The 69,387-nt window shown below is 56.0% G+C and overlaps 1 protein-coding gene and 2 long non-coding RNA genes across 3 annotated transcripts in view; 2 read left to right on the top strand and 1 right to left on the bottom strand.

The window, feature by feature from the left end:
• SDC1 (syndecan 1) overlaps positions 1-7,608 on the top strand; it is a 21,718-nt gene extending 14,110 nt beyond the window's left edge. The window contains exons 3-6 of the mRNA XM_053667100.1: positions 3,180-3,261; positions 4,205-4,680; positions 5,300-5,426; positions 5,588-7,608. Of these exons, the coding sequence (XP_053523075.1) occupies positions 3,180-3,261; positions 4,205-4,680; positions 5,300-5,426; positions 5,588-5,757 (855 nt within the window). The 3' untranslated portion in view covers positions 5,758-7,608. The remainder of the gene's footprint in view (positions 1-3,179; positions 3,262-4,204; positions 4,681-5,299; positions 5,427-5,587) is intronic.
• Positions 7,609-34,343: 26,735 nt separating this feature from the next.
• LOC119053999 (uncharacterized) lies at positions 34,344-36,729 on the top strand. The gene is made up of 3 exons (XR_005083419.2): positions 34,344-35,000; positions 35,657-35,762; positions 36,092-36,729. It is a non-coding gene; the product is annotated as an uncharacterized LOC119053999 (long non-coding RNA).
• Positions 36,730-58,998: 22,269 nt separating this feature from the next.
• LOC128627683 (uncharacterized) lies at positions 58,999-62,405 on the bottom strand. Its single transcript, XR_008391961.1, has 3 exons — positions 62,340-62,405; positions 61,616-61,678; positions 58,999-59,240 (listed from the first exon to the last, which is right to left on the bottom strand). It is a non-coding gene; the product is annotated as an uncharacterized LOC128627683 (long non-coding RNA).
• Positions 62,406-69,387: the final 6,982 nt, after the last annotated feature.

Genomic DNA, 69,387 nt, shown 5'->3' with positions numbered 1-69,387 from the left:
CCCTCTGGCTGGGGCACAGATCAGGAATTCTTAACTTAGTGATGCTCTCTGGAGCCTCTTGTGTTGAGAAGCTCTAGGTGAATTTTAAAACAGAAGGTGCAGCCAGGGAAGGTGGTCCCTTGGGGCTGGGGAGAGGGAGAAAGGTGGCAGGCGAGGAGAGCAGATGCTCTCTGGGAGGCTGCAGACACTCATTGCCACTGCCCAGTGGCTTCGGGTGAGCCCCCCACCCTGTCTGTCCCCTAGTTCCTTATCTATGGGAGGTGTTAACCTCGGCCTTGCCTGTCTCAGCTGTAGGAACAAAAGGGGAGCAGGTGGGAGGTGTCCAGTGTCAGAGAAGGCCTCCCTCCTTTCATGTTCTTTCCTGCTCCCAGAAGCCTTCGGTGTGGCCCAGGAACCAGTGTGGCTGAGACAGAGGTGGGCTGGCTCTCGCACTCCCCACCCCCCAGCCTCCATGTGTCTGCCTCTGACCCCAGCCAGAGCCCCACTGGAGCCAAACCTGGTCTTGTTTTTTCAGGCGGGTGGGCTTCCCCTGTGCTGAGGATGGGGAGGGAGCGGACTGGTCCTTGCTTAGAGCAAACTGAACACGTGGAGAGTTTAGCCCTTAATTTACCACAAGGGTTTGGATTTGGTGTATGGAAAGCTGATTTTCCTGGGATTTGGAGAGGTTAAAGGGTTCCATTAAAGACCGGGCTGGCTTGCCTTGCCCTGCCCGTCCCTGGCAGGTTCCAAGCTGGGCCAGCCTGTGTCCAAGCAGCCCCAAGGCACGGCCAGTGGTCTCTTGGAAGGACCAGGGTCAGAGGCAGGGCTGAGCAGAGCCCCACGTGAGGCCTCGCACCAGCTGGCCACAGCTTTTGGGCCCAGCAGGATGGCTGAGCAAACCCCAAAGTGTCGCCCCAAACTCCAACCGGTTGGCCCTGGCGAACTGAGTTCAAACTCAGCAGTTTCTGCTAATGGCCTCCTCAGGAAGCAGGCTGAGGTCATCATGGGAGGCTCAGGTGCAGCAGATGCGGCCCATCCCCTCCTCAGTGGGGACCCAGCCCTGGAGGGAGAGGCTGCCCTGAGGCCTGGGAGCTGGTTTCAGGGGAGAAAGTGTTTACTTAAGAGCTTGCTGTGTAAACAAGATCCACGGAGGGATAAGCTGAGCCCAGCTGAGGAGACAAATTGTTTTCAGGGACAGGGCAGATCCAAAAAATCTTATCTAGTCACGAGAGAGGCCCCGCTCTTGGGAAATTGCTAACCTGTTGGGGCTTCTCTATGTAGGTGAGAAGCTGGGCCTCCCTGGCACCGACCGGGGCCGCGGCGGTGCCTGCACGGCCGCTGTGGAATAGGGCCTGGCCCGTTGGCTTCGGCTTCCGGGGAGGATTCGGTGCTCTCTACAGCGCCATGCAGGCTGCCCTGGTTGGGGCCCTGCCCCCATCCCAGGTCCAGCTCTCTCTCCGAGGGGACAGTCAGTGTGTGGGGATCAGGGCTCACCCCCAGGGCCTGCCTGGGGGACAGGGCGGGTGAGCAGTGGTGCTGGGCAAGCAGGAGGCACGGTTGGGTGCGGCCCACCCTGGCCCCAGACGGGTCAGTATGCTGGGCCGGGGGCGCCCTCTTTGCATCTGCCTTGTGGGCCGTGGTCTTTGTTCCTGAAGGGGGCAGACTGGGGCGGGGCTGGAGCTCTGGGGAGGCAGGGTAGGAATCCGAAGCATCACTGGGGACTGTGAGTAGAGGTAGGCTGTGGCCCAGGGTGCAGGTGGAGGTCAAGGACCATAGGCCTTGTAGATGGGCCACGGCAGCTCGGACAACAGATCCTTCTGGGGCCAAAGCCCTTTTCCTGGGAGGGGCTGAGAGGGTGCAGTTCGGGTTTTTCACTTTCAAAGAAAGTTCTGTGCTATTTCTGGCCTTGCCATTTCTACACATGTCCGAAGCTTCCCTTGATGGGAAGCCCCGGCCTGGTCCAGCTCATGGGGCCGCAGGGCTTGTCTGTCCTGCCCTGCACTGCCCCACTCAGGAGTGAGGCCCTGTGGCCTGTGGCCAGGACCTGGGCTGAGGAGGCTCATTCCCTGGAGCCCACCCAGCCTCAGGTGGGACCTGCCTTCTGACAAGTCTGCACAGAGCCCCCAGGGAACCGGCTTCCTCCTGCCCCCTCTTCTCCAGAAACTTCACCCACCGCCACCTCACCTCTTTCCAGACAGGCCCAGAGGCCCCCTCCCCATGCTGAGTGGCTCTCGCTCCCCCAGGTCAGCAGCCACCACTGTTACTGGGGTGCTTCTGCGGGCTAGGTTCTGTGAGGTCCTTCAGAGCAGAACCTGACTGGAATGTAGGTAGGATCATCACCCCACTTTACAGATCGGGAGACTGAGGCCATAAAAGGGTTAGTAATGTCCCCAGGGACACTTAGTTGGTAAGTGGCAGAGGTCTGGGGTTCTTTAAAGTTGATCTGGCCGCTGATATTGGGGCCCTCTCAAAATGGGCTGAATTGCGGGGTTGTTTGGGTCAAAGTCTTGTCGATGAACAGGACACTCATGGCTACCTGTCCTGCCACCTGCTGTCCCAGAGTAAGCGTTTCTGCATGTGCCCACCCCTCCATGTGTGGTGCACCCCATCCCACTGCCTCCTGGGGCAGCTGTTTGCACACAGGGCCTGTCCCAGGTCCACAGCCCATCTGTCAGCACCTCTTTGGTGCAGGGCCCCTTCTAGGTCAGCTTCGACCTCTTCCTTCCTGTGGATGCAACAGCAGGCCAGCAGCGGTGGGGAGTGTAGTGGCGAGACCTGCCACCATGCCCATTCCCGCCCCTCCCCACACAAGGCCCTTGGTGTGCACACCCCGGAGGCCAGAACACCTGGAGGCTGCCTTTCTGAAGCCAGGGCGCTGAAGCTTTTGAGAGCCCTGACCTTAGACCTTGATGCTCCCGGGCCACTGGGCCCATGGGTCCCATGGGAGCCATGACCTGTAGGCCCGGGACTCTCAGCAAACAGAGCTGCTCGGGGCGAGGCGTTTCTGCACCCCCAGCACCTGACACAGGGCTGTGTTGTCGTAGCGTGAGGGGGGGTGTGGGGGACCAAAGGGCTGCCCAGAACCGAGGGTCCTGAGCAACCCACGAAGGCGTCTTTCCTGTGCTGGGGGCAGACAGGGGCCCCGGAGTGGCAGCGCCCTGGCAAGCCTCCACTCAGACCCTTCTCTGACCCTTTTCCAGCAAATCCTGGCAACGAATGTGCCACCCGAAGATCAGGATGGCTCCGGGGACGACTCTGACAACTTCTCTGGCTCGGGTGCAGGTGAGCTGGTCTGAGGGCCTCACCCCCAGGTGGCAGCAGGCCAAGGGCTGGGACTGTGGTTAGGCGGCCCCCTGGATGGGCCCGAAGGGCGGTGCCAGGGAAAAGCTAGAACAGGCATGGGTGTGGAGTGGCTGCCTCGGGTCCCAGGAGGCCCGGAGGCCACCTGCTGTGGACACGTTTGGGCTCCCTCCCTCCTCTTCACTGACTGGGAAACCTCTGGAAGCCTGTTCGACTTCTCCAAGCCTCTGTTTCCTCATCTGTAAAATGGGAATGATATCTTGACTTCATGAGTTTGTTGGGAACTAGCTGTGAGGCAGCATAGAGCCTGGGGGCTGCCTGTCTTTACAAATGGCCTCTTATCATCCCCATTTCCCCGGTCCCTGGGGAAATGAAGTCCCTGAGCTAGAGGTGGTCAGGGAGGCCTCCCAGAGGAGGTGCTTTTGAACTGGACCTCAGAGGAAGGCTGCGGCTATCTGTGGGGAAAGTGGCCGAGGCAGGGGCCCAGGAACTGGGTGCTGGGACCTGGGTCTCAGTTCTGAAGGAGCCTGGGCTCTTCTGGGGAGAGAGCAGGCATGACAGGGAGGGGCCCAGGTAGGTATGTGCACTGGCGATAAGGTGTTTGGGCCCCAGAGGGGCCCCAGAAGATGCCCCTACCAGGGAGCGGGTTTCAGTCATTACAGGAAAGATTTCCTCCTGCACAGTCTTCATGTCCTTGGCTCCAGAGCAGAAGGCAGCTCTCCTTGTTCGTTTTCCACAGTCAAGTTTAGCTCTAGCTAGCTTTACCCCGGGGGGCAGAGCCTGTCACGGGAGGAGGAGTTTGCTCTGCTAGCCTGGGAACGGGGGTCACGGGTCCTCCCTGAGCCGTCCTCACAGCCTGAGCATGGCTGGTCTAGAAGTTCTGAGGTCTCCCCCATCCCAACAAACGCTGCTCCTGGCCCTACAGGTGCTCTGCAAGACATCATCTTGTCCCAGCGGACCCCCTCCACCTGGAAGGACCTGGCACTGCTGACGGCCACGCCCACAGCTCCAGAGCCCACGGACATCGGTCCCGTCACTGCCTCCACCTCCACCCTGCCAGCCGTTGAGGAGGACAAGGAGAGAGACACGGTGTTTCTGGCCAAGGTGGAGCCTGGCTTTACCCCCGAGGAGAAGACTGCCCTCCCACCCAGTGAGACCACGCCACACCCAACCACCCACCGGGTATCAACAACAAGAGCCACCACTGCCCAGGCACCTGTCACCTCCCATCTCCACCAAGACATGCAGCCTGACCACCCTAAGACTTCAGCTCCCAAAGGAGCTGGCCAGCTCGACCCTCACATGCCCAGCGTGGAGGACGGGGGTCCTTCTGCCACCGAAAGAGCAGCTGAGGAGGAAACTGCCACCCACTTCTCAGCGGGGGAGGGCTCTGGGGAACAGGTGCGTGTCTGCCCGCTGTAGTCCTCTGCGTGTCCTGGGACGGTGGGCGACCAGTCGGCTTGGTGGCCCTGTTGACTGGTTGGGCGCAGTGCCTCAGGGTGGGGGACAGGGGAAGTGGACCGTCACTCCCGGCACCCTGTGCCCTGTGAGTACGTCCTGTTCCCCACCATGGACACAGGGTCGTGAGGACCCGCCTTCCCTTGGCCAGGGCTGAGCCCTAGGTGGGACAGACGAAAGCAGTGAGACCAGAGCAAGAGGGTGCTTCAAGGTCACCAAGAATGGGCTCGCCACACTTCAGCAGGGCTCCCGCTGCAAGTGTGAAGTTTCACCGTTTTACGTTTACCTTCTAGGGGCATGTCAGTTTCACCCTGGACACTAGAGTGAGCCTATTGATTTTCATGTGAACACGTGTGCTTTAGATCACATCTCTGCCACAGTCCAGCCAGGGCCCCGTGTGATGTGCCAAGGGGGGCCCAGTGTTGGGGTCCGGAGGTCCGGCTTCGGGAGGGACTGAGCTGGTGTCAGCTCTGACCCTGGTGGCCTGATCGCTTCTGGGTTTGGAAATGGACCCGGGTGCTCTGGCCCACCCCCCACTGATCCTGTCCCTGCCCTCCTGTAGGACTTCACCTTCGATGTGTCCGGGGAGATCACAGCTGAGCCTGTTCTGGAAGTCGGCCCTCGGAATGGGCCCCAGCCGGATCCCGGGGCCTCCCAAGGCCTCCTGGACAGGAAGGAAGTGCTGGGAGGTGAGTTTCTACTCAGGTGGGTGGGGAGGGGGGCACACTGCTGCTCTTGGGGTGGAGGGCTGTCGTTAGCCCTGGAGTGGGGCTGACCACAGGCAAGGCCCCCTCGGGGGCTGGCTGCCCAGGAGCCGCCAAACTGAGCCAGCCTTCGTCCGCCCACCCAGGGGTCATCGCCGGAGGCCTGGTGGGGCTCATCGTTGCCGTGTGCCTGGTGGGCTTCATGCTGTACCGAATGAAGAAGAAGGACGAGGGCAGCTACTCCTTGGAGGAGCCGAAACAAGCCAACGGTGGGGCCTACCAGAAACCCAGCAAGCAGGAGGAGTTCTACGCCTGACGGGAGCGGTCCTCCCCCGCCCCCCGCCACTCGCCAGGCCCCCACTTGCCTCTTCCGTGAAGAACTGCAGGCCCCGTGTCCCCTGGGGCCGTGCCACCTCCCCAACACTCCCAGTCCCTCCAGACCACTCCCTGCAGAGTTCTGGGGCAGGCTGGGGGCTCGCCTCTGCTTCTTTGACTTCTTCCCGGAGACTGGGGCGCGAGGGCTTTCCGCATCTGACCTTCCCACCGCAGCCAGCACCTGGCATTGTGCCATTCTGACTCAGTTTCTCCACCCTGGAACAACTGCTTTGGACCTGGCCAGCTCGCAGTGTCCGGGAGACGCTGGGGCCGAGAGCTGACACGTTGGTGGCACTTGGTGGTGGAGATGGACAGGCTCTACGGCGTGGATGGCTGAGTGGCGGGGAGAGGCGTTCGGGGCTCCACCCGAGTCCACAGTTTTGTGGGGAGGTCTAACTTAGATGCCAACTTGTTTTTGCACATGTTTTCTCTAGTTTCTTTGTTCATAGCCCAGTAGACTTTGTTACTTTTGAGGTAAGTTAAATTGATTTGGTTAATCTCCCATCTTGCTTCCCTAATCTACGGTCAGGATGCAGCATCAGGGTTAAGAAGACTTTTTTTAAAACTAGGAGAACCAAATCTGGAAGCCAACATAGTGTGTGTGTTGTCTCCTGAGTTTGTCACTCACGTGTGCAACAGGGTATGGAATGTCTGGGTGGCCCCGGCGGCGGTCCAGCCGGCCTCGGCTGCCATGGGCAGTCACTTCTTTTGAGCTGGCGTGCCTGTGTCCATGAACCCAGGGCCGGGGCCTGGGCCTGGGCTGCTGCGACATTGAGGAGCCCACGTGAGATTTGAGTTCTGGGACCTCAGGCTGGGGACAGAGATGACTGGGCTGAGAGGTGGCAGTGGGCCCAGAGAATCTCCCACAGAGCGAGTTCTTCCTTTGACACCATCTCTGGAGACACTTTCTCCTGGCAGGTGGCGAGAGGGGTCCCGGCACACCTGGCACTGAGCTGCTCCCCAAAGGACCAGGCTCACCTTTGATTAGCTCCTGTGGCCCCGTCTGGGTCTGGAATCAGGAATTTTCCAAAGAGTGATAGTCTTTTGCTTTTGGCAAAACTCTACTTAATCCAATGGGTTTTTCCCTGTACAGTAGCTTCTTCAAATGTAATAAACTTTAATATAAAGTAGTCACGTGAACTCTGCTGCCTTTGCCTCTCTGCCAGCCCGGTGGATGTGACCAGCCTTCTCTCTGAACACAGCGATACCGTGACGCGGAGCACTGGCCTTCCTCATCCCTGCGGGGAGGGACTCTGGGGCCAGAGTCTCTCTGGTAGGTTGGTTTTTTGCCTCTGCTAATGGTCTTCAGCAGGTCAGCAGGTTCAGCCAAGGTCGTGCAAGCCCTGACGCCAGTGTCTCTGTCCCCAAGCTCAAAGCACCGTCTCCCAAACGGTTAGTGAAGCTGTGAGGCCCCAGCACAGCCTGGCCTGAGGCCTCAGGCCCACAAAGGGCAGAGCCGAGGCCCACCCCTCAGACACCTTTGTAGGAGCAGAGGCCCCCAGCCTAGGGCCTTCTGGGAACTCCTGTCTCTATTTAATTTGACAACGTTCCAGCTTTTCCGTTGGCCACTCCGAGGAGGGGGACATCTGTGACTCAGACACACTGCCAATGAAGGGAACCTGTGCCCCGTGTTCAATGCTGGGACTTTCTGCCCAGAACATATGACTGGACATGACTCGGGGATGGGAAAGGGGTCTGCGACCGTGCTCATCCCCGCTGGTCCCTGGGACAGTGCCAAGCCTGTGGCCGGGCCCATTCATGTCACTTGAATAAATGGTACTTGTTACTCTGGGCTGCAGTGGTGGTTGTGTGTCTTTGTGGCCTGGTGATGTCCTTCCCTGTCATATGGGGGGCCAGGCTCTGGGCCGTGTGGAGCACCTGTCTCTGCTCTAAGGGAAGCCGCAGCCACCTCTGCTCTCCCGCCCCGCCCTGTGTCATCCCTCACCACCTTCCCTCCTCCCGGGCCCTCTGCCTTATTCTGTCCTGGGTCATTCCCTTCCTCAAACACTGGGCCCCCTCCTGACTCGAATGTGCTGGTCCTTCCGTTTGCTCATTGTCCTGGGACTCCTGAAAACTCACTAGCCAGCTGTCCGAAGTGCCAAAGGTCAAGACAAATTGCCTGCACATTAGGGAAAAGCTGCAGTGGGAATTGGGTCATGGGCGGGGGTGGGGGGTGAGGCAAAAATGCTCAGCACACTGCAGGGGCCCCAGTGTTCCTGGGACTCCTGGCTCTCCCTTGACTCGGTCTCTTGAAGGCTGTGGCCCCCACCCAGCCCCTCAGCTGTCCCTTCAGGGCAGGTCTCCCCACCTGGGGCCTTTGGCACCTGACCTGAAGTCTGTCTCTGCATGCAGGCCAGCCCCCAGGTGTGTCCAGGTGCACTGTGGGTGGGGGGGGGGAAGGCAGGGCCTGCAGGGTCCAGGCAGCTGGAGGCTGGGGCAAAATCCTCAGGTTATTCCGCAAACACTGGACACACCAAGTGCTTGTTTTCCGTCGGTCCCCGGGCCAGAATGGTGAGGGCAGGACTGTGGAAGAGGCTACCTGGATTTACCGAATGCTCTTACTGAGCTTAAGCGCAGGCCAGGCACTGCCAGACAGGGCACCTGGGCCATTTTGTTCCTCACCAAAAAGATAGTGGGGATGGTTAACGATCCCCACTTTACAGATAGGATGAGGTGCAGAGAGGAAGGGTCTTGCCCAAGTTCATGTGCTGGGGAGCCGAGACCTGGGGTTTGGACAAGGGCAGCCTGGCCCCTGTGGCCACAATGGGCCACGCACACCCTGAGGGTGGCACTAGACTGGGCAGGACGTCCACCAGCAAGTCTTTTCGGACCCCAGCCTTCTGGGCCACCTGCTTGTCACACCCTAGTAGGTTAAGCTGCACCCCAGCCCACCCCATTCTCTGCTGGATCCTCCCTCCCCACTTCCTGCTCCTCCTGGGTCATGTCCAGGTCCTTCCCCAGGTGCCACCAGACGAGTGGGGCTGTAACCCAGGTTTCCTGAGTATCTGAGACTAACAGTAAAGAAGCTAAAATGTGAAGCAGTTTAAACACTGTCTTCAAGTCCTGATCTCAAGGAATTTCTCTGCCCATCTCTCAGGCCTCATCTGCTGCCCCACTTCCCATGACCTTGACCCCTCCTTCTCTTCCCTTCTTTTCTGCTTTCCCAAGATTTTCTCTGCCCCACACCCGGAATGGAGCAACTGAGCGCGGTTTCAATTTTTCCCTCTGGATTGCGTCCATGCGGCTTGGGTGTGTGTGTTCCACATTGTGTAGGGATGAGGGACTCGCTGAATTTTCCACTAAGTTCTCATTTAACTTATTTTCTAAACGCCTTCTTAATTTGAGGCCAGCTTCTGCCTGAAATTGCATTCTGTCCTGCTTGCTCAGGATAGCACTGGGTTTCACATCCAAAACAGAGGTGCACAGCCCACCCCTCGGGGGGCGGGGCCTGTGGTCCCGGGCCGACAGGCAGGTGAGGGCAGTTTCAGTGACGGTGCTCAGTGTGGGCTGGTGGGGTGCAGGGGCACCTCACCCGGCTTGGTCACAGTGGTGCTTCTACGGGCGGGGTCTTGAAGGACATCCAAACTGGTCTCTCCGACAAGGGCGAGAAGGCATGCCAGGCGGGAGGCACAGCTTTGGCCAAAACCAACACCAGAGGCTTCGTGCGGGATGTGAAAGGAAAGCAGGTGTGGGAATTGACGGGCTGGGACGCAGGGAGCAAGCTGCAGTCGTTCTGCCTGAAACCTCTCTGAGGGCTCAGTAGAGCCGGCAGCCACTGGGCGCCACAGGAAAGAGGAGGAATCACTGAGGGGGGGGGGCAGCATTGTGGGGGGAGAGTGTGGCCGGGGTAAGGAGGAGCGCCAGGTTTGAGAGCTAGTCAAGAGGTAAAGGAGGCTTGCCCCACCTCACCGGGTGGCACCCTGCCCTCCCACAGGTACCCCGAGAGGAGCCTGAGGGGAAAGGTGCCTGGGATGTGGCTGTCCTCTGAGCTGGCAGTCAGGGGTGCGGCTGGAGGGACAGTCATCCCAGAGCTGGGCGTGGTGGTGTCTCATGGCCCATCCCAGGATGACAAGTAGACCTCAAAGCAGCATCAGGGGGAGAAGTCTTTTAAAAGGGTCTGGGGACCGCTCCTCCAATAGGAGTTCTGGGGCCGTGTTCTCACCAGCGAGGTGCCCCATCCACCTTTGTCTGCTCAACCCACCTGAGGCCGCAGGTGAGCTCCATGGTTCTGGAGTGCACACGTGGGGAGGGCCCTGGGCTGGGAGCCTGCTAACTGTGCCTGGCCGAGGACACAGCCCTGGCCTGGCTCTCTCCCTCCCCTGCCCCCAGCACCCGGTGCCTATCCTTGGGCCACACCAGCTCACACCTGCTCAGGGTGCAGGGACCGGTGTGGGGGTGACAGACCCCCACGTCAGGGCCGCGGCAGTGCTATATCCCTCGCCTGCTCAGCTTCCAGGATGGACTCAGAGCTTCTCGAGGGAGAGGCCCTGAGTTCTCTGTGCCATTGTAACTCCGGGGTCACCCATTGGCAGCTCTCGTCACGTCACCGCGGGTGTCTGTTCCCACACTGGCCTCCTGCTACCTATCCTGGATGCTTTTTGAGGGCAGATGCTTTATTACGAACCAGCAAGCAGCAGGGGCTCACTGCAGATATGGCAGCCTCTGCCTTTCGGGTGCTCCCTGTGGCTGCCTGGCACTCTGGAAGTCAGGCCATCTTTAGAGGCTTATTAATGGTGCAAGGCACCCCTCCCCCTGAAAGGTTGATACTGGAGAAAGAGTCGTTGGAGGGTGTGTGGCACAACTGGCACTGTCCCGTGCGGTTGAACAGCGTGCCCATCGACACAAGCACTTTGGAAACTAACGCTCAACGTCTGCCTGCCCAACGATCCAGGCAGAAGGACAGCGTGGGTCAGCTGGAAGGTATGTGTGAGCATGTGCCCAGCAGCTTCCTTTGGCAGAGCCTGAACGTGGGAACAACCCAAACATCCATCAGGAGGAGGATGGATAAATAAATTGTGGTGCATTCACATGAGGGAATACTACTCAGCAAGTAAAAAGGACAAACCATTGCTGCACGGACAACACAGGGAGAATCACAGGCAGTATATTAAGTGCAAGAAGCCAGATACAAAAGAGCTCCTAGGGCAGACTTCCAGGTACATAAAGTTCAGGAGCAGGCAAAACAACGGATGGTCATAGAAGCCAGGGGTACTGAGGCTGGAGGTGTGACATTGTCTAGGCAGTGACTCAAGGGAACCTTCTCTGAAAGGTTCTCTGGAATGTTCTCTGGCTTGATGCAGGCGGTGATTACAAGAGCATATGTATATGTAAATAAATCGTTAAGTTACACAGTGGAGATGAGTGCACTCTGTGCATGTTATTTTGTAATGAGAAAGTTAAAGGGGTGGGGGAAGCTTATAAAAGGACTTCTGAGATTCTAATTAGTTCCTTTAAACTCCACTGTGGCTTTTTGAGCAGAGAGGAGGGTGGCCCACAAGGCCTGTGCTTCTGCAGCATCCCAGAGGATTCTGATTTATGGGCAGAGAGGCCCAGGGCAAGAACCCTTCGCACTGAGCAGAGCCAGCCACTGCTCCCCAGGCCTGCAGGGCCCCAGGAGCAGGCCCCTCCTCCGCCGGCCAGGAGGGTGGGCACCGCCCAGCGGGCAGCCCTGCCCAGCCCTCCTCCGGCTGCCGCCAGACCCCGCTCTTCCTCTGGCTCCTGGAGCCTGCCCGACCCGGCGGTGTTTCCAGCACTTCAGGCGGGGAGCTGAGCCGCTCCTCTACTCCAGGAAAATATTTGTTCAGGGACTTGGCACCCGCAGAAGAGGAAATAAAAGCCACCTTGGAGCCGATCGGGCGGCGCGGTCTTGTAGCTTTGTCTGCCCCTCCAGATCGCCTCCGAGGCCCGAGGCCTGCCGCCTGGGGCAGGCCCGGCAATCCCACCCCGCACACAACACGGGCCGGCGCTGGGGTGAGCCTGGGGTGCCAGCTGTTCGTTCCTCCAATTCGGGAGGCGTCTGTTGGTTCAGTGGGCAGACACATGTGGAGACTGCTGTGTGCCAGGCCCTGGGTGACCTGGGTGACCTTGGTGACCTAGGTGCTGTCTGTACCTCAAGGCTGTTGTGAGGTAGTGAGGGGGCTGACCAGTGGAAAGGCCATTAATGGCGTCTAGGAGAATTGGCCTGGGTGTGGGGAGCCTGGCTTCTGGCCTAAGGATGAATGAGGGAAAGTTAAGGGGCAATTGGGGCAGAGTATTCCAGGTGTATGGAACCACGTGGCACACCAGCAAAGGCCCAGAGGCACCGGAGAGCAGGGGGCTTTGGGGCAGGGAAGGTGGGTGGGGTCAGCTGGGGGGGACCCAGTGGTCAGGAGGGGAACCAGCAGCTGGCTGACCGCACAAGCCCCCTCAGCAGGAGCTCAGGAAAGCAGACTTCACCACCAGGGGTGGAGAAAGTTTCCGTTTTGCAACATTTAAAACACATTGGCTTTGATACTTTTGATACAGAAAAGTGTAAAGAAGAAAACAAAATCGGCTTCAAATCCCACCACCCGGATAGTCCCTGATGCCATTTTAAAAATTAAAACACTGTGCACATGATGAGAAATCCAAAACAGACAGAAAAGCATACGTGAAAAGTGAAAGCCTCTCCCCACCGGTCTCTCTCGCCAAAGGTGATTCCAGTTGGAGGCGGCCGTTGTGCGGTTCCAGGCCTTTTCCCAGGCCTGTGCTCGTGAACGGAGGTCCTGCTGTGCCCGAAGGTCTGAGCTGGACCAACGGGAGGTGCCGCGCGCAGCTCCCGTTCTGGCTCCGCGTCAGCGCGAGTACTCGGGCCTGCCCCATCCTCCCTAGGGTCTGTGGAGCGTCTAGTGGTGCTTGTGGGCGGTGAGGCCGCCTCGGCCCTCCCCGCTGGGCGGCCCGCTGGGTGCCCATCTTGTTTCCAGGCTTCGCTCTTGTGCACGTGGGGCAGTGACCCAGCCCTCGCACCGCATCGTCTGGTTCAGACGCAAGGAGCTCCTTGGAGTCTGCACGTTTGCAGCAGTGAGTTCTCATCGAAGCGGGCGTTCTCGGCCAACGCCCTCTGGACATGTCACCAGTTGGCCACCCCTGTCACTGCCCTCAGGCTGTGCGTGGATGTCCCAGGGACCACCCGGACCCTGTCACCACATGTATCACCACACAGTTCCATGTGCTTTTTTCCACCGTGGTGGCGGAGGGAGATGACGTCACATGGTTACTTGGATATTTATTTCATAGGGGAGCTGTTTTGCACAGTTTGGGATCCATTTTTCCAATGGACCTTTTGTCCGTTCCTCATGGATTGGGCGTGGCTGCCCAGCATGGTAATGGCTTTGAGGGTGTGGTTTTGGCCTCTGAAGTGTCACGCTGACTGTGGAGTGAAGGGGCCAGCAGGGGCCCCGGGGGGGAGGAGCACGGCTTGGGGCGAGCAGCAGCCTTGGGGAGGGGTGCCAGGGAGCCTTTCAGGAAGGAAGACCGACTGGACCTGCTGGCGGATTGATTTTTTGCTCATCAGTCCAGGGCTCACTGGGGTCAGTGAAACCCCCCCTGCTGACTGCCCTCCCCCAAAGTTGTGACACAGGGTTTGTGTACATAAGTCACGTAGTTGGGCCTGAGCCCTGCTGGGCCACCTGCCTGGCAGTTTGTGCCCCACCCCCTTCCCTGACTGTGGGGGGCACGAGAGGGATGGGGTGACAAGGAGGAGGGAGGTGTCAAGGACGGTTCCCAGGTTCCCACTTCAAATATTATGGTCCCATAAACGCTGGAAACGTCTCAGAAATTCCAGTATTTCAGCACATAGCTGCCGACCGACCCACATCAGTCCGCGTTCGGCTGATGCGATCCAGAGGCCGCCTGAAAGAGAAAGAGGGCCACGCAGGGCCTGAGCACGCAGACTGGGAGGCGGGCGAGGCCTGGGCTGAGGCCTGGGCTGAGGCGCTGCCACGAAGGGCTAGGGGCCTGCGGGAGCCGCTTCCTTCGCTGTGCGGAGCAGAGGGCCCAGGACAGGGCTAGCGCTCCAGAACTATCCACGGGGTTCCGAACTTTGTGAACATGCACATTCATGCTAAAGCCAAAATGAGTGGAAAGGGGGGCAGACTTTGAGTGAGATTTTTAAAAGTTCTTTCTCCTAGTACTTGTCTGACAGTAAGATAATTACTGGTAATAGCTACCACGGACTCCTTACGTAGAACGTGCCAGGCCCTGCTGGCAGCTGCCCTCCGATTTTAGGGACGCAGACCAGCACAGAGGCAGGAGCTCTGGCGTTAGGCTTGCCGTGTGACTACAGATTCCTCGGAACCTCAGTGTTCTCATCTGTGAAATGGGGCTGACAGCTCTAATGTCACAGGGTCGAGGGAGGGACGACCAAAGATAAGACGAGGAAACTGTACCACAAAACCTGCAGGTCGCGGTGGGCGCTTTGCATGCACTCTGTAAACAGTGCTGTTACTCTCCTGTTCACAAACCCCCTGAGAGGCAGGTATTACTACCCCCTTTTACAGAGAAATAGGGGTCCTAAGTTGCTACTTTGTACAACCACCGAGTGGCCACACAGACATGCGAACCCAGGTTTTTGTCACTTGGAAGCCCATGGCACTGTCCTGGACTACAGATGTTTCCTGCCTCACCTGTTCAGGTCACAAAGGACCACCTGGACAGAATGTGGGGGAGGCTGTCTGAGGCCCAGGCTGCCCCAGCAGGCCCCGAGGCTATTCCCAGGCATGGGAACCAGTGGCCTCCCTGAAATGCCTGGGTGCCCGTGCCAAAGTCAATAATGATAACCTGCCCTGCAGGAAACCATGGTCACAAGGACACAAACAACTGAGAGAGGGCGGAGCTTGCTTCCCCCTCAGTCCAAGCAGCTCTGTGCCCCTCTGTGCTAGAGGGCAGTCTGGGGGTGACACCAGTGCGGTGCAGATCCAGGATCTGGGGGTGTCCCTCCCCCACTAGGGAGGTGAGCATGGGCCTCACCCTGGTTCCTGTCCCACAGCTCTCCTAGAAGTGGGCCGAGAAGGTAGCACTGGCTTCTGCCAGGAAATGCCCCAGGGGGGCCCGAGGTGGCTCTGCTCCTGCAGCCCTGGGCCCCGAGTTCACCACTCCACACAGCTCACCCTCAGCACCCTCACTGCAGCCTCTTCTGGGTTGGGGGCTGGGACCCAGAGGCCCCAGGACACAGGCCCAACCTCTGCAGAGCCCAGAGTTTTATGGCAAGGACAGACACAGATTATTAAATAACAAAGACAACCGGGGCAGTACTAGGGACACAGATGAGGGGCACTAATCTAGGCAGAGGACTTAGAGGGAAGGCCTGCAGGGAGAAACATCTGAGTAGAATATTTTCAAAGGGGCTGGCTGGTTGGGACAGGAGAGGGGTGTTTGGGTAGGTGCCTGTGCACTCAGGGACCCACCGGTGCCACCCAGTGTTCAGTGCTTGTGTTGAGGACAGGAAAGCAGTGAGAGATGAGGCTGGAGGGACACCTGGGGCCGGGAAAGCAGGGCTTTGTAGGTCAAGGTCCAGGGTGAAGGAAATAGGTGGTGCTGAGCTGGAGTCACTCTCCTGGCTGTGAGAGCCAATTGTGCACTGAGTCTGGGGACTTCACGCTGGCAGTTTGGAACCGGCCATGGTGGGAATATTTACACCATGGGAACTGGCACGCACTACATATTAGAACCAGTGTTTTGTTGTTTATTTGTACTGTTTTTTAAGGGCAGCCTTTGGTGGATTTTTTTTATTGTTATTCAGTTACAGCTGTCCTGTCTTTTGCCCCATTGCACTCCCCTGCCCATCCCCCCGCTCTCACAGCCAATCCCCCGCCCCAACCTTTGGTGGATTTTGAGGAAGGGCATGGAATAACTGGCTTCGTTTCTCAGAAGGAGGCTCTGGCTGTTGCCGTGTGAATGATGTGCGGGAGGGAATGGGGTTGGGGCCTGGAGCTGGGTCTCGAGTGACCTGAGAGGCTGCTTCAGAAGGACTGGTAGTGGGAGAGGACAGGCCCTGGGGTCACCTGACCGCTGTGCTGGCTCAACCTGGGGGTGGGGTGGAGGATTAGGTAGCTCCTGCCGCCTTCCTCAGCCGGAGCCTGAGAATCCGCAATAAAACTCTTAATGAAAAACACCTGGGCTCTGCCCCAGCTCGGCAGCCAGCGAGCTGGGGAAGGGGGGCCATCAGAGGGCTGGAAGTGAAGGAGGAGGAGAAAGGACCTTGCACTCCTTCGGTTCATTCGCTGGTTCATCCACTCCTCTAAGTGTTTCCCTCCGCACCCTGGGCCTGGGTGAGGAGAGTAAGCCCTGAAGGAAAAGGGGCGAAAGAGGACACAGTGATGGAACCACCGGCCACGGGCCCTTTGTGATCGCTGAGCCAAGACGCTGATTGTGTGGGGTCTTACTCTGTTGAAGCTCTGATCACACACAGGTTACAGAGAGTCAGAGCCACAACCAGGTTAGGTCCTGGGCCCCCATGTCCCAAAGTCCTGTGTGTGTGTATGGGGTGGGGGTGGATTTGTGAGCATGTTGGAAGGATGAAAAGGCCGAGTCCCCTCCTGCAACCCCCATCCCAGGGTGCATGGGGGAGGGAGTGTCCGAGACCCAGAAGCGGAGGCTTGGCTGGTCCCAGAGTCTACCAGGGCTTGGCCTGGCCCCGCCTGGCCTTCCGATTGGAACTGACCCATAGGCTTTAGTGCCTGGAGACTTGGAGTGGCCGTGGTGGTGGCTGGGCTCCAGGCCTCCACCCATCCTTCTCCTGAGGGACACACTGAGAGGGCGAGACTCGCGTAGGTGGGAGGGCACTCCCAACCAGGCAGCATTTCTCTTTGGCTTCCCGAGAAGGTTCAGCGCTGGCGCCGAGGCAGCCACAGGACTCCAGGCCCTGTACTGACAGGTCAAGGCCTCGAGCTCCCGGTTGCACGGGCCAGTGGTCACCGCCCGGGTGGGTAAGACATTGGGGAAAAAGGCTCTCCCGGCTCTGAGGAAGTGCCACTTTGTGAGCTGAGTCCCCCTGTGGTGCACCTCACAAGCACTCCTTCCCACCCAAACTCTGCTCAGGGACAGGTGACCCCAGGTGCAGCCTTTGGGGTCAGGGACACAGAGAAACAACACGCCCCTTCTGGGCAGATCCAGCATTGTGGGTGCAGGGCATGGTAAGTAGGCATGGCCTTGACTGCGGTTAGATGGGGGACTCCTTCCTTCAAACAGGTGCTACAGCTCTTGTGCGGTGACAAGTGCATGCGGAGGTCCCACTGGCCCGGCACGCCCTCCAGCAGCCCGAGGAGAGGGCTCCGTGTGCATACAAACCTCTCTCTGCCCTCCCCCATCCACCAGCCCTCTTAACAAACAGCCCTGAAAAGGGTGGCCGGGCTTGGAGGGAGGGGCGGAGTGAGCCCTGTGAAGGCGGAAATCCTCACACACTTCAAGGGCCGTGGGGGGCACAGCTACTCCCTCTACCCCCCACCTCCTGCTGACAGTCCTGCGGGGGGGCTGGCCACTTCCAGGAGGGGAAGCCCCGAGTTCCTTCTGGGCACCATGTGGGGAGGCCCAGGCATCTGGAGATAAAAGGCTCGGGACTGAGGCCCCAGCCACAGCCAGGGAGGCCCTCTGGGAATTCCTGCCAGTGCCAAGTGGTCCCATCCGGCCCCCATCCCACCCCACCTCCAGGCACAGGGGGTCACCAGCGTAACCACAGGTGCCCCAGAGTAGAAGGATGGGCCTCGCCAGCTGGGCTAGCAGGGGTGGCCACCTTCATCTCAGCCCTTGAAAGCTGACACACTGCCCAGCACCTGGGCCCTCCTCTGACCACCGCCCCTTGGGGGTGAGTCCTCTGGGGAAGGAGGGGAAGGAGGGGACGGAGGGGATGAGCACTGAGCTAGAGCTAGCGGGCCCGGGGACTCGACCTAGAGCTTGGGCGCATTCCTTCCCTCCTGGGCCTCAGGCCACCTCATCAGTCACACAGGGTCAGAAAGTTACATAACGTGCAAGTGAGAGGCAGAGCTGCGGCCGGAACTCGAGCTGTCTGGCTTCAAGGCTCCCCGCTCCCAGCACCAGTGGGCCCCTGTGCCGCCGCTGGGCAGCCGGGACTAAGGCAGCACGCCGCTCAAGGGACCCTGTGGGACGTGGCTGGGGCCTTGGCACTTCTCCACATACGTGGATTTCTGGAAGTCACAAAACTGTGAGGATTCTTGGGGTTCTTGATGCCACACCCTCGAAACTGAGGATCAGAGAGGGAGGGTGATTAGCCTGTCAGAGGGGAACCTAGACTGCCGAGTCTCCCGGCTCCCTGCCAGCACTCGTCCTGCTGTTCTGGCTGGCTGTCTGGAAGGCCTCTGGTTAGGCTGCAGGCAGCGACCTGGGCCACGGGGACCTCCTTTCCATGGAAGCAGAATGCTCCCTCGGAGAAAAAGAGACCCCTCCCTCTGTGACTGTAGCCATCACATGAGGCCACCTCTCCTTTGTCCCATTACTGACTCACAGAGCAGCAGTTAGTTCCTCGAAGGGAAAGCTGCAGTGGCCGGTGACCTCCAGGTTGCCGAGAGCTCCCTGGAGGTCAGCTGCTAAGACCAGGCCCCGGGTTTGTGCAGCCTGGAAGGAGCTGGGCTGTCGCTGCTCAGCCCAGGGCAGGGCTGAGACCACAGTGGGAATTCCAGTGGCTCTTTGGGGGCCAGCAGAGTGGAGCGTGGAGAGAGGGTGGCCAGCAGAGGGGCTGGAGCTGAGGAACCGGTCTTCCACTGAGTCGCCCCTGAGCACCCACAGGATTGCCCAACCTGGGCTCCCCTCTGGACTAGGTGCTCTGCACTGAGGGGTCCCCCATCCCCAGCCCTGCTGGGAAGACCCATCAGATTTCCTGCACTTGGCACTGAGCTGGACTTGAAGCCTTGCAGGAGTGAGGGGAGGAGGGAGATGCCTGCTGAGGGCTGTGGGCATCAGGGAGGGGCTCTCAGGTTAACCTAGAAGGATTTCCCCACAGGAAAATCTCTCCCTCTATATATATATACACGCATGTATGTATGTATGTATATGTGTGTATACACACACATGCATTTATAAAGGAAACTAGGAAGCCGAGGTCCTGCAGGGGGGTGAGTTGGTGGCAGGGTGGGCTAGCCCCTGGCCTCTCTGGGTGGTGCCAGCCTGTGTGCAGCCCCTCTAGGAGCGACTTCCCTGTAGCAGCTGATGCAGTGGCCACAGCAGGCCACCCCAAAGACATGATGGGCTCAGGGGACTGTGATGACGTGGGCTCCAGCGAGTCCAGACTCCCAGCATACCCCGCCTGCTTAAGCGTGACTTCCTGTGACGATTGGTTGGTTCTGCCCCCAGGCAGGGAGCTCAGACTGCACAGTTAACGTGTCCCCTGCCCACCCGGCGCCTCCTCCTCGGGGGTGGGGGCAGCTTCCCTGAGCCTTCTGGACGCTCCCTTTGCCCTGTTTGGGAGGGCCTCCCCTCTCACTGCTGCCTCTCCCCACAGCTCCCCATGTTCCATGGGCGGCCACCTGGAAGAGGGATCCTCAGGATTTGGGGGCCACATAACAAGGCACCAGCCTCGTGGGGAGCAAGAGCCCCAGGAAGGATCTTGCGGCTTCTTCTCCTTCTCCCTCCTCATCTCATATGCTCTTCTGGCCTCTGCTTTTCCTAATTCCTTTCTCGGCAGTGGATTCTAAAACTGTCAGCAGATGCAGGGTGGGCTTCCAGGAGGAGGCGGTCACTGAACTGGATCCTGGAATGCAAGAGGATCTGTCTGTGAGTCTAGGAACTTCCAGGAGTGTCTAGGAGCCTTCCAGGGGAGGGCTAAGGCTGGGAGTAGAAGCAGCTTGGCCCTTCGCTCCATGCCGTCACGCTGACCCCCAGGTTTTCTTGGGGCGTGTGGGAATAGGATCATGGTTTGAGCAGCAGGAAGAAGGCAGGACAAGACTGAGGAGCCCTCTTGTCTGTGGGACAAAGGATCCCATCTGCCTGGTGGGATCTCAGGTCTGGCCACTGCCCGGGAACCCACAGGGAGAGGAGACAGGGCTGGGCACAGAGGGAAGGGGGCGGGGCCATTGCTCCTCCCTGCCTCCGCTACCCTGCACGCAGGAGCCCTCCTGGCTCTCACAGCAGAGCCTTGGGCTCTCTGTTGCCGGGCACCCCCTGTCTTTTCCCTGGAGCCCCCGGTGAGTTTCGGGTCAGAGGTGTCTACCCTCAAAGGGGCCTTCTTCCCATGCTGTGCTGCGGCGGGAACCCAGGCACAGGCGCCCCGTGCCGCTACCTGCTACTTTCGCCAGGCGCACAGACTGGAGGGACAGCTGGATGCCACAGACTTGTGACAGTTCCAACACCATGCTCCTCCCCCACCCTCCCAGTGAGCCTGATGACTTCCTGAAAAGGGGTCAAATGGGGGGCTTGTGACATGGAATATGTGATGTGACCTGAGGACTTCCTGTTCAAATCACTCCTGGGGCTCCTGACCTTGGCAAGTGCCCCAGGCACAGCCGGAGGGAGCCCTGGGGGGCCCACTCTCTAAGCAGAGATGCTTTCGGGCTGCGTCCGCCCTGGAGCACCAGAACCCAGGCTCCCCTATTCCTGTGGCCTCGTGTGCATTGCTCACACCGAGGCTGTTTGGTGGCCTTGGAGGCTCAGGACGTCCACAGGGGAATCCCATCCAAAAGGGGATCTGCCCAGGAGAAGGGGGTTTCAGTACCACATCCTCGGGGCATGCAGGAAAATGGATCCTGAACAGAACCCAGGGAGCCCAGGCCCTAAAGGTCCCCGCCTCTGAAACTGCCCAGGAACCCGACTCAGGGCTTGTTGGGGACTTCAGAGGGTCCCCTGAGAATGTTTGGGCAAGCCCACGTTCTATGGGGGTGGCTGTGTCCCCTTCTTAATATAAACCGAAGTCCGCCCAGCAGCTCTTCCTACGCTGGGTGGCTGTCTGGTCTGACCAGCCAGTTGGTCAGACCTGGGTTGCCTAAAGCACTAGCTGTCTGCCTGCTGGGCTGCCTGGGAAGCACTTGGCTGAATCAGGCCTTGACTAGACATTAATGAATGCCAGACCTGTGTACCGGGGCTAGAGGAGGGGGTGGCGGGCTTGCGGGCAGGCCAGCTTCTCGGGAGAAGATGTGGTAATTCACTGTGGGCAAACAGAGAGGGGCATGTGCCAACACCCACCCCCTCCAAGGCAGTGACTATAAGATAAGCCTTTAACTGCTCAGTGGCCCATGGGTGGGAGGAGCCGAGAAGCCTGCATGGCCGTCCCAGGGCTGGGTACAGCAGGTCTGTGGTTAGAACTGTGAAGAGTCAGAACCGGAGTGCTTGATTTCCTGGAAGAAGGCAAATGGAATGGTGACTCCATTAACTATTCAGTCAAGTGCTTGCTTTTGGAAGGACAATGTAATCATCGCAAGGCAGTCCAGTGAGGAGATGAAGGCCCGGAGACATCTGAAGGGGTCCTTCCTCCCCTGCCACCCATGTGGCTTTGCCACAACACCAGGACCATTCTGGACAAAGGCCTGGATCTGACCTTCTGCCTCCTGCAAGACACAAGAGACGGTGGTTGAAAGGAAGGTTTAAAGCCAGTGTCCCTCAGATGGCGGTACCTCGTCATGTTCAGCCTCCCTGGCTGATGGGCCAGAGCATCCACTATCGCTGTGATTGGCTGGCCGCTCTGGCTTTAGGAAATGCATGGTCCCTCTGGGGATGGGGTCCTTCTGGACCTTTCCTAGGGGCCCCAGCATGCCCCCAAGCTTCCTCTTTGCCAAGTTCATGAAACTGAGGGCCCTCTCTGTGCATCTGCAAGGGAAGAAAAAGGCCAGCTGCTATTTACGTGCTGACCATTCTCTAGGGCACCCCACGCCATTTCTGACATTATGGCTCATCTGGGGGAAGTGGGTGGTTAGAAAATCAAGGCCTCGTGTACATCAGTGCATTTTGCCACCCGGATATCCTTCCTACAGGCACCACCTAAATGCAGTATTTCCATCCCAAACATCTGCGTTGGCCGGTGGGCATCGTCTCTCAGCATCGCTACCCTCCCGGTGACCCAAGCCAGGGAGGCACCGCATCCCAAGATTCCTCCCTTGCGCTCCTTATTCCGCCTGTTTTTCTTCTAAATGTTCCTCGGTTCCAGCTCTTCCCTCCCTGTCACTGCCAACATCCCGGTTCACTGCTTCATCTTTCTTCATGAAGATTGCAGCAACGGTCTCCTAACTGGTATCTCTCTCCAGTCTCACGCTCTTTGAATCAATCAGCCAGGCCGCACTCACGTTAAGATAAGTTGTGAGGAGTTTGTGAAGATGTGGGCCGGGGGTAGGAAGACCCCTAGAACTGGACAGGTAAGTCTGCCCCTGCCCTGTGCTGGGGCTTTCCCCAAGGGATGTGGCCAGCTTGTGGGCACCTGCAGGGAGGGAGCAGGAGATAAAGCCTTGACCCTCACTGTTCTCTCTCCCCTGCACCTCCTGCTGGGTCTCCCAGTGGCTGAGTCCCTCTGGCCGTGGGAGGGTGGGGGAGCCTGCTGCTGTCCGCACAGGTCGGTTTTCTCAGCACAAGGAAGAGGGGAGAAGAGTAGAGGGTGCATCTTGTGGCCAGCTGGTGTCACTCAGATGCCAGCCTGTTCCCCACATGGTCCCCAGGGAGATGCTTCAGAAGCCCATGTCCAGACAAGTTTCCACCTAAAGATCTCAAGGAATGTCAAAAGAATTATAGGAATTAACAAGGGGCTTGCCCACCCTGCGCCTGGCCCCTCTTGCAGGACTTGGTAAGGTCACTGAAGCTCAGAGAGGTGGACCCCTGGGTCTCATTGCCAGGGCCTGGTGACACTGGACTCCCTGAGCCTGGGGCTGGCCCTGCCGTGACAGCACAGACCCAGTCTCCTCTGTCCAGGTCGTCCCTTACAGCTCTTCCCACAGCCTTCCGAGCACACCTCAGGCCAGGGGGTCCGGCACACTGCCCCTGACTGCCCTTCTCGACTCTGCAGCTTCAAAGGCAGCCCAGCGCAGCGGCCGAAGAGCACGGGTGCCCGGTCCTGCCGCTTCGCACATCCTCCGGCAGGTTCCTCCCATCTCTGCACTCGGTCGTTCCCTCCTCAGCTCCAGCGGCGGTCATGACATCACCTACTTCCTGCCTCGCTGTGACGCTCATGTGACAGATGAGTAAGCACACGTGGCCTGCCGAGAGCAGGGTATGGGATGCAGAAGGGGCTGTTTGGGAATCAGAGCTCACCCTCCCGGCCACCGGGACAGGCCCAAATCCTGGGAGGTCTCCCCTGTTCTCTGCCACTTGGTCATATGCCTGTCTCCCCCGTGAAGCCATGCTCCCGAGGGTGGTGAGCACGGTCTGTTCTCCTCACGCCCCGGGAGGGGTCAGGGCAGGGGTCCCATGTGGTCCTGAGAGGATGAGACCCTGGTCTTCTCAGTCCAGGCTGGTGGGGTGGTCTTCTAAGAAATAAACGGGATGTGGTGCCCCAAGTGCTGGCCTAGAACTTGGGGCATTTAAACTTGGGCAGGGGACTATGGGACAAAACAAGGCCTAACTTGTTGGCCACGAGAAGCCCACCCTTTGTTTGCTGCTGGACAGTCTTTGGGGTCACAATGTCCTGAGGTTGGGAGGAGGGGCTGGGCAACCTTGTTAGGCTCGCTGAGCCCAGGCCTTGCTTAGGGCCCGACTGTAGCGAGGTTGGGGGCAGCTCTCCGAGGGGCACCCAGTGAGGCTGACAGACCCCCTCAGAGGAGCTAAGACGCCTCAGCAGACCAGCAGCAACAGGCCTTTCAGGAATATTGAGAAATGGGAGTGAGGGTCGGTAGAGAGCCAAACCCCTCCCTCCTTCAGGGAAAGTTATCGTCCACCCTCCGCACCGCCTCCAGTCCGCCCGTCTCCAGACTTCTGGGGCAGTGGAGCCGGAACTGAATTGGGTGCAGAGTGTATTTAGGGCAAAGGACTTTAGTGCTCCGTTCCACAAACAAGTAGAGGCCTTGGACGGGGGCGTGGGGACACAGCCCAGTCTGAATGTGCGTTCAGCTGCACCGCCCCTCCGGGGACTGGGCTGCTCCTGAGGGCGGGCTGGGGCGTGGGGGTGGCGCCTCCGCCTGGAGCACGCAAAGGCCGGCAGAGGGAGCGCAGGGGAGCAGGCTCTCTGGGTCTTGGGTAGGGGCCCCACGGGCGAGATCCTGCTCTTCCAGTCCAGTCTGGGGTGCGCTGCTGTGTGGCTGAAACAGATGGGGCCGGCTCCGGAGGCACTGTGGGAGAAAAGTCTCCAGTAAGGCTGGCCCCACTGAGCGCGGAGGCTGACGTCCACGCTCGGGGTGCACAGGAGCCCTGGGATGAAGCTCCACGTGCCGGGAGGCCCCGGTTGGGGGTGCGCAGAATGTGGTGGTGATCACATTCTCATCCAGCTCGGCTGTTCCCTGTCCTTCCTGGGACCATTTCCCCAGCTTCCGGGAGTCTGCCTGGCCCTCCCCTGCTGAGTCGCCCCCGAGCTGGCAGGCAGGTGTGGCAGCCATTGTGCAAGGGGTGAGCTCATGCCCGCCCCAGCCTGCACCGGCCTGTCCGCTGCAGTTAATCATTGTTCGAATGTCCTGCCAGGCGAGCGGGCTGGGGAGGAGGACGTGACAGGCAGGGCCCCAAGGCTGGGTCTCAGCACAGCGCCCCAGCCGGCCTAGGGCCTTAGCTGTTCCCCAGGCCCCGACAGTGGGGCTGAGCCCACTTCTCCTAATTCTCTAGTGGGAGCTCAGCAAACATTCCCGGTTGCACCAAAGGACGTTTCGTTGTCAATTTCCTCTATTAGCTGAACGCAAAGCAGTTCAGCCGCACCGCCAGCTCCAATGCCCTGATGCATTGGTTCAAAGAGCAGCTCTGCCAGCTACCCGCTGTGCGATCCGGGCCCAGCCTCCTAATCTCTCTGTGCCTCAGTTTCCTGGGCTATAAAACGGTGTTGTTGTTGACAAGGATGACGATATTTCCCTCCAAGGACCATGATGAGGATTAGGATATATGCAAAGTGCTTACTATGCGAGCGGCACAGAAACCAGGGCGCCGGGAACCGAAACTAAACCGCTCACTGCTGGGCGCAGCTAGTCCCCTAGAGGAAGACCTGCTGCCACCAGGCCACCACTGATTGTGCACGTTACCTAATCACCCCCTCACATGGTCCCTTGGGAGCTAGAGGTTCCCAACCACCCCCATGTCCCAGAAGACACCAGGCTCAGGGGAGTGAAGCAACTGTCCAAGCTCATGCGGTATAGGGGGCAAAGCCGGGAGGCAAGCCTGGGTCCGTCCGCACCAGAATCCTGGGTTTTCTCCACTGCCCAGCTCAGCCAGGCTCTCAGATCAAAGATGCGAATCTGGACTTGTCAGGCAATTAAAATCTGCCCACACTCACTTACGTCCTCTGAGAGTGGGGGAGGGGAGGGGTGGGGCCAGGGGCTTCTGGGCTGAGCTCTGCTGTGAGACAGAGGCCAGCTGGTGCTTGTGCCCGGAGAACCCGACGGAGGAGCAGACAGGAAAAGCCCTGCTCGTGCCTCTGTGGGCTGCGACCTGGGGGACTCAGGACCCCTAGGCAGGCTGGGCGGGGGGCGGCTGGTAGGGAAGGTCCTTGAAGGCATGTGCTGGAGTTTTTGTACGTTTATCTGTCACAGTTTGGGGAAGGGGAGCTGTAGAGCTTGCCAGAGGCCCAGGACCGCTTTTCCCTCCCACCCCAAACCTCCCGTGGTGCGGTGACCAGCTGAGATGGAGGCAAGGACGGCCACAGCAGGGCTGTGCCCCAGATGCCACTGAATAACCTGGAGGAAGAGCTCACGCCTCCAGGGTGGGTCTCCGTGCTCTGCAGAGCCTTCCGTCTCCTTTGGGGGGGGGGCACCTTGTGGGAGAGTTCTGGGAGGCTCGTAGCTTGCCCCTGGGCTGGTGGGAGCATTTGGGGGGCCCCATGGGAGTCAGCACACCTTGGGATGAGCAGCTGGGAAGAACCCACGTCATCCCTGTCAGACATGTAGCCTGAGACTGTGTGAGAGAAAGGGCCAGGAGGCCAGCTAAGGCAGCCCAGGGACCTCTGTGTGCGCATGCGTGTGAGTGCACGCGTGTGCTCGAGCTTGTGGAGGGCTCCCATGTGGAGGACTAACCAGGGCAGCGGTACTCCTTCCTGCTCAGAGAGGTGAAGTTAGTGGAGTCATCACACAGAAAGCTCTGTCTGGGTCCCCCCTCGGGGTGCTGGCATTCTTCCCCCGAGATGCACACCTCCCCCCACCCAAAGCACAGTGCTCCCCCCTTCACCTCTTCCCAGCCAAACAGGCCCTCAGGATATGTATGCTCTGGAAAGTTCTCTTCCCCTGAGTGGTTGATGGCTGAAAACCAGGGTCTTTCTCACCCCTCCTGGACATTCTTGCTGCCCACTGGGCGTCCCCCTGCCCCTAAGTGTATGGCCGCGGCCTCTGGTAGGGAGCCCAGCTCGGGCAGGACGTGTGGCACTGAGCAGCCTGGGCCCCTGGCCGTCTCGGACACAGAGGCAGCCTGTTCTGGCCTGGCTGTAGCTGGAGGCTGAGCGGAGAAAGCCAGAGACTAGTCTTGGCCCTATGACCAGTGCCGGCCCCAGAGCCAGCCGGCACCATGTGGCCCTCCCGCAGGTTCACGGATGCTGGTGTCAGGAGACATGGGTGAGACCCAGGCAGGTGGGATGAGGCGTGACACATGGTGCTGGGGCTAAGGAAGGACGAGGGTGACATTGGGGCCACCCTGGAGGAAACAAGAAAGGTCTAAGCTCTCTAATGTCCCCTCCCCACATACCAGCAGCATCCTCCTCCGGGTCTGCTGGTATGTGGGGTGATCCTCCAGATCATCCCCAACCTGGCTATTTAAATGATGGTCAGGTTGTTAGGTAAACATGGTGTCCCCCAGGATGAAGCGGCAGCCATGAGTCTTCAGGTGACGCCCTTGCTACAGGGAGGTCAGTGACAATGAAAGCAAATTTTAGATCAGATGCCGTTACAATGGGTCACTAACAAGTCGGCACAAGGATCATCCCTTGGTTCTCTCCTCTAAGCTTTGGGGGCATCCCCTTCTTTGTCCCTGGGTGTGCCAATGAGCACTGACGTGGAAGTTTATTGCCCCCAAGATAAGCCTCTGTTCTGCCAGCAGGGCCAGCCCACACTCTGGCTGGGCCAGGAGACAGAGCCTTCTCTCAGAGCTGGGGGGTAGCTGGGGCCCAGGAGGGGACCCAGAACCCAACGGGAGCACACCCAGAGCACTCGTCCCTGGGTGTCCAGCAGCCAGATTTGCTGGATAATTCTACCTGGCTCCCAGAATGTGTCTGTGTGTGCGTTCATTGTAATTCGTGCTCTAGGGGTGACTGATTAACACACAAAAAATTCACACTCTAGGAGTGGCTTCCGAGGGCTTCCAACATAGTTATCTAAATCTACTCCCCAAAGTTTGTTAGTTAGCATAAGAGGCATTCTAGAGAATTGGTCGCTGGTGAAGTAAGCAGTATTTTAAAGATGTGTTTAGCTGGAAAGATGGTACGGGCAGGCACCTAGGCCTTTGCTTGAGCAAGACCGAAGAACCGCATGTGGAGAACTGGTTTGTAAATACTTGCCAGCACCCCACTGCTTTGAGTCCCGCCTTTGCCAGGTGCTGGCAGGAGACTCTGTTTCAAATGCTCCTCTGCCCGAAGCCCCAGTGTCGTTGTGTGTAAAATGCAGACTTCCGTGTCAGGTGTGCTGACAGTTTGACAGACTGTGAACATCCATGTCCACCTCCTAATGTGCTTCCCACTTATTTGAGGGGAGAAAGGTACGACCTCATTAACAGGCTTCCTTGCAGCTAGAGTTCTGCAGGTGAATTCCCTTTAGCCAAGTAAATGCATTCTAGAAAGCAGAAGCGAGGCAGAGCCCTGGTGCTGCCGCTCCTGGCAAGGTGGCGAGGTATGTAGTTGTCTGGCAGCAGTGCCCTGGCGCCCTGGCAGCAATTCCTGGCATCCTAGGAAGGCACGGTCAGCTTTCCTCTGGCTCTGCGTGCAAGCAGTGTTAGGCTGAGACACCAGGCTCCCACTGAACCCCGAGGGAGAACCCCAGGGACATGAACATACTGAATGCAGGTACACAGGCGGGCTCCCAACTGTTGAACTTGCTCCCAGGACCGCCCAGGCCACACTTGGCCTGCCAGAGAGCCCACCATTGCCCTCCCAGGGCTGTGACACCATCCCAGGCCCCTGGTCTGTCTTCCATGGGCCGATGTCCCCCCACTGGGCACTTTGACAGCCCTTCGGTCCAAGCCAAGGCTGGCTTCTCTTCTGCCCCGCTGACCTCCCTGGACCATTGTTGGGTCTGAGGACAAACTCTTCCCATCTCTCACACTGGGAACAAAGTCACACTTCACAGGCTGTCTATGCCAGCCTGTGAGGACATTTTCTGCCCTCAGAAGAAGGCCACCCAGCATACCCCAGCACCTCGCCCCGGCAGTAATGCCACCATAAGCACCCCCAGAGAAGCCCTGCAAGGCGTCCTTGTCGAGTCCTGTAATGTTCCTGCAGAACCCTTATGACGACCATACTCAGACCGGAGCATTTCCACGTCCCCAAAGCAGGTGGTCCCTTCCCTGGGAATGGCCTGACTTCCATCTGTGTGTCTCAGCATTTCTGGTCCTTCAGTGTAACTTCCCCAGCGGAGTGGGGGATCTTAGCACCCCGCTCTTCCCAGCTTCACTTGTGCTTTGCCTCCCTCTCTGTTACAGCTGCAGCCAGTGTCCCAGGTGAGGCAGACGTCCTCCGCCTCCACCACACTCTGGGTGCACAGAAGGCCACATGAGCATGGCCGCTCGCCACCCCATGCCACCCCATGCCACCCCGAGCCACGCCACTGTAGGACTTCAGTGCAGTACAGGCTCACCCGCCCTGTGTTGCAAGTGTGTTCAAGAATGAGCCACACCTGCTGGCACCATTGTCAACTGCTCCTTCTACCGCTTGCCTTCCAAAGCGACAAACCACCTGAGGCACCAGCACAGGGCCCCACGGGACTGAGCCCGCACCAAGGTCCTTTCTCCCTCCAGTCTCTGTCTGTTTTGTCAGCTGGGCCTTAAGGCAAATAAGCTGCTAATGTCTGGGCTTTCATAAAGCTCTTTATTTCAAAATAATGAAGTGAAACAAATCTATTTTCAGTTTTGTCTATAACCTCTCTCTACACAGCTTCAAAACCTAGCCGGGCAGGGGATGGGCCGGGGACCGGATGTATCACATCCTCCAGGGTCTGCAGGGTCTGACGTGCGTGTTTCTTTCTTAGGTGTGAGCGGAAGGAAAGGAGGTCAGGGACCCACTGTGATACCCCTCCCGTGTCAAATGCAGAACCTGAACCTCCCCTGAGAGGCCTGTTTGTCTGCTGCGTGGCTGCCCTGGGCCCCTGGGTGGGAGAAGGCTGAAGGCAGTGGGGAAGGGAGTCGGGCCCTGGGTCTCTCCTTCCGGGCCTGCCCGTGCCAGGAGCAGGAGGGGGAGTTCATATTCTCCATGTGGTGTGTGTGGGGAGGAGTCCTGGCTGACAGAGACATGTCCACACTCAAGGCCTTCCCCAGACCCTGAGTCTGGCCCGGAGAGAGGCCTCCAGGCTGCCAGGCAGGTGTAGGGGTGGGAACTGGCTCCTGGCTGCGATCTGGCTGCCCTGGGTGTGGTGGCTGTGCTGGGTGTGGCTGGAGGTCGGCCGAGGCTTGGTCAGCTCGGCCTTCTGTGTTTGGTGACACTGTTCTGCGACTTAACAAACGCACTGGGCTATCCGCAGGCTCCGAGACTCTTCCCTCCGCCCCTTCCAGGCTGCTAGTTGGCTGTCAAAGGGATCCCTCAGTTCTGCCCGTGCTTCTAACCACTGGCGTTTCTTTTGGTTCATTAGCAGAATTTGTCTCTCTCTGCTCACATCATCCATCCATCGGTGCCTGCTGTCTACTTGGTCTGCCAGAGCCCTCGGCATCTCCATCCCAGTTGCTTTAAATTTTCGGGCCGATAACTACGGCATCCCAACTATATCAGAGCTTGGTTCTAACACTTGCTCTTTTTCTTCAAACTGTGTTTTTGCCTTTCAGCAGGCCTTGCAGGTGTTCTTTTTTGGTCGTCAGACCTGGTGCACAGATGAAAGGAACTGCGGTAACTAGGCTTTTGCTAATGAGACGATCAGCTGTGGGAAAGGGAAGTGTCCTAGCTCTGTGATGAGGTCTTAGTCTTTCACTGAGTCCATGTCTGTGGACCTTGAACTTCACACATGCTTCTCAGTGTTTTCCCCCTTTCGGTTGGGACAGGATGGCCAGCGTGGGGGGAGTTGGCTATTGCCAGCCTCCCAGGTCGGTTAGGCTCCGGTTAACTAGTTTCTCCTGAAGACAGACCTAGTTAAGAAGGACAGAGGGCTCTAGGCATTTAAAAATGGTTCCTCCCGTCCCCTCCCCCATCCCCCACACACCAGAAGCACAAAGGGGCTTTACTCTGCTATTTACACAGGGGAACCTGGTGAGCTCTTAGAGGGAAAACCACAGGATGTGGACCCTGGGGATGGGGTCCCCCCTTAGTTTTTCTCTCTCAGCCTTGCTCTCATGGAGCCTCCAGCAGCCCGTCAATGACAGTTCAGGTTTCCCGGCCCAGCCCTGGTTCCCACGGAGGTTTGTGCCGGTGGGTTTCTGCTCTGGCAAGCTGAGATTCTCTGCATTCACTCATTGCTCTCTCTAGTGGGGGCGGGGAACAGTGGTTTGCTCGTGACCCCCTCTCTCAGAGCAATCTCAGAAGACTTATTGTTTACCCGTTTGTCCGGCTTTTCCTTGCTCAGATGAAGTAGTGACCTGTAGCATCTTACATACCGGGCCAGAAACAGGAAGTGCCCCCAGAAGTTTACAGGCATGGATTTTTATGTATGCATTTTTTTTTCTGGGAAAATTGTCTATAGATTTTATCGGATGCTCCAAGGGACTCTGAGCTCTTTGTCACTGAGCCCAGGTGGTGGGTCGAAGGAGGGCCTGGGCTCAGAGCCAGGAGATGTGGGTTAGTGTTCTTACCTGGTTCTGAATTTCTGCCTGAGCCGGACGAGCCGCTTTATTCCAGGGCTCTCTCCGACGGGACAAGAACCCCTGTCTTCTATGGTGAGTTTATAACACGTTCACAGTCATGTTCACACCTTCTTTGGACACATTTTCTAGCAAAAGGCAGAATCTAACTGTCCTCCTTCATTTGGGCCAGCTTTTAATGAGATGCTTTTCACTAAGAGAGGCAGGAATGATGGTGATGTGTGACCCCGGAGTCTAGATTAGAAAAGGGGATACAGCGTCCACCTGGCTTTCACTCACCCGGGAGCCCTCTAGCCAGGTGTCAGTCTGGCCACCCAGACACTGGGGTGCTGGAGAGAGAGACAGCAGGTGTGACTGCAGGGAGGCAGGACAGGTGCGTGCGGGGCCCAGCTGTTCCAGCCCCCAGCCGTTAGGCCCTCCCAGCCAGGAGTTGGGCGTGGGAGTGAGCGTCTTCAGGTGACTTTTGCTCTGAGCCTTTGAGCTACCCCAGCAGAGGCCGGCCCCCTTTGACCATTCACAAGCAAAATAAATGTGGCTGCTGTTTTAAGCCACCAAGTTATGGGGCGGTTAGTGGTGCAGCACCGGGTAATAGCCTGGCAGACACTCTGCCTGCCTTCCAGGGAGGAGTAAGCCTCACCTAGCAGGACTCCTCCCACATGGTAGGCACTCAATAAAACGGAACATGTGTGACCTGAAAAGTGGGCCCAGGTGAGCGACGGTTGGTCATGTGACGGGGTGACCCAGCTACTCCCCAACAGGTGTCCCATTGAGCTAAGTCGCTCTGGGTTACCTGGAGGTGCAAAGCTTCGTCACCCCACCCAGCCGACTGGCTGGTCCTTTGGAGTGGGGGGGGCCTGTCCTCACACAGAAACCAGCTCCGTGGGGAAAGCACTGAGAGCAAGGGTGTTCTGTTTCCTGTTGGCTGGCGGCCACTGCAGGCTTCCCAGGAATGGGTGGGGTGGGCAAGCAGGGTGCAGGAGCAGTGGCTGTGGCTGGGCTGGGCCGCGGTGGTCCCTGCCAGATGCCCAGTCTGCCCTCCTGTATCTTCGCCCTGTGCCCTCACCCCAACATTGGGGGAGCCCCTCTATGCCTCCAAGGATGCACCCCATTATCCTTACACAATTATCTTGTCTATTTTTGGCTCCTACTCCCTTTCAACCAAGGATCCCTCCAGGGAAGGAACAGCGTTCCATTTATTTTGTACTGCCAGACCTTCACGCACACACCGGCGCGAGTTAGCTGTCCGATAGACGTGTGTGTGGAAGGCTCCTGAGCATCTCACCAAGGAGCCCAGGGCCACGACAGAAGGTGGCCATGAGGCAAAGTGGCCCGCCAGAGCTCGCCAGGCTGGCAGCTGAAGGACCATCGCAGGAGCCTCTCCCACCCTCCCCGTGGGGGCAGGAGATGTAGAGAGGCGGCATTCTCGCTTCAGGCCCTGCTTGGAGGTGTCTGTCCTGCTTTGTGCCCTGTAGTCCATGACCAATACTCAGGCAGTCACCTGCCCAGCACTGCCAGTCCGTTCTGTGGTATGGGGGTCTCATGGCTGGGCTCCCCAATAACTCCCTGTCCACTCCTGGGACCACTGCTGCCTGCCAGGCCAGCCTCCTCCACCCTCTGCCCTGTTGCAGCTGGTGGTGACATCCTCCATCTTCCTGGCTGGTGGGCTGTGGAAGCCACAGTCTGATGATATCAGCTCTGACTGCTGTTTTCCCAGAAGGGGGTTTGCTCAGCCTCAGAACTCTGAATCCACGTGAAGATGCTACCGAATAAAAGGTTGAGTTGCCAGAGGCTCTTAGACCATGAAGGAAGGGACCCAGGCTGCCCTCCCCCTGCCGCCTGCATTTCCTATTAGACACAGAGCTTTACAGCAGGAAGGCCTGCGCGCCAGAGCCTCGGGCCGGCGCTCCATCGCCCACCCCCTCCCTTCCCACCGCCTGCCCTGGGTCTGGATGTCTGCCTGAGCAGATGCAATTTAACTGCTACAGGAGAATTATCTACAAAACATAAACTATCAGCATAAAAGCCACCTGTCAGACCCAGGGCTGGGCTGTTGGAGAAGCCCCCAGCAGCTGGGTCAGGCCCCACAGTGGAGGTCTTATCTCTAACACCCACACATCTCCTTCTTCCGCCCGCAATCCCGCAGTGAGAAGATGTCTTGGCCTCTGATATCATGGAGCTACACTGATGGAAAGGCAGGGAAGCCTTGTGCTGTGTGTCATGGCCGTGCCTCAGCGTCCACAGCCACGTGTCCATGCCCACGCTGGAAGGACCCTGAAGTCATGTGCTCCTGAGACAGGGGCCACGTCTTTGTGGAAACGGGGTGGGGTCTGAAGCTGACGCAGCCGAGTACAGGTTGGTTGACTGATCCTGGTGTTCACTCCTCGGCCTCTTGGCGGGAATGGAAATGAGAGAATAAGGAGGACACCGTTCCTGGCTGCCTGTGACTTACGGCTGTCCCAGGGCCCTTCTTCATAGGCCTGTGCCCTGAAGTGGTGGGTGCCGGGCTCCAAGGGCATGACATGATGGTGGGAGTTGGGGGCGTCTCAGGGGAGTAGCTTTGAGGGGCTCTCTGGCCAGCTTGCACCTGGAATGTCTGCAGCGCTTCCGGGAGGAGAGGGTTTGGGTGTGGAGGGAGAATTAGAGGCTGGGAAGGATTTTTCTTGGTCAGATAATGCTGGTCACAGCCTCAGGGCTCCTGTGCCCTCCTTCCTCTGGAGGGCTGGGGACAAGTCTTCCAGGGCAGACCCCTTCTGTTGGAACACATGACTCGTGCCAAGACCCAGAAGGCCAGGCAAGATGAGCTGGGGGGGCTGCTGGTGCCCTGCGTGCCCAGGTGTCCCCGTGTTGAGCCGTTGGTTATTTTCTTTTTCTCTGCGTTGCCCACATACCCCTTCCTGGGGCCTGCCGAACACCCATTTCCCTGGCACAGACCGACGCCAAGGCAGTACATGCAGCACTGAGCTCAGGTGAAGGGGGACAGAGATGCTGAGCGGAGCCACACAGCACATCTGCACCGCCAGGTGGCCCATCCCACTGACGTGAGTGGACTACTTGTCTCTGTGACCCATATCTGTGGGGCCTGAAGTCTGACTCCCTCCCTCTGGGTGCATTTAGGGACCAGGTAAAGCAGAACAGCTGACAACACAAGCCAGTGGTCGAGGGCCCAACTGTCAGTATCCTGCCAGAGGGACAGGAGCGAAGGGTCTGAGGAGTCGGAAGAGAAAGGGGACAGAAGAGAGAAGCCTGAGTGACCAGCTAGGGAGGGTCCCAGGAGGGCCCCCTACAACCAGGGGTGGATGGAGAAACGGAGAGGAGGCACCATGGCAGAGCCGCCCCACCCGGCCTCGGCACGAACACTACGCCGAGAGAGAGGGGCTGTGCAGGTCGGCCTCAGGCTTGCAAGGTGTGCAGCGATGGGCGGATAGCAAGGTGTGCAGTGACGGCGTGACCCGTCAGGGCAGAGGTGGGGGCTCGATGTGGGGTGTGGGTGTGTCTGTGCGTGGGTGCACCCTCCCCCTCCCACGTATGTGTGCACCCCGTTGGAATGGGATGCGCTGGAGAAGCTCTGGACAGGGCAGGCAGCTACCATTATGCACTTACTGAATCCCCTGGAGCCCCAAAGGAAGAGGGTGTGTCTCCACAGAGGGGCTTCCACCGATCTGGGCCAGACACCGACAGGATAAGAGGTGTCTGAGTAAGCACTAGACGTTGGCTGTGTCACTCCAGTCGGTGATGTGAGTCATGAGGCTGAACAATGCCATGGGACAAACAGAAGACACACCGGGCTCACAAATCTCTTTCTTCTCGGCGTGGCATGACTCATAGCCGCCATTTTCCAGACAGGAGCACCCACGGAGTTTCGAGGCCTTTCTCCCCGGAGACTGTGGTATTCTCCTGCAACCCGGAGGGGAGCCCTTTGAACCCAACTGCCCTGCAGTGCAGCTGGAGCTCCGAGAAGTTGAATGGGGTCTGCACGTGCAGAGGTGCTGCGGGAGAGGGGCGGGGATCAGGCGTCCAGCCCTGTGTACTTACCCACTTACCGCAGTGTCTCCAGCCTGGAGCTGCTGGGCGTGTTTCTGCAAGCGACCAATGAGCTGCTCTGCCGTCCCAGAGATGGGGGTGATTGCTTGGGACTCTTGGTTTGAAGCTCCATCTGTCTCCCCTCAAAGAGCCGGGTCAGCAAGTGGAAGTGATGAGGTATGCTTTGCTGGAGTGGACAGTGTGTGTGTGTGTGTGTGTGTGTGTGTGTGTGTGTGTGTGTGAGAGAGAGAGAGAGAGAGAGAAAGAGAGAGAGAGTCCTGCTGAGAATGGCCGGAGAGGGTGGTGAAAGGGAAAAGAAACACTTCCAGAGTCCTCTGTGCTTCAGGAGCACATGGGCCAGTCTTAAATCCTTCTATGGACAGCCCAGTTTCTCTGGCCTGGCTTTGTGTAGACAGGGAGACGGATGGGGGTGAGAGAGGGGTGGGTTCAGCCCCAACACTCATAAAACCTCTTCATCTGAGTGTTTATGGGCTCAGGTCCCTGCGGCAAGCCTTTCAAGTCACATAGCAGACTCCCGTGTGTCCATAAGAGCCTTGCTGTCTGTAGTGTGCTGCCCAGCAGCATCCCGCCCAGGCCCCTCGGGGCCCCTCCCACATCAGAGCCCCTGGGAGGTGGGGAAGCAGGGGACTGCAGAGTCCATCCCTGGGGTGGGGCAGAGGCTTGGCTCCTCTCGGGCAGGGGTTCTCCAGCCTCCCCAGGAGTTTCCACCTTCCCTGATTAGCTTCAGTCCAACTTTCTTGTGGAGGGTAGGCAGCCCCGGTGACAGACATCCCAGGGCCCCCAAGTTGTGTCCCAGCTTGTCCTCATTCCAGGGAAAGCGGGAGAGTGCGTGCACCATGATGAATCCTGAGCAAGAAAAACAGGGAAGCAGAGAAGCCAAGGCGCATGCACAGGATGAAGCTCCCCCAGCCACTTCTGGTACCCATCCCTGCTTCCTAGGCTTCCAGGCCATCCCACCCCACAACCCCGCCTCACATGGTGGCTACTTCCCAAGCTGCTGGCCAGGCCCTCAGTTCCTGCTGCAGGCCTGCCTCCCATTACAGGGTGTTGTCCTGCACCCTTGTATGTGAGGTTCTGGTCTCCTGCACTCTCAGACCCCTTTGCTGCCCAAGCCAGGCATTGGGTTCTGACCCTGCCCATCAGGCTCCTCCACGCTCATGGCTCACCTCATGCTCAGGGATTAGTCAGTGACCTCCCTCCCATTACCAATCCCATGGTGTAATGACTCTTTAACATTCATTTCTCAGGCTGGACCCTTAGACCCATGGCAGGACGTGGTCACAGAGTCAGGTAGGAGTGGACCAGCTTCTGAGACATGAGCTGCAGAGCAATAGGGAACATGGGGTAGGGTGTGGAGAGGTTGCATGCTTCAGGTAAGTCTTCTGGGAGCCTCACTGAGAGAAAGGTCAAGGTGAACAAAGCCAAGAGCTGTCTGCCTTCTCCCTGGCAGCGGCTGAGAAGGAGATCCCTGCAGCCCTGCTGCACACCCCCACCCCATTCCAAAGCTTTCTGGGAAGCGTCTGGCACTTCGAGGAGGGGGGACCGAGGACTTGCATTCGGGCCCGGCTTCCTTCTCTGAGCTCCAGGTCCTTCTTACATGAAAAGGCCCCTGTGAGTACCCCGTGGGAACACCCATGTGAAAAGGCTTTGCTCCTGTGTGATAGTGACCAATTTGAAATATTTGTGAAAATACATCCTCTTCACACCCTGAATGGTATATGTAGCTCAGGGGGTTGAGTGTTTTCCTGCAAACCTGAAGTTCACCGGTTCCATTCCTGGTCAAAGCACACGCCAGGGCTGCAGGCCGGGTCCCCAGTCGGGGACGTGGAAGAGGCGACCAGTGGATGTTTCTCTCCCATGTCGGTGTTTCCCTCCCTCTTCCTCCCTCTCTTCCCCTATCTCTAAAAACAAATAAAATCTTAAAAAAAAATCCTCTTCACAACACGATTAAAACTCACAAAATATTTAGGACCAGCCCTAAAAAGAATGTGAGAGACTTACGTGAAGGGAACCCTACAACATAAAAACAAACACACAAAAAAAGGCCCAAATAAAGGTGGCTATATCCTGGGAAGTCTCAATGTTAAGAAGATATCCGCTGTGGAAATTATTTATAAATTCAGTACAATCCCGATGACCATCTTGCTGGGATTTCTGATTAAAAATGACAAGGTAATTATTAACATTCACATAAAAATGCACAAGAAAAGGCTATTTTTAAAAAGAAGAACAGTGAAGGGGAACTTATATCCTGCCCGATATCAGAACATATTTTAAAGCTATAGGAAAAAAGTGCTGCTGGCGTAAATAAACATTGGTACAAATAAAAGTAAATAAATAAGAAAAAATTAAATTCCCCAACAACGCAGGAATAAACCAACAGACCAATGGAACAGGACAGTGGATGTAGGAGCAGATCCTTGAATACATGGAACTTCAGTGTACGATGAAGTTAGTATTTCAGATAAGAGGAAAAGCATGCAATTAAAAATGGGAGAAATGATGGCAAAACCGAAAATCAAGTTTGAGCCCTACTTTGTACCATTCATAATACTGTAGATTATGTAGAAACTGTAGATTGGTTAAAGAGCAAAACATTTTAAAAAATACCAAAGAATTAGAAAACACAAGAGATTATTTTTATGGTTCTGTGATAGAGAAAGCTTGGGAAATAAATATTTTTTCTTAGATATAGACAGATTATTCTCAAATGTATGTGGAAATGTAAAGACAGTAGCTAAAATAATTCGATAAAAGGAAAACAAAGTGGAAATTAGCCCACCCAGTTTCCCAGACATCATGTAGTGACAGTAAGACTGTGTGATGTTGACAGAGCGAGAGATGCACGGACGGACAGACTGACGGACGGGACAGCACAGAGGCCCCGGCAGGGGCCCCACACAAGTGTGCCCAGCGGAGGTGCAAGAACAGGTCAGGGGAGGAGGGAGAGTCTTCAAGATAGATGGTGACGGAACGTCTGGACCTTCATAGGCAAAAAAACAATGACCTTTGACCTGGACCTCACGCCTTGTGCAAAAGTTAACTAAACACAGAATATGAACTTCAATGTGGGACCTAAAACTGTACAAAGAAAATTGGGCAAAGGTTATGAGAGGATAGTTCGTAAGAGGAATCCAAATGGGCCAGAAACCTCTGGAGAGATTAGCATCTCTCATTCTGTTGGAGAGAGTTTAAACAGGTAGAGTCACTTTGGAGAGCAACTGGAGCATCTACTGAACTTTAAGACGCATTTACCTTCTGACCCAAAAGTCTGCTTCTTGGCGAGTCCGCGGGGAGTCTCCTGTGCCCAAGGCAGCAGGCAGAGTCCTGACAGCAGCTGCTCTTATCATGGCGAAAAACTGGACATGACCCGGCAGCCTTTCACCAGAGGAACGGTCACCTGGCTTCCGGTGCCTCGGCTCCGAGGAACACTGTGTGTGCAGCGAGTGGGAAGCGGAGGGAGCAAGTTGCTAAGTAGCACACAGAGAAGGGTAGACCCCAACCATGTAAACACACACGCCATTTCTGTAGGTAGTTTTCCTCTTCAGTTCCTGACCACAGACCTCAAGTGATTGTGCAACACAACCTAGTCATCCCGAAAAGTTTCCCTAGTAACACATATTCTCTTTCTAAAATGATTATTTTGTGTCTTCTCTCTCCTTACATCTCCCACATCCCCTCTCCTTTTCAGATTCTGCTGATAACTTTGCTTAACCTTCAATCAAAAAAAATTTTTTTAAATAGAATCACTGTATGATCCAGGAATCCTGCTTCTGGGTATACGTCCAAAAGAATTGAAAATAAGATCTCAAAGGCATATATGAACGAGATGTTCAAAGCTGCATTATTCGCAATAGCCATAAGGTTGAAACAACCCCATTATCCACCAAAGGACAAAGGGAGTAAACAAAATGTAGTGTCTCCATATAATGAGATATTATTCAGCCTTAAGAAGGAATGAAGTTTTGACACATGATACAATCTGGATAAACTTTAAAAACACTGCTAAATGAAAGGAGCCAGGTGCAAAAGGACAAATATTGTGTGATTCCACTCATGCGAAGTGCTTCAAATAGGTGATTTCACAGAGACAGACAGCGGAACGGAGGCCGCCAGGGGCCGGCCAGGAGAAGCCGACTGGGGAGTTACTGTTAAATGGGTACAGGGTTTCTGACTGGGGTGGTTAGAAGGATGCCAAAATGGTGAAGGCTGAACTATACCGTAAACATGCTTAACATCGCCAGATCGTAAATGTGAAAAAGGCCTAACATGGTAAATGCCATGTTTTGTGTATTTTGCCCCATCACACACACACAAAAGAGTGAGGGGATTTTATCGCTGTCTTTCTTGCTGAAAGTAGGACCCACCCTGTCTACTAGGGCAGGTTAAAAATAAATGAGCAAACCCTGCCTGTGTGCAAACACACCCTCTTCCCAGTCAGCACCAAAAGAGAGGTGACAAATAAGACATCTGGCCCTAGGAGCCCATCGCTGGGCCGGATGCTGGGGGGCCCTGGGCCCACAGTGCGCATCTGCTGCTCTGGGCTGCAGTGGGGTGGCCCATTTCCAGGCGCTGCGCAGCACTCTGAGCTGCAGAAGACCCAGGCCCCTGGGCCCGTCAGCACACCCAGGACCCAGGGAGTCCCCATGTGGGCCCAGATGACACAGTCTTTGCCAGGAAAGAGGAAGGGGCAGGGTGGTCTGTGTGGGAATTTGTTAACTGATGGCTTGTTCCAGCCCAGCTGCTGGCCACCACATGTCCTGGTTGTAAGCCTGCCCCACGCGGCTGAGGCTCCCATCAGGGTCTGCCTGGACTCCCTGCAAACTAACTCAGGAACATGATAGGGCTTTGGCCGAGGAGGAGATTTTACACATCCCTCCAGACTTTCACAGCTCAGGTCTTCTGCCCGCCACCGGGCGCTTTAGGGAATTGATTCAGCAGGAAACTGAATCTCACGGGGGGGGGGGGGCCCTAACTTGATGGGGCTCATATACTCCTTCAAAAGATGGCTACATGGTGATGGACTTTTAAATGAACCACATTTTCCCACTGATTTTCACTCTAAAATCAGGAATGTGTTCTTCTGGAGAAAAGTAATTGGCTATTTAGACATGATCCCCCCCAGTTTTATTGGGGTATAATTAACTAATGCAATTGTATATATTTAAAGTGTACAACGTGATGATTTGGTATAAATACACATTGTGAGATAATTACCACAATCAAGTTAATTAACACATCTGTCACCTCAGAGTCACTTTTTTTCTTTTGGTGGTGAGAACGCTGAAAACTTACTTTCTTAGCAAATTTCCAAGTATACAATACAGTATTGTAAACTATGTTAGGTCCCAGAATTTATTCATTTTATAACTGAAAGTTTATTCTCGACCATGTATCTCTTCATTTCTCCCACCGATCTGTTCTCTCATTCAATGAGTTTGACCTTTTTTTTTTTTAAGATTCCACGTGTGTTCCACCCCACAGAACGTGTTCTTCTCTGTCTGGCTTGTTGCACTCAGCTAAAGTCCTTCGGGTTCACCTATGGTGTTGCCGATGTCCTCGTTTTAATGTCAGACTAATATTCCATTATAATATGTGTTAGGTACTGTAAATGTCCATATTTTATTATTCTTATAGACCACATTTTCTCTATCTATTCACTTGTCAACAGGCACTTTGGTTGATTCCATATCCTGGCTGTGGTGACCAGTGTTGCCGTGGACATAGGGGGGCAGATAATCTCTTCCAGATCCTGGTCTCATTTCCTTGGGATGCACACCCAGAAGCAGGGTGACCGCATCACATGGTAGTTCTATTTTTAGTTTTTTGGGGGGAATCTCATACAATTTTCCCTAATGGCTATACCAGTTTATATTCTCATCAACAGCATACAGGGTTTCTTTTCTCCACGTCCTTGCCGACTTTCATCATTTCTTGTTTTTTAAAAAATAATAATAGCCATCCTGATGATCACTGTTGATCACCCCTACTAATTAGTGAGCTCATTTTCATGTCCCTATTGGCCATTTAGATGTCTTCTTTGGAAAAATGTCTATTCATCTCCTTTGCCCATTTAAAAACCGCATTCCTGCTCTTTTCCTCTAGTGATTCCTGAGCACTTTTTGTCTCAGTTCCTGTGAGTACGTTAGTATACAAACAGCTCAGAAAGACTTGATCTCCTTAAGATTCGCGTGGCCATTTATTCATCCACCACACATTTACCAAACACCTGCAAAGCAGCTGTCGCTGACGGCATCATGGTGAGCAGAACTGGTGTAGTCCTCATCATCACAGAGGTCTTGTGGGAGAGTCAAACGTCTGGCGAATAATCCCACCAATGTACGTACACAATAAACAGGTAGGCCAGAAATCGGAGCATTTAACAAGGGGCATGTAATGCAGAGGAGACTGAACTGAGGGAACAAAGTGTGAGCTGAGGTCCCACACATTATTCGTTGTTCATTCTTCCACTCTACAGGTACCGTATTTCACCGTGTGTAGTGCGCACCCATGTTTTTGTGTGCATTATGCATGCGATTATCATACCCATTATTATACCCAACATATGTAATCATCACACCCATGTATAATCCACATCCTTATTTTCCCTAAAAAATCTGGAAAGAAAACGCACATTATACACGGCATCATACGGTAGTTATTGCGTGTTGACTGTGCTCTGGGCTGGAGATGCTGTGCTGAAGGAGCACGCTAAAGTCCCTGGCCTTAGGGAGCTTCCCTCTAGTCTCAAATAATGAGTGAAGGCGGGGCCAGGAGAAGGGGAGTCAGAGGCCCTTCCCCTCCAGGGGCCTGAGGCAGAAAGGAAGATGGTGCCCTCCAGGGACAGCCACATACCATTTGGCTGGTACCCAGAGAGAAAGGGAAAGGAAGCCAGGAGTGAATCTGGACCAGTGGACAGAGGCCCAGACCAGAGCCTTGTGACTTAGGATGGCAGTAATGCCATCCCCCGCACACTTCTGTGCGAATGGTTCCATTCCCAAACGCAGCCCATTGGTGAAGGTGGAGTGTCGGGCTTGGCGAAGTGCTGGATGCTTCCCGCTTCTTCTGATGGATTGAGTTTTCCTTCCCATGCCTGCATAATTTACCGCAGCCTGAGCAAGCCAGCCGCCACAAGATGGGCTCATAGAACACCTGCACTCCCCAGAAAATTTTTTATCCTTGCCCGAGGACATTTTTTCATTGTTTTTAGAGAGAAAGGACAGGAGAGAGAAAAACATTGATGAGGGAGAGAAGCATCAGGAATTGAACCCATAACCTTTTGGTTACAGGACGACTTTTCAACCAACTGAGCCACACCAGCCAGGGCTCCCCAGAATTTTTTTTCTGTGTTGCTCCTTTGAGAGAAGGTCGTTTACTTGATTTAACAGTGCCACTTACTAACCTGTGACCATGGGAAATTCATATAAACCATTCTGATCCTCCGCTTCTTCGCTTGCCTGTGGGGGACCACGATACCTCCGTGGTGGGGTTATTGTGATGACTCGTTGAATGAAATGTGAACATGGACGTGAAATTGCCCAGCAGAGTAGCCTGAATTCAGTAGATGTGCAACACATATGTTATTTCTGCTCACTTATCCTTTATTCAATTTGGAGTTTTGTTAAGTGAATTTATGTTAAGCAAGGGATGTCTGTTCTCAAATTACATTAACTGCTAGTTTCCGGGGCAAGAGGTTATTAGCAAGACTTCCTCTTGCAATGGTTCAGGACCAGCCAGGAGAGATGGTGGAGAGGGTCCTTTGTGAGCTACTGGAGTGAGACTTCATTCTGGAACAAAGGAGCAGCAATGATAAAACCCCAAGCCTTTGTCTTCCCTCTTTCGTGGGGACCAAAGTCACGGCATGTATGTGGGCAAGAGCACACCACGTGACCACGTAGGAGCTTGAAAGCCGGTGCCTCTGAGCGCCAGCCTCACAACAAAATAATTGCATGCAGACATTCCTTTTGATCACACTCTCGTACCGATTTACAACTCTGCTTCCCTGCAACCCCAAAGAAAGCCCTAATCATGGAGCACATACCGAAAATTAGAATCCTGGCTGTGGAGGAGTGGCTCTCTCTCAGCGTGCATTTGTGCAGGGGCGGAGAGCCGCGCTTTCTAGCGCTGCTCCCTCCTTTCCCAAATCAAGCTCTCCATGTGGCTCGTGGGGTATTTGCCTCTGAACGGCTGGGCTGAGCACTGGAGGCAGAAGACAATTTTTTTTGCGGTTTGCTCGAGGCCAGGCAGTTTTTCCATTCTGTTCTTTTATTATGATCATGATTACTTCATTACCTAGCCCTGATGGGCTTTCTTCGGGTCCCGGTCTGTTTCTAATAAGAAGCAGACGAAAAACAAAGTTTCGGTTGTGTTTGAAATCTTCAGCTTTTTTTCTTTCTTTCTTTCTTTTTTTTTTTTTGTTGAAATAATAGGTTCAAGAATTTTATTTGTCTTCTGAGGTTCTGAAGTGCTCCGACCCAAGTCCTTTGGGGCACAGGGAAGTGGTACTTGGACTCTCACCACCACATGCCGATTCCTGGGCCCTGCCCCCACCTGCTAAGTCTGCAGCTCCAAGGGGAGGCCCGGGAAGCTGTGCTTTGACCAAACATTCCGGGTGATTCTGGTGAATATTAAAGTTTGAGAACAGGGTCAAGGAGGAAAAAAACCACCGGCAATATTTCTTTTTAATTGCCATATAATTCAAACACCATAAAATCCATCATTTTAAAGCGTGCAATTCCGTGGTTTTTACAAAGGGCAGTCACGAGCTTGTGTAACCATCCCCAGGACACAGTTTCAGAGCTTCTCTGACCTCCTGAAAGGAGACCCCGTACCTGCTCCCAGTCCCACCCTCCCCTCTCCCAGCCTCTGGCAGCCCCTGAACGGTCTTTTGTTCCTATGTCTATTCTGGATATTTGATACAAATGATATTATATAATCTATGGCCTTTTGTGTCTGTCTTGTTTCTCGTAGCATAATGTTTTCAAGGTTTATCCTCATTGTAGTATATATTAGTGCTTTATTTTTGTTGCTGAATAATATTCCCTTATAAGAATATGTCTCGTTTTGTTTGTCCATTAATCAGTTGGTATCAATCAATCTATACCATGTACCATTTATGTGCCGCACAATTGGATGGCCTGCCCAGGCTTTGGCAGTGAGTTCTCCAAGCATTCAGGGAATCAGGCAAAGGGGATAGTGCGGAAGGCATCAGGCACAAAGCAGAATAAATGAGTGAGTGAATGAATGGGAGGCCACATGTGCAGGAAAAGAAAGTTAACGTGAGGAGGCAGCAGGGTGCCTGGCTGGATGGTGGGTGGTGCTGTCCAAGTTCAGGGTCAGTAGTGACGGTTGCTCAGCCAGGTGCGGGGACTTTTACTACAAGTTGGGTCTGGGCCCTGGAGTCCCAGAGGTGAATCAGACATGATCCACCCCATGGAGCCCGTAGACTACAGAGAAGGCAACATGTGGCCCTAGAGTATGGCTTACACGGTGTAGCTGTGGGGGAGAGGAGAGCGAGAGGGGGGAGGGGAGGCCCCTCCCAGCTCAGGGGCTGGGAGGGATGACAGAAGAGGCAGGGCTGGGACTGGGCTTGGTGGCTCGGGTAGGATTCAAAAATGGCGAGCGGGGTCTGGAAAAAGTCAGGAAGAGTCAGGTCTGAGCCAGGCTCAGGAACAGCGTTCCAGGACATCTGCTCAACCTAGGTCGGTCGTTTTCAACCCTGGCTGCTTGTCGGAGTCACCTAGGGCTTTTAAAGCAACCCAAAGCCTGGGCTCCATCCCTGGAGATTGTTTTAATCAAATTGCTTTAGGGCGAGCCCAGGCAGGAGTAGTTATTAAAAACCCCTGGTGATTCTAATGAGCAGCCAGAGTTAAGAACCATGGCCTTGGAGGACTCAAGCAGAGACCGTGTGATACTAGCTTGGCGTGTCAGGCTGGGGGTGGATGGTAGACAGGTTGACCATATCATATATTGTTCAAACTGGGACACATCTTTGCATGAGAGGAGTTCTATTACTAATTATGCCAGAGCAGCAGGTATATACTAGACTGTCCCAGACAAATAGACCTTAAAATGCAGGCTATGGGATTTGAACTTCACCTCATCAAGAGTGGGAGCCAGCGCAGGTTTGGGAGCAGAACCCTGACACCTAATAAAAGTGCTGCTTTGAGGAGATGAAGGAAGCAGCAGGCTTGGATAGATCGGCAGGGAGAGGCTGGAGGCTGGAAGGCACAGGACTCTGGGGAGGGCTGAGCTGGGAAAATGAGGGGGCAGCTAGAGTGTGAGAATTCTGCACAGGTCCCTCTGCTCCTTCGCTGACTAGGAGAACCCCAGGAAGCCTCCTGGGAGAGACTCGAGGGGACAACCTCTGTAGGGGTCCCGGGGCCCCACCCCAGCTGCCCTGGGAGTTTCTCCCACTCAGGGAGGCCCCCCGTCCTCCACCCTCCTCCAGTGTCCAGACCCCCGGGTGGTGCTGCTCTGCCTGTCTTTTCTCTCCCTTTGCCTCCTGCCTCAAAGAGCTTGTCAGGTGGGATATATACTGGCCCGCCCAACCTAGGCCAAAATTACATATGTTTGGCTTTGAACGTGAGAATCTGGGCCAGCCTCTGTGCTCCAGCACTCTTCTTCCCAGAAGCTAGGTGAGCAGGCGGCACCAGGTCTTTGCCTTCCATGTCCCCTGATCCCCAAAGCAGAAAGTGCTGGCCCAAGAAATGAAGTGGGGAAGGGAAGATGCGGATCTCCCCCTCCTCCAGCACAGGCTGTGCTTCCCGGTAGCACACAGAGGGGCTCCCTAATGCCAAACACGTGGTCCCCAGCTGGGGCGGGACAGTGGGGAGAGGAGAGGAAGCTGGAGAGTAGAAGAACCAGCTCCCAGCACCCCTGCCCCCCTTCCAATCTGGGAAAAATATATATTTTAAATCATCTCCAATAATCTCAGAACATCAGTACATAAATGCATGCCAACTGCCCATCCTTTGCATTCACAATGGCCAAGGAGGGCACTGACTATGGGGACTGTCCCAGCCCGGCTCCTGCCGTGCCCCCGAGTTGATGAGCTGTCTCCCTGGCCCAGGCAGTGTGGGACAGAGTGCAGTCGTTGCTGGCCTGGAAAGAAAATCACCCTCCTCCCTGGAGCTGAGGGCTGATCACGGCTGCACCTGGAGCCCAGAAAGTAGTGGTGGAAGGTCAGCTGTGGTTACGTGGCCCGGGGGGTGGGGGCAGAGGGCGGTTCATTCCTCCCCGAGAGAGGGACTCCTGAGGACAGCTTGGGGTAAGATCTTCAGTGCTGGAGTCCGGGGCTGTCTCAAGAAGTAAATGCATGCCATCGATGTCCTCATCCGGAGAATGGGTGTACAGCAGCCTGGTAGGTCAAAACATCTTTTTTTCTTTTTAATGCAAGATGCTGTCAGTGATGGTTTTTATCTAGGCAACTGATAAGAACCGAGTTCCTTATTTAGGGAAGCGTCCCTGGAGTGGCCCCTCTAGGTCACGCACAGGTTACACTATTGCACCTTGGTTTCCCGGAGAAAGGACACAGCAGATGCGGGGGCCTGACTGAGGCAGGCTCCCCTGGGGGCCTGTGTGGAGTTGCTCATCAGGGAAGAAGGGATGAGGACAAGGCCCTTCATGTTCAAGGTGGGATTCCTGTGATGAAGTTTGGGATGAAGTGCCCCAGCCAGAGAGCCCACAGCCCCCAAGGGGGTGGCACCAGGAAGAAGGAGGGTAGGAGCTGGTGACCTGGCTTAACCTCAGGGCCCCGATATGCCCGCCCCACAGTGGGACTGAGGACAGAAGCCTCCCTGGAGTCAGCTACCTCTGCCACGGTCACACTCAGCTTGGGAATGTGGCTGAACTTGGAAATGAGAGACGTAAGAGTGGTAACCTTGGAGCCTGACTCAGGGCAAGGGGCAGGCTGTGAGGCATGATCCCAGCAGGCTTTGCAAAACCATCTCCATAGAGATAGCACAGTGCTGGGCCGGAGCAGGGGGATTCGGGGCCTCAGGGAGTTCCAGCTTCTCTCCAGCTGCCTTTGCAACTGGAATCACTGCCTGGGGCCCAGGTGCTCCCCGTGTTCTGTGGGGGGGGGGGGTATGTAAAGGTGGGTGTGGGGTGAGGCCTCCTGTTCATTTGAACATGTGGAGTGTAGCAATTACTCAATAAATAGGGGACACCGAATTTGTGTCCCAAACTGGGAAAGTATGTTTACTTAGGAAAAATTCCAGAAAGTTACTTCTACAACAAAAAATCACCAGTCATTTCTTCTGGTGGGTAAGGTATCAGGTGATACCATTCTCTTTTCTTTCCATTTATCTGTATTTCCCATTTTTTCCTACAGTGATTATAGGAATTATTAAAAACACTTGTATAGTATCTTGAAAATAATTATTATTTAGTGGTCCCAAGAAAAGCTTTATGATGTCTGCTTTTTATCTGTTACGGGGGTGGGGAAGAACACATCATGTTTGGGAAGGTTTTTCTTAATGCCAAAAGTTAGGTGTCCACTGGTGTGTGTTCAGCTGTCTGGGAAAAAACCAACAAGCAGAATCAGCACAGCGGGCTTCCGTGTGCAGTGATGGGGGAGACTGAGCCGCCAGTGGACTAACAGGAGGGGCAGGGAGGGGCAGGGAAGGGCAGCCCCAGGCAGGGCCTGGCCTGGGGCAGAGGGGGCCCAGGGCCCCAGTGTGCAGGAATTCCAAGGGACAACGGGCCAGGCAGGCCATGTAAGGAAGGCCTTTCCAGCACATCCATGAATGGGATGTCTTAGGAGATGCTGTAATGAAATGACCTCAAACGTCAATTGACAAGGATGTTTGGTCTGCTGGTTATGATGTCATCTTGTCCGTGACAGGAGAGTCTCTGAGGGTGAGTAGTGAGGAGAGAAAGGTGGGACAGCCCTTCCTGACTCCAAAGACAGAAGACAGTTAGGGTACATGTGAGGCCACCAGGCCTGGCCAGTTTGGGAGGGCGGGGCTCCAGTGGGTGCAGAATGAGGCATCAGCGGGGGTCCGGCTGGTGTACACACGGGGCGGGGCGGATGGGGCCCAGCTCAGAAGCAGAGGGGCCTCGAGGAAGGAGGAGGGGGACACTCAAACACTAGACCGTGTTACACATCTGTGCAAATCACAAAAAGGTGCCCCAACCAGGTTGATGCCACCTTGCACGAGGGCACATGGGTAAGTGAACTGCGAGCTGGGTTTTCTGCCTGCACTGGCTCCTTCAGCCAGCTGCGCTTGTTCCCTAAGCAGCTTGCGCGCTTGTACACGGAGGCCCTGGGCGGCCGCGGTACGGTTATGGGTGGTGGTTTGTCCACGGATGACCAGTTCGCACTGGGAGGGGCAACAGCTGGAGACCAGGAAACAGTGCAGCATGTGGTACAGGGCCCATTGGAATGGGCCAAGGTCCCCGGAAGAGTTCTAAGGTCAATGGTGAGCTAGAGTGTGAGGCAGGGAAACTGAGGCAGAATCCTCTTTGTAATTGGGACAGGGCACATCTCTGGCCATGAGACTCATTCCAGACCCCTCTGGAATGTTCTGCCTGCAGAAGTCCTGACTGGTTTGGTGGGAGGGGATCACAGCAAAGGCAAGCAGAGGGGGCTCGTGGGAGTCCCAGTGAGCTCCACTGTGGGGCAGGTGGTGCAGGGCCTGACCAGGTAGCAGACCTACTAGTCACTTTGGCTATTCTTTATTATTGAGCATGACCTTGAATCCTCTGGAGGGCCTGCTGGGCTCCACCTTTGGGTGTCTGATTCAGCAGGTCTGGGGTGGGGATAGCAGATTAGCATTTTGAATCTCTACCAAGTACCAAGGTGGTGCTGATGCTGGTGGACCAGCAGCCACACTTTGAAAACCACTGTTTCATGAGCTGTGCCTACCTCCTGAGGTGCAGGCATTCTCCTGGGCCTGGCCAGTGCTTGGCGGCTCCTCTTTGTCAGCCCTGGGTCCTCGGAAGGCCCCCTTACCCAGTCGCCCCTCCAGGCCTCTGTGATTCCGTGGTACAATCTCCTCTTCCTGGCAGGATTTACACCCTTCCCTCTATTCTCCACTGTCTGCAAAACCAGTGACCTCTCTGGGGAAGACCTGGCCACTTCCCCTTCGGGCAGTGGGAAGGGGCTGGGCAATCTTTGGGCCTCCAGCTGCTCCTGGAGCCTCAGTGGCCAAGGGCAGCCACGGACCTGTGGAGTCGGGGTCCTGGTTTCCAGGTCCCTCGGGGCAGGTGTAAGGAGCTCAGTTACTGGCAGAACAGCGATGGTTCCCTGATGTCCTGATGGAGCCTGAAATCAGCCCCTTTCGGTGAAAGGGCCAAGTTCTAAATATGCCACAGCCTGTGAACCGGAGCCACCTCCTGGCCCTCTCAGGGTCTCGTTTCCCCCACTGTGAAGTGAGGTCACCCCAAATGCTCCCCAGGATCCTTCCAGGTCTAGAGTTCTTGACTCTAAGGCGTAAGATGGATCAAAGGAAAGAGGAGACTCCGGGTTTGCTGGAAAGGGGCAGGGAGGGGCTGATGTCAGCTGTGGTGAGCGGGGCCCGGGAAGGCAGCTGAGTCACTGGGCATGATGAGGGCGGATGGGAGCCAGGGGAGGCTGCGATGGGGAGACGTGTGGTCAAACCATGGTGAGAAGGCTGGGCCTGGCAGTGGGGCCGGGCTTTGGGGCCAGCGAGGCTGCCCTACAGTGCCAGTTAGCCTCTGGCTGAGGGGGCTGGGCCAGCGGGCTGCCCTTGACTCTGGCTGAATGGTCAAGGCCCTCTGCTCTGGAGGACTGCAGCAGTTTGTTGGGGGTCGCCTCGCTGCAGGGATGACTGCTGGGGTCCTGATCTGGTGCCGGCACCATGTGGCCGGCCTACGGGAGGCCTCTGTGTGACCTGGGGAAAGGCCCCGCTGGCAAGGAGCCTGCCTGACCCCTTCAGCTCTGGGCTCCAGCCCTGGAGCCGTGTCACCCTGGTGTGTTCTGACCTCTCTGCTGACCGTCACTGCCTTGTAGACAGGGACCAGGGCACCCTGCCCCCCACCATGGTGGCCCCCTTGCACAGCTTAGCTCAGCTCGGTTAGGGGACACAGTGGGGACCCACACGAGGCAACTCTCCAGCCTAGCCCCCAGACTACCTGAAGGAGGGGCAGAGGCCAAGGGTCTGACTGGCTCTACTCACCCCAACCCTGTCCTTCTCTGCCCTCTGTGGCTTGTGCTGAGACCCCTGGTGCTTTGGGTGCTGGTTGCCATTCTGAGACAGGTGGGCCACCCCCAGGTGAAAGGACTGTAGCCTCTCGGGCCCACCCAGGCTCCAGCAGCTTCAAGACAGAGTGGCCCTGTGCCCAAGGCCTGTGTCTCCCGTCCAGAGGGCACCCAGCTCATGGCTGACCAAGCTTGTCTGACCAAGCTTGTCTGTCGTTCTGGCCCTTCCGCACATTAGCTCTGTGCTATTGATGGCCCCTCCCCTCTCTTTTCTAGTGCTGGTTCTTCATGGGTAAGTTAGGAGCACTTATTCTTGAGTGGCCAGGTTACCTGTGCAGGGTAGGTGCTCCGTCAACGGTTCCGTCGTTGTCCCAGGGACCCTATCATCAGGGGAGCAAGGGCGCCTGCTTCCTTGGATTCCTGGGGGCTGGGCTGAGCTGGTCTCAGAGCCCTGGGGAGAGGTTTGGTGGGCTTCAGGCATCTCTGACCCTTGGGAAGAAGAGGGGTATATTGGGAGGAGACCAGAGGTGGGGGCATTCTAGCCCGGTTTGGGCCGTAGTTGGGGGAGGCAGTGCCTCCTTAGTGGGGGTTTCTGGTCAGGTGAGAGTTGGCTTGGGAGGTTATCTGAGGGCACAGGAAATATCTGGAATCTCTGGGAATGGGAACTCAGGTCAGAGGTCACCTCAAATTAAAATTTAAAAAGCCCTCTGTGTGAAGGAAATCAAAGGAGGCGAGGACATTTGCTCTTCCGGAGTCTCCTGAGCCCAGATGTTAGCGGTTAAAATTCTTGTGGGGCCAGACAATGGGCACCCGGAGCAGCTCTGGGGGCCGGTGGGGCGGGAGCACGCATGGATGCAGCAGGACTCCTGGGGCCCCTGGGACACGGACCCTAGGGTTTACAGAGCAAAGCCGGGGGCTGTGGAGGTCGGGGTGCTCTGGGGTGCCAGGCCTCGCTGGCCCTTTGCTCCGCGCAGGCTGCTCCTCGGAATGAAACAGGATCCAGGACCCTGCTGGCCCGAGGCAGAGCAGCTCGTTAGCTGCAGGCCGGGGTCCTGAAGATTTATGGTCATCTGGGGGAAGGTCTTTGATCTGAGCCCAGGGTGAGGGGCAGGGGGTTCTTGGGCCTTAATTGGCATCCGCCAGGCTGATGCTGACCAGGACCCCAACCTGACCAACCACAGCTCCAGCCTCTGAGACTAATGCAGACTGGGGAGCAGGGGCCTGAGGGGAGCACAGGGGGCATGTGTGGCTAATTCATGCTCTTGAATGTGGAGAATTAACAGCCCCAAGGGGTCCTCCTCCCTGCAGCCATTCCCTGGCCTTGACCTATCCCTGACCTTGACCTCTTCCCCTTCCCACTCTGACCTCACTGGTTTAAGGGTCACATCCTTCCTCTAGGGGTCGCCAGGGTCCTGGCCCTGGGTCAGGCACTGTGAGGATGTAAATCTAGCAGAAAAACAGGATTTGAAAACAACTGCTAATAACAGATGAAGTACCAATCTGGGCTGTGAAGTCTTAGACTTGCTCAGCCCAGGGGCATCCAACCGCATGAGGGCTTTTTCATGTTTTGTTCTTTTGTTTTGTTTCCCGGATGAAGAGGAGAGAGGAGGGGTGTGTGTGTGTGTGCACGCATGTGTATGTGTATGATACTTAGAGACAGCAGAGGGAGGCAGAAAAACAGCAGAGGGACAAAGGGAAGGGGAGAGAGGGATGGAATGAGACGCATTGAGCAGGGGCGGGGCAGGGAGAGAGAAAAAGAGGAAAGGTGGAGAAAGCGAGCGTGAAAGAGGACAGGGGAGCTCTAGAGGGGCTCCAGTGGCCAGACTTGTACCCAGCTGTGTCTAAATGCAAGTGAAAAGGCCCGGACCTTCTGGTTCTGTGGCCCAACACATTCTCTTTGGGCTGCAGCTGGATGGAGCCGGGCCTCTCCGCAAGTGTGAGCGAACAGCAGATTGCCCAGAGGCAGCAATGAAGCCGCAGCGCAGTGTGCCACGCCCACCCCACCCTGGGCTTTTGTGGGAGGGGACAGCAGGAAGGGGAAAAATGTAGTAACTAGGACAGAGCTCCTGCTCTCGAGCGTTGGTCCCAGGTCCAGGAGCCAACATGCCAAGGTGGAAGTTGCCACAAGACGCCATCAGGGACAAGGAAGGCAGAGGAGGAGGCGGGGCGTAGAGTTGCCAGCCACAGAAGGCAGGAGGGTGGCCAGACCCAGAGCGCAGCAGGGCCCCCTTGTCCTTGGTGGCCCGGAGAAGGCTCGGCAGCAGGCTGAGGAGAGGGATCCCGCGGCACCCTGGGCGGGCGACTCCTGCCTGCCGGCGCCTTCCCCATGCGGGGTCCGGAGAGACAATGTTATTTCCTTAAAGGATTACTTTTTCCTATTCAGGAAAGATGGGTGAGATTTTTTCGGGTAGAGCAGGGGGGATGGTGAGGCTACCAGGTGAGGGATGAAGGTGGTACTTCTGGTGAAAAAGCGGTTCAAAGGCACCGAGACTTGAGCCCCTTCATCTGCAGGGTCTACTTAAGGCCAGTTGTCCCTGATGCCCCAGTGCGGTTTCTTCCAATCCACCCTTGTCTTCCCCTGTCACTCATTGTCTTACATCTGTGAAGTACCAACCCTTCCTTTTTTTAAAGATTTTATTTATTTATTTTCAGAGAGGGGAAGGGAGAGAGAAAAAGGAGAGAAACATCAGTGTATGGTTACCTCTCATGTGCCCCCTACTGGGGACCTGGCCTGCAACCCAGGCATGTGCCCTGACTGGGAATCAAACCAGTGACCCCTTGGTTCGCAGGCCGGCACTCAGTCCACTGAGCCGCACCAGCCAGGGCAGTACTGGGCACTTCTTAAGTGTTCTCTAATTAGAGTATGACCCAGTAAGATGTGGGGTGCATCTCAGATCCTATTTTACAAACTGGATCTTTTCCTACCCAGCTCTGTTGAGGTATCATTTACATACAGTAAAATGCACCCATTTTAAGCATATAGTTGGATAAGTTCCACCAAATGAAAATAGCCATAGATTTACTAGCAGATAAGATACTGACTGTTTTTGTTGCCCTGTAAAATGCCCTCATGGCCCGTGGCAGCCGACCCACACTCCCGCTTCCCGCCTTCGGCATTCACTCAACTGCCTTTGCGGCTAGTGTGGCCTTTTCTAGAGTTCATGCACACGAATGCACATCGTGGGTGGCCTTTGTGTTTGTCCTCTCTCATTGTGCTTCTAAATTTTAGCCTAATGCTCTTGAGATGCCCCCACATCACTGGGTGGACAATTAGGGTGTTCCTTTCCATTGCTGAGCACTGCCCCTGGCACGGGTGCACCCTAGTGCGTCCCGTTGCCCAGCGGATGAATGTTTGTCTTTCCCAGTTTTGGGAGATGATGAATGAAGCAGCAGGAAGCTGGGGCGTGTGTCTCCCACTGAGGGGCCCTCTTCATCCTCACCCTGCCCGAGATGGGTGGCAAGAGAGAGGACAGAGCCTGGCCCCAGAGCTTGCAGGAGACAGCAACTGCTCCATGTGACCTCAGAAAAGGGCAGGGCCTGGGGACCCGAGGGCTGGCACGTCCCAGGGACTTCCCGGGCGTCTTTAGTAATGACAGCCAATGTGTGTTAATAGCCTACTATGTGTGCTCACCTCCAGTCCTCGCTGAAACTATGCAGGGAGGGGTACAGCCCCACCTGACAGCTTGAGGAAGCTCATTCGTAAAGGCCAGGTGACTTGAGATCACAAAGCTAGAGGTGGCCAGTTAGGGTTCAGACTGCCACAGCCTCTGCCGCCCCACGCTTCTTCCTGGGGGCAGCGGGTTTACCTTGGGAGTTTGGGAAGTCAAAGGCACCGAGGCCAGGTATGCTGGGGAGGCGGGCAGTGGCCCTCTGAGGTTGGCAAGGACCCTTCAGGAGTCCAGAGTAATGGGGTGGTGGGAAGGCTGTCTGTGTCCACAGCTCACGGGGGGAGGTGGGAAGCTCTCCTATTTGCTGACTGCCCTGGGGTGTCTGAGGTGAGCTCTGAATTGCGGGGGGTGGTGCATTTGGCTGGAGTGCAAAGCACTGGGAAGCTGACCCCATGGGTCTCTCCACTCCACTGCCCGGAGGGTTAGGAGCAGGCTACTCCCTGTGGGTCCCAAAGCCTCTGCTCCGGGCAGCACGCGGGGAGAACGGCCTCTGCTCCCCGGCAGCCGCCTGGGAGACCCTGGGAGCTCTTGGCTCATTTCTTCCCAGGCTGTTCCGAGGAGGCGCAGGGGCGAGAAGGAGGCTGCAGGTTCAGAAGCCTGAGTGACACCTTGGCTCTGCCACTGCCCGACTATGTGACGGCTCCCTTCCTCTTCCTGGGACTCAGGTTCCCCATCCATAAGACAGAGCAGTTTCAGGGACCAGAGGGCATCTGATTCTAGATGGAGTAATTGGTGACTCAAAGGGGCAGAGAGAAGAAGCCAAAGGGGGTGCAGGGTGCTGCCTCCTCTAGGGACACCCAGGGCCTCTCCTGGGGGAGCCTCGCTGGGGAAGGGGATTTTGGTGGCGCCCCTCTCAGCAAACCCCTTTGCTTTCTTGCCCCAGGTCCCTGGGGCCTTAGTGAAGGTCTGGCCCCTCCAGAGAGCAGGTGTGGAGGGGAGGGGAGCTAAGTGGCAGCAGAGCCGAGCTGTGCCAGAGCAGAAACCAGGCCAGCTTCTCTCGGTTCCCAACTATTATCCCAATGAAACTGGGAAAGCACACTCCTGGGACCCTTTGCTCAGCATCAGAGGGCCCAGAGGAGGAAAGAGTGAGTTCATCCCACTGCCCCGCCTCTCTGCAGGGCCGGCTCTGTGTGGCCCATGCTGAGCCCTGGGGCCTCCACAGCCTGGCCCCAGGCACCACATCCGAGGAAAGCAGGAGTGGGTGTCTTCTTAGCCCAGCGTGCCCGGCCTTGGCCCATGGGCTGCTGTCTATGGGGAGGGGCTGCCCGAAGCACCCGTCCTGGTCTAGAGTGGGCTGAGGAGGCCCGTGGGAGAAGTGACATGAGGGCAGACCTGGGTCCCTTCACTCCCGTCTTCTCCAGGACCTGTCTCGCAGCTGGGGACAGGCAAGGCACTTCCTTTCATAGGCTGGGTTACAGTAAGAAACAGGCTACAGTCCTGGAGTGTCCTTAGCAAGTCCTCGGACGCTTCTGCATCCTGGAAGGTAACCTTCCCTGCCCATCCCCTCCTCTCCCACTGAGCCACCCCCTCTCTCTGCGCCCTGACCCACTGCGGTTGTTCCAAAGCCGCAGGGGCAGTGGTGCCACAAGGACGGACAGACTTGGGGGAAGCAGTGCGCAGCAAAGCTTCCCGAAAGCCCCGTGCAGGGCCTGGCCCAGCGACGCCCTTCTGTTGTCACTTGGGGCTGCCCCTGCTGGAGGAGGCCGCAGGTGCTCCGGAAACTCTGGCCCCAGCCCCTTCTCGGGGACCAGCTCTGCCCCAACATCTCATAGACATGTCCCCACATGGCAAGTGCTCTGCGACACACAGAAAACCTTTCTCCCAGCTGTGCCGCGGCCTCCATCAGCTGCTCCATTGTGACTGTCCTTAGGCGCGGTTCCCTCGGTTGGGACTTGGGAGAGGCTCCTGGGCCCGAGGACACAGGTGATAGGGTGGGGGCAGCAGGTGAGATGGGAGAGGTGAGGCCCAAGTCCGTGGTCACAGTTCCTGGGGGTGAGGGGTGACCAGGTGAGTGAAAAAGGGTGGGCAGGGCTGCAGGCTCACAGAGCGGCTAGGGTGGTCTTGGAGCCACGGTCTCAGGATAGGCGAGTGAATCTGGACAAGACCTGAGGGCGGGGAGCAGGAGCCAGCCCCCCTTCACCCTGCTCCAACCTCAGCCAGGTTCCAGAGTCCATGGGAGCCCAGCTCTCTCTTCAGTCCTGCTTCTTGGGCTGCTGCCTTGGGCTTGAGAATAACTCCCTCCGCTCAGTTGTCCCTCTCTGCCCCTCCAATAGTACCTGTCATGTCGGTGCTCTTCCTGCATCTTTTGCACACATTTTCTGTCTAGAGAATTTTCCATATTGCGAGTCCCTCCCAGTCCAGGGAGACACCACAAGTCCCTCCTTCTCTGCTCTTTCCTCTCCCCTGCCTGGATATTGCCTCTTCCATGCAGCCTGCCCTGATCTTCTCCCACCTCTGTGGCTGATCTTCCTTCAGCCACAGCCTGAGTTTCTCTGGCAGCAGGACCTCAGGCTGCTCACTGTGTGCTCTGGGGTCCCCTGGGCAGAGCACTGGTTCCCCTGGGGCTGGGGACATTTCTGAGGTGGGGGCCACATCTACTTCCTTTCTGCCTCCCTCACAGTGACTCTGCAGCCCTACCTGAGTTGCCCCAGGTGTGGCCCCACAGGGCCTCTCTAATGCCAGAGGCGACAAAGAAGGGAGGAGCTGGAGGAGTCCAGAGGGTAGGATCCAGGCTCCAGGGGAAGGCTTCCAGGCCTGGCTCAGATCTCGCCCAGACGGGCAATCCCAATGTCCTGTGGTCAGTGCTGGGATATGGAAAGTACAGGATGAAGCAGGAGCCCCGAGAGGGTGTGACTAAGCCCCTGGGAGTGTGGGTGCAGAACACAGGGAAATGTCCTGGACTGAGCTGAGCCTTCAAGAATGAGGAGCTTTTGCCCTGGCTGGTGTGGCTCAGTGGATTGAGTGCCGGCCTATGAACCCAAGGGTCATGGTTCAATTCCTGGTTGCAGGCCAGGTCCCCAGCTGGGGCATGAGAGAGGCAACTACACATTGATGTTTCTCTTCTTTTCTTTCTCCCACCCTTCCCTTATATCTAAAATAAAAATAAAATCTTGAAAAAAAGAATGGGTAGCTCTCAGTCAGGTGGAGGAGGGTATAGCAGTGGGTGGTGCTCCAGGCAGGGCCTCTGCTGGCCCCTGTGGTAGCTTTGTGCAAATTAGACAAAGGTGGCCCCTCCGGGCGGAGGCAGCCCCATGCCTGTGAGCTTGGAGAGCAGAGCATGGCTGGGATCTGAGCCCCACTGTGGCTGCTTGGTCATTTTTCTGCCTATCACAGTGCCAAGGGGGCTGCCCGTGCCAAAGTTCACAGTGATAACTGCCCCCAAAGATGTCCCTAGAACCTATAGGTGTGACTAAATTAAGGCCCTTCTGCTGGGCGATTCCCTGGGTTACCCAGGTTGGCCCTAAATGCAATCACAAGGCTCTATTGGAGGAGAACAGGGCTGTCAGAGTCGGAGCAGGAAGGTGTGACCTTGGGAGCAAAGGTCAGCGAGAGTGTCTGAAAGATACTATGCTGCTGGCTTTGAAGCAGGAGAGATGGGGTACGGCCACAAGGGCTCAGGCAGCGTTCTGAAGCTGGAGAAGCAAGGGGATGAGTTGTGTCCCAGGGCTTCCAGAGGGAGCACAGCCCTGCTGGCGTTTTGAGTGGTGCCTCTCAGCACCACTTTTGGGCTCTGGACTGCGGACCTGGTGGCGGTGGACCTGTGTGGTTGGAGCCACTCTGTCTGGGGTAGCTCGTTACAATGGCCACAGGAGTGGATATGTGAGCCCTGGTGCTTTCTGGGAGTGGCCGTGGGACATTGCGCCTGGAGCCCAGAGTGAGGTGGGAAGGGGGACAGATGAGGCTAGACAGGTAGGCCGAAGCTACAAAGGGTCTCCTAAGTCATAGGAAATAACTTACCTTAGTCCAAAGGCAGCCCAGGCAGAGCTATGCACTCATGAGTGACATTTCAGAGGGACCCTTGTTGTGGGAGACAGACTGGTGGGAAGTGACTAGGGGTAGCGTCAAGAGGGCCCACTGCAGGTGTGGGGGACAATGACATGACGTGGGCCCAGCTAGTGGCAGCTCAGAGAGCCGTCGGCTGCTTCCACTAATGCCTGGAGACCTAAGACACGGCACAGGGCAAATTCCTCTTGGCCCAGCCTTGTCCTTTCCCTCCCTGCCTCACCCAACTCTGGGTCAAAGGCTCCAAAGGGGCCCTGAGATAAGGAAATGACTTCGGAGAAATAGTAAATGCCAGAGAATGTTCCTGAGGGCAATTGGCATCCTGTGTGTGTGCACATGCACACCCGCACAGGGGCACCCATCAGGCACAGGCACGCACATGCACACCAGGAGGGGTTCTAGCACGCCCATGACCTTTCTCCTTGGCAGCCTTCTTTCTTACCCACCCCGATCACAGGTGTCCCAGGTGTGGCCCCGTGGGGCCTTCTGATGCCAGGTCTCCAAAGGATGATCCTTTGGGGTGGCCAGACCGAGGTGCTGAGGGGTACGTGTCAGAGAGCTGAGCCCTGGGTAGAGAGGCACAAGGGGAGCAGTGAATTCATTTTTCAAGTCACACCTGTGATCACTGCTAGGGTGAAGCTCTGGTCACTTCACTTGAGAGCTCGAGAGGAATCGCATTAATCACACCGGGCAGCACCTATGGAGGGCGCGCCCTGCCCTCCCCACCCAGCCTCTCGGGTGGAGCTGCGGCCACCTGCAGCCTCGGCAGGCCTCGGAGTGCCTGCTGCATCCCAGCCTCTGCGATGGCTGGCTCTTTGCCTGGGCTCCTTTCCCTGTCCTGGGCTGCCTGGCTGACCCATGCTGACCCTCTGGGTGGCGCATCTGGAAGCATCGCTCCCCTCTGCACTCAGTCTGGGTCGCTCACACCCGCTGTGGCATTGCAGGCTCTTCCCCTGGTGGCAATGACCCGAAAAGCCAACCCGAACGGGCAAAAGCCAAAACGCTACATGTTGGCCTATGAGCCTGAGCGACCCAAGGCCAGACTCGCTGCAGGCGATGCTCTACCCAGGACTCTGACGGGCTGGGGGTTCTGCTCTCGTCTCAGGTGGATTCTGTCCTGTGGTCCGGGGGCCGCTGCACGTGATTCTGGGACCAAGTGCCTCCTGATGAACCTTATATTGAAATTATTTATATATATATTTCGTAGTTGTATTACTGCATCGCTAAACTGTGTTTATATTTAAAATATTTTAATTATATTAAAATTTAATATACAGACATGACATTCATATATAATTTGGTATATTAAGTTACATGACTCTCAAAAGATACAGGAGGAAAGAGAAAAGCACTTTCGATCCAGGTGCTGTCTCCTTCATGCTTCTCCCCTGCCCCCGGGGTCTCCTGGTCGCAGCAGAAGGGCACTCTGGCAGGAGGCGAGTCGGAAAGCTCCGTCGATCCTGGTGGCGTGTTACCAGGAACTGAACATTGGCTGAGGGTCACTGAGACGTAAAGGGCATCTACCGGTGGCCCAGTAATTCCACAGGATATGAATTTATACTGCAAATATACGCCACATTCAGAATTGCTTCAGCACAAGGCTACTCATTGGAACACTATTTGTAATAGCGAACAATTAGAAAAAGCCTAAGTAACTATCAGTATGTGATTAGTTAAAGGAATTATAGTTCTTTCATATGATGGAATACTACCATACTTCGCAGCTATTAGCCAAGATTGAGGTATCTCTACAGCGATCTGTTAAATGAAAACAAAAACAAAGAACAAGATGCAAAAGATTGTGTAACCACTGGTGTAAAAGTGGTGTGTGTGTGCGCACACGTGCACGTGTGGACTCACGTATAAAATCCAGAACGCCAGCGAGGCACCAAGTGTGGGCAAGAGCGGGCTCCTCTGGGCAGGCTCAGAGGGCGGCGCTGGCACCTCGGACATTCTATATCGTTCGTATTGGCCTGTTCTAAAATAATAATAACTCACGCTTTTAAGCACTTCAAAAGTAATGAAAACATGGATAAGTGAAGTCTTTAGAATACCACAGTCACTCCTGAATTTTATCTGGGGCGAGCACTTCTCTGAGTTCCCACTGCATCGCACACACACTCTTGGGCTGGCGTCACACACTGTGTGGCCGTTGCCGATGTCTGTGCCTGTCTGTCCAGCTGGACCAGACATGACCAGGGCTGGGACAAGGGTTTTCCCGTTATGTCCTTGTAATGAGCAGAGACGGTGGCACACAGTCGACTTGTTGAGTGAATGCCTGACTGACTGAATTCATAACAAATGTATTACAGGGAAAAATGAAGCCATAGTTTCTGCTCTCTAGAACCTCATGGTCTAGGAGTTGGGACAAGAGTCATGCATGACCCATGTCAGGCCACCTATGGCCATGACCCTAAAATCCTGGAGATCTGGGGGAAAGAGAAGGAGAGATTCCCCAGAGTGGAGAAGTGATTCCAGTGCAGGGGTGGTGTTCAGGCCGGCAAGCGGCAGGAGTCCGGACAGAGCTGGTCAAAGCGCAGCGCCTGCAGCAGAGAGATGGTGTCGGTTGTGGCAGGAAGTGCGGGGAACCTAGGTAAGGCCAAGGGGGCAGAGCTTGGCTCCGTCAGGCCTCTGCCTGGTGAGCCAGGCTGGGAGGTGGCTCAATCCTCCTCTTCTATCACACCACAGGTGTCAATCTCAGAGCCATGCAAGGGCATTGGAATGACACTGGAGCCTCGCCATTCTGCTTCTTGGGGTCAGCACCCAGAGATGGAGCTAGGTAGCCTTCCAGCACCCAACTTGGATCTCTGGCCCTGTGGGACCTGGGTTCTTTGTGTCTCTTGCAAGTTCAGTCCTGGAATCTGATAGCATGTGTGGTCCCCTTTCTGTTCTTGCCCTCACACTGGCCTACCTTCTCAGAATGGTTATCAGTGTGATTATTCTCTTGGTCATTAACTAAGACCTGGCTTAACCCTATCAGGTTTGAGGGCTAGGAGCAAGGTGGCACAAGACTCAGGCATGTCAGCCAGCCTCACCAACAGAGACATTGCTTTTGTTATTTATCACTGAAAAACCAACTCTAAAACTCAATGGCTTTAAAACAACCACTATTTTATCATCTCTTGTGGTTCTATGGGTTGACTGGGCTCAGCTGGCTGGTTCTTCTGCTGGTCCTGCTTGGGGTCTCTCATGAAGATACATTTAGATACAGGCCACAACTGGAGGTTCGGCTACAATAATGGGCCAGTTGGGCCCTTATTCCTCTCCACATGGCCTCTCCACGTGGTCTCTTGAGCAGGACAGCCAGGCATGTTACTTGGTGACTCAGGGATCTCAAAAGTGAACCTTCTGAGAAAGAGAAAGTAGAAGCTACCATTCCTCTTAGAGGCCAAGAAGGTCACTCTTGCCTCTTTCTGTTGAATAGAGTGTGTCGTAGGTCAGCCTAGGTTCAGTGTGGGAGGGGACTACATCATGGCCTGAGTGCCAGGTGGTGTGCTTCACTGAGGGTGACGCACCAGGTTACACATCCCTGTGGCATCTTAGAGGTGGCAGCTCAGACACCAAGAAGAGAAGAGATTCGTGGTCACTGAGAAATTCAGGTCTCCAGGTCCTCTCTGCTGTGCTTGGGAGGTCCTGGGCTGATCTTGGCTCTCCCAGGCACAGAGGAGGCCAGTAAAGGCCGATTTCTGGGCTCAGGGCTTTGGCCCCCATTGTCTTCTGAATGGATGCACCCTGACTGGCCACTTTAACACACAGGGTAAAATGAGCTCTCAGCTTGGCAGCAGCTGTCTGGCCATCGCAGGGGAAATGCCAGTCTCATATACCCACCTGCTTTCTGGGCACTTCCCCTTGGGTCTCCCAGTGGCATCTCAAGCTTAGTGCATCAAGCACCTATCCCCCATCTCTACCCACCTCCATTCTGAGGGAGACCTTACCCAAGGGCTCCAAGACATTAGGTCTTCTAACGGAGATGGCCCAATGGACTCCAAGGTGGTTCTCTGGAAATTGCAGAACAGAAAAATCAGTGTCTGGAAGTGCTCTTGCTCTGTAGTAAAACAAGGGTGCTGACCATGCCTGGATTAGGATTATTTCCTGATAAGCAGACTGAATAAGTTGTGTGGAATTGTTAAAACATGTGAAGCACTCTCACTGAGGGAGGGACTGATGTGTAAGGCAGGGGTGTTTGAGCTCTGTTGGGTACCCATTCTCTAATTCTTCTGAATAACAGAGGCCCCTTTTCCCTTAGGAAACCCATTGCATGTGGGTTCAGTAGGGCCAGAGCAGTAGTATCATGCCTCAGAGAATTCCATATCTGTGACCACGAGGTTCAGAAGTGGGCACGTGACCTCCAATGAGGCTAATTGGAGTCCTCCAAGCCTTTTCTCCTAGAGTTCTTGGGGAAGATGGCTCCTGTGTACTTGAATTGATAAGATCAGCCTGGCTTCCCATGTGGGGAAACCAGTTGGGAAATATGTACAGAGGGGGACAGAGCCTTGCTGACCCAACACTGCCTGAAGCCAGATCAACCCTGACTTTTCACTCCTGTGAGTCAATCATTACATTATCCTTTTTTGTAGCCCAAAGAGCCTGATTAATTCAGTGTCTTTAAAAAACAAAACAGAACAGAACAAAACAAAACCCTTTGCTCTCCATTCTCACCATTCCATGACTTTCACCAAGACCTGGCTCACGTTCTTCTCTTCCAAGAGGCCCGCTTGAATCACCCATCACACACACATAGTTCAGGTTACATTATCTTGTATGGGTTTGTCTCTAATATTAGAAATGTTTTGGGGAGAGAATATTTCTGGAATCCACGTGGTCCTCCCTGGTAGCCCAGGAGCTTCCAGAGGGCAGGAATGCATTGTGCACCCTGTGAGTATCTGCACGCTGGACTCACCGCCTGGGGTGGGTGAGTGTGTGTGGACGTGTGTGCCTGTATCAGGTCATGAGGGCAGGTGTGGGTGTGTGTATGTGACCAGAGCAGAGGGGAGGTGCACATCTATCTGTGTGATGAGGGAGTGTGTGAGCGTGTGAGCAATAAGACAGGTTCTTCAGGCAGCAGGACCAGTTCAGGGACAAGCCCCTGCAGGGCTGGCAGGAGTGTCCCTGCTTCAGCTGGAGGCCCAGGCACATGTGTGGCAGATGGACCTGGCAGTGCCCTCTGCGTCTCAGGGTATGGTCTTGGGCCGGCACTTCCTCCATCCTCAGAGCACAGCTCTGTCCCTTCAGCCTCAGAGACCTGAGCCTTTTCATATCTGTCTCCCCAGCATTCAGCACAGGCCCCAGCATGTGGTAGGAGCTCAGTGGTTAGTGTTAGCAAGGAATAAAGGAAGTGTTGAATGACCTGAGCTGGATGAGGGCCTCCCCTCCTCCAAGCAGGCCAGAAAGGAAGTAGGACTGCCCTTCTCCAGGCAGGTGGGCCAGGGGGTCTGCAGGCTCTGTTTCAGGAACCCCCTCCCTACACTCTCAGTCACCACTGGCTCTTTGTCAGTTCAGGTATTCCCACCTGAAACATCATCCTCTTTCTCCCCTACACCTGCTTACTATTGTATAGGTCTCAACCTGTACATGACTTCCCCAGGAAGCCCGTCCCCCACAAGCTCACACATGCTCTGGGTTGGGGCCCCTTCCAGGGACCCCACAGCCCCTGTCCTGGCATCTCCACAAGTGCTTATCACATTGCATCTCCATTGCGCCTCCAGAGTTGAGCCCGCAAGGCTGGGACTGCATCAGATTCTATTTTGTCTCAGCCCTACTGCCTGGCCTCCATTTGTCCTTTTATTCACCAGCTACTTGTTGAACATCCGCTAACACAGCAGGAGTAGTTGCAGGGGCAGGAGATACAGCAACAAACATGACTGAGTAATTCCTGCTCTCACAGAGTCTCCACCTTAACCGGGATGGGGAGAGACAACAAGCAAGTGAACAAATACATGGACCAGATCACTTTGATGATGATAAGTTCTATAACTAAACCAATCAGGGTGATGCAGAGGGGGAGCCTGGCGGGGTCAGGGAACGCCTCTTCAAGGGGGCGGAATTTGAGCTGGGACAGGCAAAGATCTGGGGGAGAATATTCTGAGCAGGTGGCACTGTGCCCTTCTCTCCAAATGGGACCACAGGATGAAAGTCCGTGTAGAGGAAGACTGGGGAGGGTTGAGGTCAGAGTGGCAGGCAGGACCCTTATTGAGTATGAAATTTAAGGCCATGGCAAGGCACCTTGGTTTTATTCAAATAATGATAGGGAAGCGACATTACCTTATTTGAAATCTTCAAAGGTCATGCTGGCTGCCGTGGCAGAATGGATTGTAGGGAACATGAGGAGGATTGGAGTCTCTAGCAGTCGTGTGGGTGAGATGGGCGCAGCCACGAAGATGGAGAGTCAATTGGCTCGGGTGTGTTGAGCTGAGTGTACAGGACTGGGCGATGGAGCTCCTGGGGCTAGAAAGAGAAGGCGGATGACTTCTCATCTTGGGAAACGGAGTGCGTGCTGGCGCCAGCTATCAAGATGGGAAGACCAGACTGGGGTGGGGACAGAAATCAAAAGTTGTGCTTTGCCTATGTTGATTTGGAAATGCCTGGTAGATGCCCAGATGGAGATGACAAGTAGATATGAGCCTGTAGCCCAGTGGAGAGGCATCAGCACATGTTTGATTTGAAAGCCTGATGACATCATCTAGGTAGACAATGTCTACACAACAACAGAAAGTCTGTGACCAGGTCCTGACACATGACCACATGTAGAGCTTGACTGAAACCAAGAGAGGAGCTTGAGATGGGTTGGGATGGTGGGGGAGAGAGAGAGAGACAAGGGGGGGGTTCACTGAAGTTGAGAGGACATTCAACGAGGGACTCAGCCAACCATTCGAGCGCTGCTGGAAGACCCAACAAGTAGGCTGTGAAGTGACCACTGTCTTTGGCAATGTGCAGGTTGCTGGAGGCCTGGACAGGAACAGTTTTAGTGGAGCGGTGGTGATGGAAGTCCCATTGGGGTGCATGTTCAGGGACCGGCAGTGAGGAGGGATACAGCATGTGCAGCGTGTGGGAGCTTCTTAAAGAGACAGCTCTGTGATGGAGAGCAAGCATTTGGGGCATAGCTGCTGGAGGTTTAGGGGCATCAGGAGGGACGTGTTTTGTTTTTGTTTTGATTTTTGTATTTAAAGAGACAGGAACTCCTACAGCTTTTATGTATGCTAATGGGAAAGATCCCACAGAGAGGGAAAATGATAATAAAGAAGGGAAGATAATAAAATAATTTCTTTTTTTAAAATCATCACCCAAAGCTTACTGATTTTAGAGAGAAAGGAATGGAGGGAGAAAGGAGCATCTATGTGAGAGAGAAACACCACTTGGTTGCCTCTTATACGTGCCCTGATTTGGGATTGAACCTGCAACCTCGGTCTGTGCCCGGACTGGGCATCAAACTGGTAGCATTTCAGTTTTGGGACAATGTTTCAACCAACTGTGCCATACCAGCCAGGGAAATACAATAATTCCTTGAGTAAAGATATTGAGAAGGTAAGAGGGATGAGATCCAGAGCTCAAGGCAGAGCTGGCTTTAGACAGGAACTGGGGAGGTGGGTAGGGAGAGGAGCACAGGTGCAAATAGACTTAACAGTCTTGTTGGTGGGAAAAGAAAGGGCTTCCTTCCAATATTTTCTGTTTTCTCAAGGTAATATGAGACAAAATGATTAGCTGAGGGACAAGAGGCATTAGAGGACAGAGAAGACAGTAGAGAAAAAAATGCCAGGGGTGTGAAGCAAGGAGCACCATTTGGGGTGCCCGTTCAAGAACTCTGTCAGTCGGCCTAGTAGTGTTTCTCTCCAGCCAAACCCAGCCACAGGGGCACAGGCACAGTGGACACAGTTCAGATGCATGGTCATTGGTCACCCCAAGGCTTGGGTCTGACCAAGGGAATGAAGTGTTCCAAGTGTCCCAGCTGACCTTGGCCTCTCCGACAGAGAAGCCTGTCCCACTACTGAAGTGCCTGGCGTGTTCAGGAAGCTTCAGCCCATTCAGTGGCGGGGAAGTACCCTCAGGGCGGATGTGGGACAGAGGGCTGACATCATTGTCTGGGATGCTCGTTCTTGCTCACCCAGCCCTGCTCACACCACCCCGTTCGCATGACATAGAGCGCCGATTCCCCTGTGGTGACCCTGGGGACACAGAGATAACAGAGCTGGGGCTGGGTCCTGCTCTGGCCAATAGGCGGCCCCGGGACCCAGCCCAGCCACAAGGCGCTTCCCAGCATTTTATTGGGGTGTGCTGGTCTGTCTCCCTGCTTCATCGTCAGGTACCTACTTGCCTCCAGAGAAAGGGCTCCTTCAGCCCTTGCATTAGTCATCCACCCCTGCATAAACAACTGGTTCTCACCCCTCCCTGGGCCAGAACCTAGCACAGGGGCTGGCACAGGAAGGTGCTTCATAAATTCTCATTGAATTAATGAGATGAGAAACATCCATTAATGGATGGACACATCGAAACATCCATCCATGCAAGCGAAGAAAACCCTTGCCCTCCACCTGGCCAGACTAGGCAGCCCCTCCCTCGCCTCTTTCTGGCAGTGCAGATGGGTGATCGGGACCAACCTGTGCAGAGCCAGAAGGTCTCCAGGTTCAAAGAAGGTTCTCCTGGGAGGGGAGGGCAGAGGGTTCTTAGAGGCTAAGGGAAGAAAGCAGGCCTTTCCCTTCCTTGGGTCTAGTACAAAAGGGCCTGGTGTCAATTCAGTTCTGCACACCATGGTGGGTACCAACTGGACTGCTGTTTCTCGTGACCTCCTGGTCGTGACCCCTTGGTGGCATGAGTAGCCCCTCCCCCCAAGCAGTGAGGCTCCTGACTAAAGGCCAGGGTGCTCTGCGCAGAGCCAGGACTAGGAGGTCAGCCAGTTCGGGGTTGTGCCAAGAAGGTCTGGTTTTTTCCAGCAGGGCTGCAGTTCTGGTTCGGGCTGAAGGGAGCGCCGAGGAACACCTGCTGCTGGGCGGTCAGGCCTGAGGACAGAGAGGCCAGCACGGCCATCATCCGGTCTCCCTGAGCCTCCCGAATGCCCTGGTCAGTCGGATGAGGCATGGAATCCCCACTTGAATTTCTAGAAGTCTGGGAGGCCAACCTTGGGGAACAAACACTAGGGGATTCTCTCTCCGACCAGGAGCTGGGAATAAGAACAGGCCGAGGGTGCTGAGGGCCCAGAAGTGGTGTATCTGGATGAGGGGTGCCCGCACCCGGCTCCGGGCTCCTGCTGAGGGGCTGACAAAACTCTGCTGGGCCCTGAGTGGCAGGGATGCTCAAGAGGGCCACGGCCTGGCTGGGGCTGGCCCGGAGGGAGCCGCACTCTAGGAGACGGTGAGGGTGATCCCACCCCACTGTGGGGGCGGGAAGAGGCGCGTCCAGCTGGACAGGCCCCTCGGGGTGGGGCCGCTCTGTTCAGCCCTCTCACCGCCAGTGTGGGAAAGGAGACCTGACGCCTCTTGCTCACGGCAGCTCTGCCGGCTCTGAGGTGTGTACCGTGATGGCTGCCAGACCCCAAGGACGGTGGTGGACATTGAGCATACTCACATCTGTTGAAGGAATACACGAATTCAGGTCCCCAGGCAGCTCAAGTCTTCCCTTGCTGTCCCTCCTAACCTTGCCCATCCTACCAGGGGTCTCAGTCAAGGACTTGACATTGAGTTCAAGGTGTGGGTGTGGGGCAGACTCACGGGAGGCTCCCTGGATGGGAAGAGACTGCAGGCCTGTCTCAGGCGGCTGCTGTGAGCGAGGAGCTCTCCAGGAAATAAAAGGCATTGATTTGGGAGCCCTCCCGCAGGTCCCTGACACAGACCGATTCCCCTCAGACCAACCCTGAGGTGCCCCGGGCTGGGAGCCGGCAGACAGTGAGAGGCGCTGCCCGGGGCCTGGCCTGACTCCAGCGGAGCAGCGTGGGAACGCGGCCTTTAGCCCCTGCTGGGCCCTGTGTGGGGGCAGCTGGGTGTGGGGCCAAACGCCAGGGCCGCCTCTGATGGACACTCTGGGGCACACCAGGGCTCAATGCCCCAACCACAGGCACTTCTCTGGTGTCGTGTGTCCCTCTCTCTGAAGGCCACCGAGACTCTGTCTTTGGTGTGTGGTGGTGAGCGCTCATGGTGTCCTCTAGTCCCTGTGAGCTAACACAGCCCCTCACGGGGACACCACCTGGCCCAGTCTTATCCTGAGGGCTGATGGTTGGAGAGCCCTGAACCGACGGTCCCATCCTGTCCTCCCTCCATCTCTCGGGGAGAGGTAGTCTGCTGTTTTGACACATGGGGACTCAGAAGGGTGGGGGACAGGGGGTCACGGGGGAAGGTACTCATATCCAGAGGCCACGAGAGGAGCTGCTGTTCTGTGAGTGGCAGTTCTGGGGGGCAGCTGAAGTGACAAATGGGCCTGCTCTTCTGGAAAGTCTTGGCCCAGCCTGGCTGCCCCTGAGCCCGAGGCCAGCAGGAAACCTGCCTGACCTGCCCCGGGCTCCCAGCACCCCGCGTGAGGGCAGGGTGCTCTCCCCAGTTCTCACACAAAGCTCTCTCGGCTTGGGTTCCCGGCAAACAAGGTCTTGCCCTATGGGGCCCACTCGCTTTTTCCTTCTCTTCTTCCCGGTTCAGCAGGAAGTGACAGATGGTCTCGGGCTCAGAGCCCGGCTCCCGATCCTCCTGAGGAGGCAAAGCCAGGGATGCTTTCTCAGCCTGGCCCCCTCATCTCTGAACCCGGGATGGTGGTGGTCAGAGTTACCTGAAACCCGCTGGCATATTGGAGACAGTCCTTAATTGGTGGTCCCCATCCCCATCCTGTCCCCAGAATCCTGAGCCCTGAAAGCGTCTGTGCCCGGAGCCTGGCCCGGCCCCTGTCCCCCCAGCCAGTGGCTTGGGTGTTCTCCTTGCAGCTGCTGGGCCAGGTCCCATCTCTCAGCCTCATCTGGCTCTGGACCCCGCTACCGGGGCCCCCCTCCGCCTGCCCTTGTTCAAGACCTGGTTTGGCTGGATTCCCAGCACGCGCAGGCTTGGTCCTGGGACCACGGGGACAGAGGCTGGGGGACACCGAAGACATTTCCTCAGGCTCTGGCTGACTCAGGTACTTCAAAAGCAAAATCACCACCAACTTTTGTCTGTGTGAAAAAAGCTAGTGTGGGGCGGATTTAAGTTTTGTCTGCTGCCGGACAGGGTCAAGGGCATGCAAGATCTCCGGCAAATGGATCTGTTCCAGAGGTGACCAGGCCTTCCCGCTCACATGCCCTGGCAGCTTTGCTGGTCACAGCATGGCTGCAAATTGCATGTCGTTGGAGCAGTCTGAAGGATGAAGTCACTGCTGCCCTAATCCTACTTATTTCAACGACAGCTTTGCAGGAGCAGTTCATCTTCCTTCCAGCCCTGGCCTTGGTGGCTGGCTCCCCAGTGAGACTACAGGGAGGGGCCACTGTTAGGGCCTCAGTTTACCACTTGTCACTTTTCCCCTTCAAATGAAAAGTTCTTCCAGGAAAGCCTGCCATGTGGCCGACTGTGTGTTTTCAAAGAAGGTTCATCCTGCGTCACATGTTCTTCTTGACACTCTCCCATCGAGTAGTGGTCTGTGCCCCCTCTCCTTGTATGGGTGGGGCTTTGTGACTGCCTCGGAGAGCAGAAGTCAATGCACAAGCCGCACTGTGTGAATTCCAAAGTCAGGTCGGAAACATGCTGTGCACTTCCACCCTGTTTGGGGG

This window comes from Artibeus jamaicensis, unplaced genomic scaffold (assembly GCF_021234435.1).
Source record: "Artibeus jamaicensis isolate MK-2021 breed Jamaican fruit bat unplaced genomic scaffold, CSHL_Jam_final contig_465, whole genome shotgun sequence".
Lineage (NCBI taxonomy): Eukaryota > Metazoa > Chordata > Mammalia > Chiroptera > Phyllostomidae > Artibeus > Artibeus jamaicensis.
This window is presented reverse-complemented; position numbering and strand designations above follow the sequence as displayed.